At 37.6% G+C, this 56,278-nt stretch overlaps 2 protein-coding genes across 2 annotated transcripts; one reads left to right on the top strand and one right to left on the bottom strand.

Annotated features, from left to right (window-relative positions):
* Positions 1-3,584: 3,584 nt before the first annotated feature.
* Positions 3,585-16,681, top strand: KRR1 (KRR1 small subunit processome component homolog). Its single transcript, XM_045553347.1, has 10 exons — positions 3,585-3,745; positions 6,783-6,955; positions 8,343-8,477; positions 8,686-8,811; positions 8,901-8,984; positions 10,118-10,174; positions 11,300-11,470; positions 13,393-13,470; positions 13,583-13,676; positions 15,218-16,681. Exons 1-10 carry the CDS (start codon positions 3,661-3,663, stop codon positions 15,358-15,360), a joined length of 1,146 nt encoding a protein of 381 aa, XP_045409303.1. The 5' UTR covers positions 3,585-3,660; the 3' UTR covers positions 15,361-16,681.
* GLIPR1 (GLI pathogenesis related 1) lies at positions 15,111-38,664 on the bottom strand. Its single transcript, XM_045553348.1, has 6 exons — positions 38,087-38,664; positions 37,031-37,276; positions 28,672-28,784; positions 25,115-25,200; positions 16,399-16,425; positions 15,111-16,292 (listed from the first exon to the last, which is right to left on the bottom strand). Exons 1-6 carry the CDS (start codon positions 38,276-38,278, stop codon positions 16,138-16,140), a joined length of 819 nt encoding a protein of 272 aa, XP_045409304.1. The 5' UTR covers positions 38,279-38,664; the 3' UTR covers positions 15,111-16,137.
* Positions 38,665-56,278: the final 17,614 nt, after the last annotated feature.

The following is a 56,278-nucleotide window of genomic DNA, read 5'->3' on the forward strand; positions in this document are numbered from 1 at the left end:
GCTTTCATTTCTAAGTTAGCCAGCCTTGAAAAGCTTAATGTATATCCTTCCAAATTCTTTTTCATTGTACCATCACATACACATATTCATGTACTATTATGTTCAGCACATAGAACAGAACCAAGTATTTAAAACAGTGTCTTAAACATTATAGGTGCTCAATAAATATTTGTTGAATGAATGAATGATTTGGCTTACAAAAATGGGATATTATATATGTGTATTTTCTATATGCAGTTTTTAAGCACTCAATGGCTCTATCTAATTTCTTCATATAGTTTTAATTAATTCTTATAAATGGTTACATAATAGCCCATGGTTATGAAAGTAACATCAATTTTTTAACTATATCCCTAATTGATAATTAAAATACTTTTACTGTTTTGCCACTATAAACAACAATGGCTAACACTTATTTAGTGTTTTCCGTGTACAAACAATTTTTTTATTACTGTACATGTGTTAAGTTGCTGAGGTTAGGTTATTTTCCACAATTTAGGGAACTGACCAGGAGTGGGTAAGAAACTTGCCCAAGGCTATGTAGCAAGTAGGTGGCAAGCTAGTTAGTATGGCTCCAAAGTACATTTCACTGAACTACTTCTATAGAAGGTAGTAATCAACACAATTGTGCTAACATCTTAACAGAATAATGCTTTATTTCTATAATATTTGATAGTTTCCCTGGAGTGGAATTACTGCGGAAAAAATATCTGTATATTTTTTATTGCTAGATTGGTTTGCAAAAAGGCAGTAACAGAACAGTTTACATTTCCACCAGCAATATATGAGAGTGTTCTTTCCTCTAGCAGTATTATCATTTAAAAAATGTACATGTATTATTTTTTTTTGTTAATCTGGTGGGTGAGAAGTGATATTTCACTGTTAAGTCTGTATGCTTTTTTGACAGTACTGAGGTTGAGTACCATATGTTTATCAGCCATTTGGATTTGCTCTGTTATAAATTGCTGTATTAGTCAGGGTTCTCCAGAAAAGCAGAGCCATAAACATGGTTTACATGTTTATGGAGGCTGACAAGTCCAAAATCTGCAGGGTGGGCTGGCAGTCTGGAGACCCAGAAATGAGGCAAAGCTGCAGTTTAAGGCCAAAGTCCATTTGCTGTAGAATTCCTTCTTGCTCAGGGGAAGTCAGTCTTTTTGTTCCATTCAGGTCTTCAACTGAACGGATGAGGCCCACCATAGTATGGAGGGTAATCTGCTTTAAGCAAAATTCATCAATTTAAATGTTAATTATATCCAAAAGTACCCTCACAGAAACATCCAGAATAATGTTAGACCTAATATCTGAATACCATGACCCAGTCATGTTGGCATATAAAATTAACCATCACAATTGTCTATTAATATCTTTTCATTCTTTTTCTATTGAATTGCTTACATTTTTTCATATCACCTTGAACATTATTAATATTAATCCATTAAATGTGTTGCAAATATTTTCCCCATCTCTCTTATATCTTGTGATTTTCTTATACTGTTTCTCATCATATAAACATTTTAAATTTTAAGTTATTTTGAATACATTATGATCAGTGAGTCACAGAGTAACTGAAATTTAGATGAAACTTATAGTGCATGCGGACACTCTCATTTTGATAATCACTTTTGAATGTCTAGTCTTTTAAGGTGACTTTAGGAGGCTTTTCAATATTTATTAAAAATCAACTTCTTGCAACTCAAAAAATTTTTGGAGGAAGCTGAAATTAGATCCTCTGCCCTTTTCCAAAGAAAGGAATCTAGAGCAAATAGTTCCCACGTGTGGAAACTATTGTTTAGAAGTTTTAAAAGTTCATAATCGTTCAAATGTAATACTGGTTATATTTAATTCTTAGAAGAACTAGCTGAATTAATTTCAGAATTTACCTATTCCATACCATTACAATTAGTTTGTGTTTAAATTTTTTCTTCAAAATTTTTTAAAACATAATTGTTGAAACATCGTTCTCAATCAACTTGTTAATTTTAATTTTTAGTAAATATGTATGTACGATTCCTGCTTTTAAAGCCAAAATGTGGAAATTTACTAAATAAATAACAGTCTGTAAGAATCAGAAGCTGTTTTCAACCTGAAAAAGATTTATTTATATGTATTGAGGAAAAGCTTCATCCTCTCGGTCTTATGTAATTAAAGTTTTTTTCCATTAATTTAACTTTATATATTATCATAACTACCAGCTTCAATTTAATATCTTGCTATATTTTTATCTCATATTTTCATCAAGGAATAAATACTAATATATCTTAAAATTGTCTTTATTCTTCAGTATAGGATTAATATTACTTAATTAACTATAATTAAATAATTTTCAAATTAAAGATTTTTGTGGCTGGATTTATTTTTTAATTAAGGCTTTTATATCCCATATATACTATTGCTCCCTACTCCTAACTATGATACCACCTTTTGTTAGATTATTGGCTCCTGAAAGGTAAGGGACAGATTTTTTTTAAAAATTCATTTAACTTCCAGTTATATGGATTCAGTTTTTATATTGTGTATTTGGTTGGTTAACATGAGGGTTTTTTAATTAGGCAAGTGAAAGAATCACTTAATACTGAAATAATTTACTATAGGAGCCTCAAAAACCTTTTCCTTTGGAAATCTGACAAGACAATGTTGGTGTGGTATCACCTGTAATAGGGGGCCGAGAGGGCTTTAAGAATCTTTGTACTCAATTCTTATTATAATTATATATACACGTATTTTTTGTTTAAGACAGGATCTTGCTGTTACCCAGGTTAGAGTACGGTGGTGTCATCATAGCTCACTGCAACCTCAAACTCCTGGGCTCAAGCGATCCTCCCACCTCAACCTCCTGAGTAGCTGGGACTACAGGCCCAGGCCACCAGTCTGGCTTCTGTCAGCACATCTTGAAGCCAGCCATATGTAATGTTAGGGATGGTCAGGAGTTAGACATTTTGGAAAATTTTAGGATAGTTGAAATACTTCAGAACTATTGCTTAATTACTATCCCTCTGACTTTGGAATATTAACATGCTAGAACATTACCATCATTAACAAGGACTTTGAAAATTTACATTCCACAAAATTATCAATCTCACGGAGTTCTGTTTGTTTTAATATTGTTTTTGTTTTAAGGGTTAGAAATAATATAAATAAAATGCTGGAAAAAAAGTAATCTTTGTTCAATAAGTAGTAGCTATTACTGTCACTTTTTGCCCTTAAGGACTACATACATTGTTTTCTAGTATTGTACCACCTCCCAACGCCTAGAATGTATTTGGCGATCATATAAATATTTATCGAATGAATCAATGAGTGACATCAAGGACACAGTCTGGTTGCACTCTGTGGCCAAACTCAGCAGTCCCGCGTTCCAGTTTAGAGCATGAAGCCTCGAGAAAAAGACTGCAAAGACCATACTGCTAAACTACAATTCCCAGCATGCAGTCAAACTCCGTGGTTGCAGTGAATTCTGGGAAAGAAGTCTCCGGCTCTCCATTGGCCACACATGAGAAGCGTTTTAGTTTGTGCAAATACGCGGGCTTTAGCGTACATACGCACGGAGACTGCGCAGATCTCCTTGTCCGCGTTCTGCGGAACTCATTTTGAGTGTAGGGGTTTTAGCCGGTGGGATTTAAGAACAGTCTCATTTCCGGTATTACCGGAAGCAACTTGAAAATGGCGTCTTCCTCGCTGGACAAGCCGGACAAAGCGGCTGGAAGGAGTGAATCTCGCAACCAGAAGCCAAAGCCGGAGAACCAAGGTGATGTTGTGTGAGACCTGAAGCCTGGAGTTTGTGGATATTGAGTTGCGATTTTTTTCTTTCGTTGGCTGTGGACGTATATAGGCACCTGGAGCTCGTTCTGTGTAGAGTACCTGGGTAATTGCTGTTGACTGGAGGTGTTGGCTGGGTCCCAGGAACGAGTGGCCTACGTGGTGCCGCTCACATGTTACTAACTCATTGCTTTTGCTAAATGCCTCCCACAGTGTAGCTGTTGCTGAATCTGTCTTCGGTAAAAGGATGAGGGTTAAGAAATTGCGACGGGCGCTGCGTAACCTTACAGCGCGCCTGTGACTGAAAGTCGTTGACAGAATGAGGAATAGGATGAGATGGTAATGGATAGGCATTATGTACCGCAGTGAACGCTGATAATGGACTGAGACAGTGAAACGGGGAAAGGAAATATCTAACATGGCCTTACCTCAAGTTTGTAAGTCAGTAGAGAAATTGTGGAACATTTGGCAGTTATGCCTGTTTGTCAGATTGCTAAGATACTAGACGACACAGCTTTTGCTCTTTATACCGCCCTACCTTTTAATTGCTCTCTTGTGTTGTAGTCTGGTTTTACCCATTTTCTTCTGTATGAATGACAGGAAGAGAGGTTAGAGCATTATAGGAAGTGTTAAACACCTTGAACTTTCATTCTGGATGGATTGGGAAGATATTAAAGGTTTTTGTTTTTGCTGTTTCAAAAATTATGTAATGTACGTAGCGAATACAGTGTATACATAGTTTAAAGAATAAAATCACTGGAGAAACTAGCATTCAGACCATTAAGTAAAATAAAGTATTACTATACACTCTAAGCTCCCTACGTACACCTCTCAAATCATATTCTCCTTTCTAATTTCTGAAATAACCATTCTGAATCGTGTTGGGCGTTCTGTTTACTTTTTTCGTTGTCATAAAGTGGTTCAATTTTGCCTCTTTTTGAATTTTATATGAATGAAAGCAGACGGTATGCATTCTTCTGTATCTTTTTTGGGGGGAGGGGGACAGAGTCTAGCTCTGTCTCTCAGGCTAGAGTGCAGAGGCGTCCTCATAGTTAAGTGCAGCCTAAACTCCTGGGCTCCAGCGATTGAGGCTCCCGAGTAGCTGGGGCTACAGGTGCGCTCCACCACGCCTGGCTAATTTTTCGTAGAGATGTGGTCTCTTCCTCTTGCTAAGGCTGGTCTCCAATTCTTGACCTCAGGGGATCCTACCCCAGACCCCTCAGGCTCCCAGAGTGCTGGGATTACAGGTGTGAGCCATTGAGCCTGACCTCCTCTGTGTCTTGCTTCTTAGGATTGGCTTTGTTTTTGTTATTCAGCCAGGTGATACTTGTAGGTGTAGTTTTATTCTTTACTATATAGTGTTCCCTTGTATGAATATACCATAATTTATTTTTTTATTCTGTCATTGGTGGACATTTAGATTGCTCCCATTACTTGCTATTATTAATATAAACAATGCTGCTATAGACATCTTTGTACGTCTTCTGGTTAACATGTTCAAGAGTTTCTCTAGGTTATAAACATAGGATTGGAATCACTACAGTGTAATGTGTGTGTAAGTAATGCTAACTTTTTTCTAAAGGAATTGTGCCTATTTTGACTCCACTAGCAGTGGATGAGAATTCTCATTGTTCTATATCCACACTAATACTTGATATTATGTGAATTTGGAAATAATTTGTCATTCTAATAGGTTTGGAATGGTATCTGATTGGGTTTTAATTTGTACTTTTCCGATTACCTGTGAAGTTGGACATCTTTTTACACATTTTTGGACCATTTGTACTTGTCTATTGTGAAACTCCTGTTTATTTCTTTTGCCAGTGTGTTTTCCTGAGTTGGGGTGTGTGACTGTTGTTGTTGAGTCATAGCCATTGAAGTGTTTAAATTGGATAGGGACTTGGTCACATATGCATTTTAAGTAATCACTGTTGTAGAATTTGAGTTTTTTAAGGGTTATTGGAGAGCAAATACTATATGAAAACTAGCTAATTGTCTGTTATTTCAACCAGAAATAGCAAAGTGGATGTGAGTATAAGAAACAGAAGGAAAGCTTACCTGACTGGGGTTGATAACGTGAGCTAAAGACCTGCTTTTCAAACTTTACTGTGCTTAAAAATATCCTGATGAGAATGTTAAAATGTGTACTGTCCCTCATCCAAGAGATTCTGATTCAAGTTTGTCTAGGGTAGGACCCAAGAATTGCATTTCTAACAAACTTCCAGTTTATGTTGATGCTGCAGGTTTATGGATCATACCTTTGAGTAGAACTGAATTAGAATACAGCTGTTGGATTTAAGGGGTTCTTAAAATTCAGGACCAAGAGTTTTAATAAATGATGCAGGAGATAATTTATGACCTTTAGGAGGCCACACTGAGACAGCTTTGTGTCCCCTTAGGCAAGTCAGTTAGCCTTTTTTGACTGAGTATCTCCTTAAAATGGGAATAATAATACTAGTTCTTTTTACTTTTCATAGTTGTCATGAAAGGTATATAGAAATAAGGCACTGAAAGCTCTTTGGAAAACCTAGAATACTGTATCAGTGATTAGGTAAAAGTATATTCTAGAATCAGGTTTTAGAAGTTTCATGAAAGCAAATATATATACATACATACTCAGGTTCCACTCTAGGAAAGTCAGAAAGGTTAATTATATTTAAATATAATAAAAATAATTAAAAGTAGCAAAGTGGCATTTGAATCTTCAACTCTGTGATAGTGTAGTGCAATACAAGTTTCTTGAGTATCCACTCTCTGCCAGGCATATGCCAACTAGTGTGAGAATAAAGAGGAGGGTCCTGCCCTTAAAGAACTTTTGTCTTATGAGGCAACTGAAACATATACAGATAATTTTAATACAGTGTGTTGATGATAATGACAGAGGCATGTTCTTTGCTGAATAATACAAAAAGCAGAGGAAGACGAAATGCAAGAAGTATTGGGAAGCTTGTGAATGTGTGTATACAATGTTTGTGAAATGTCCCAAAGACATTAAAATGTGATGTATAAATTTTTCCCCTCTGTAGATGAATCAGAACTCCTCACTGTTCCTGATGGTTGGAAGGAACCACCGTTTTCCAAGGAGGACAATCCCAGAGGACTCTTGGAGGAGAGCAGTTTTGCAACTTTGTTCCCAAAATATAGAGAGGCTTACTTGAAAGAGTGTTGGCCGTTGGTGCAGAAAGCCTTGAATGAACATGTATGCATATTTTATACATTCCTTTGAGATTTTGCTCTTACTTATGCCTTTACTTTCAAGTAAGTGTATGTGTGCTGATGGATTTTTTTTTTAAAGGTACTAGCATAGCTGGTTAATTTAGTTCCTTTGGTATTTTAAAGTTTAGGTAAGCTTTATTCTTATATTTATAATTTGTTTTTAATTTTGTGAGTAATTACTTTGAAAAATGTGCATACATTTAATATTTTAGGAATTTCACAGACTCTCTGAAACTCAACTGTGAAGTCCAAATTTCAGAATGCCTACTCTAGACCATGATAGTTGCCATGTACCTGTCCAGTTGTAGCTAAGTCATGTTCCTGACTAATTGCTTACCTTCTGTATTGAATCAAAGATATGGATGTGGCCCACTGTCCCCTATTCATTGCTGCTGCCATATCCCTAGAGCAATGTATTTGTTTTTGTTTTTCAAATTGGGGATTGAAACCCATTAGTGGATTGAGAATTTTTAATGGCTATAATTGGCCATAAAAAATCAATGTATCACATGTGGTAAAGATAAGTACCATTTTATGGAACTATTGGTTCAGTTTTGTGTGTGTGTGTGTGTGTGTGTGTGTTTATAGTAGGTTGTGATAGAAAATGGATTTCTCACTGTGGGACTGCTCTAGAATTGGTTGTTCCTTCTGGGCTTAGGTGGCTCGGCAAACTGCAGGCTGTGTTTTATAGCTTTATCTGGAATTGAACTCAGTATTTTTTTCTTGTAAACTCATAGACATCCAACCATATGTTAAATTGTTCAACACTCAATATGTGAAATATTCTTCAGATTATGCTCACAAGTGAGAAAATAGCATTTTCATTTGCTTTATTGAAATCTGGTTCTTTCTGTTGAGAGTTAATGCTTAATTTTTCTAACTATTTCTGAACCTATGATAATTTGTTTCTACTTTATGTTTAGTCCCCTAACCAGCTAGAAGAAAGTTTGAAAGGGAAAGTCAGTTGTCACCCAAGGGAGCAGATTGGAGATTGGAGCTGGGTCCAGAAAAGGGAAGCTATATAGCTTTACGTTTGTACGTTAATCAGGTATTAAGCGTGGCCTCATTTGGACTGATTTATATTTTGTAAACTAGAGATAATCCATATTCCAGAAAGTACAAAGCATTCTCAAACCAATTATAAATGGTTTCAATTGCTCCAGTTTCTTATATTCGGTAAAGTAGGAAAGTAATTAAATATTCATTAATTATATTTAACTACCTAGTTTCTTTAGGGAGGAAATTGATAGGATTAGGGAGATGGCTTCATGGGACAGAAGTAACCGTTTGGTTAGGATAGGCTGTAGAATTATCTAAAACTGAATTCATTTTTAGATAACTGCTTGTTTGCTCTTTCCTCCTTTTTGTAGCACATCAATGCAACCCTGGACCTGATTGAGGGCAGTATGACTGTTTGTACTACAAAGAAGACTTTTGATCCATATATCATCATTAGGGCCCGAGATCTAATAAAACTGTTAGCAAGGAGTGTTTCATTTGAACAGGTAAATCTAGAATTACAGAGACTTACTGTTTTATTTTTTGTTTTATCTGCATCAACATTAGACAGCCTATATCACTGCATCTTTCTCTTCTTTCCTTCCTTCCTCCATCAAGTTTTTATATGTTTGTGCTTAGACATCATTAGCCTGGGCTTGGAAAATAAATGTAACTGTAAAGAATACTGATAGAGTATTTTTATTTTTCCAAAAGGCAGTACGAATTCTTCAGGATGATATTGCATGTGACATAATTAAAATAGGTTCTTTAGTAAGAAATAAAGAAAGATTTGTAAAAAGAAGACAACGGCTTATTGGTCCCAAAGGATCTACATTGAAGGTACTTTTTATCAGTGGAAAAGTTAAGTGTCCTCCTCGATCATTAATTTTTCAGGGTACTGAATTTTAACTTCTTGTATTTTGATATAGGCATTGGAACTTTTAACAAACTGTTACATTATGGTTCAGGGAAACACGGTTTCAGCCATTGGACCTTTTAGTGGCTTAAAAGAGGTGAGAGTTATTTATTACCTTCAATTAATTTTCAGTAGAAAACAAACTAATTTGGTTATAATATAGTTCATTGGATAACATATTGCTTTATATGTTGCTTTTTTTTAAGAATGTGCTTTGTTGATATCCCGTTAGTAAATACTTTGTAGGTCATGTAATTTGAGGTAATGATCACTTCTGGACCCCAACATATTATGGTCAACCTTTGGCTACAATGGAGACATCCATTTCTGAATTAGAAGGTCTGTACATTATCATTCCTCCCCCTACAAAATTGAAATGGGCATTTAAGATCTTTAGTCTGCAGTACATATTAGCAACATGGTATAGTTAGTTACATGTGCTCAAACGATTGGAAAATTGAGCAGAGATCTAGTTATTTGCAGCAATGTGTATAGCCAGTAGAGGTCAGAATCTAAAAACTTTTCTTCAAGATATATTTATTAATACTTTTGAATTTTAGTATAATGTTTAATGTTTTCATGAGCATTTTCTTTAACTTTTCAAATTAAATGTTACGAGAAAATCTGTTGCAGATACTGTTTCCATTAACTCCTTTTGGTGCTGTTATTGTCAGGATCTGGCTGTGAGGTTGTGCTTCTTTTCCAGGAACCTTTAATAGTAATTCTATTGGCCCTCTTTCTCATAAATTGCCCTTTTCTCATGGAGCAGTAATAACTTATATATATTGAATACTTTATAGTTTTAAAGTCTTTAAAAATATATTAATATTAATTCTATAACAAATTTTTGAGGTATATAGTTTATAAATGAGAAAGATGGAAAAGGAAAATTAAATGATTGCCCTATATGAAGTGGCAGTCCCAGTATTTGAGCCCACATTGTCTGACTCTAAATCCAGCTCCCTTCCCTATAAATTGCACAGATCTAGAATGTTCTATGTTACCACATTTTAGGAGTAATTGAGAAACTTCATCTTATTCTAGGGAGGTTGACTACTCTTATGAAAGATCTAGAAGCCAGTTAGAGCAGTTGAAGGAACTACTGTGTACAATTTACTAGCCACTCCCTGATTTATAGGCTATTTTACAATATATTGATATTAATCCTTTTCTACCTAGTTCATTAAAATCTTTATAAGTGATAAATTTATTTTCTTTTGCAAATTTCAGGTGCGAAAAGTAGTTCTAGATACTATGAAGAATATTCATCCAATTTATAACATTAAAGTGAGTATTGATCATACATTATTATACCAGTAGTTGTCAAACTACTTTAGCTATGGAAACCTTTCTTGAAATTAAATGTTTTATGAAAGTCTAGTATACAAAACAGATAAAGCAGAGCTATTTTGGGTGAATTAGAGGTAGAATTCAGCCCACTCAACTCTACCCTAGTCCTGTAGTTACTTTCTTGAAAGCTTAGATCTCCATGGAGCACAGTGTGAAAACTATTGAAGGGGATACTGTAACGTGTTGTATAGTTCTAAAACAATTAGATTAAGCTTTACAGAATTTGTTGTAGATGACACCAGTCCAGTTTTCTTAGATTATGAGTCCATGTGTTATATTTAAAGATACAATCTTTCAGAATTCTGCCTTTTTCTATTAAATAAAATCAAGACTATCTCAGGTTGCATTACAACCTTTTTTGGAACTTAACAGTCAAATTGTAGCCCCTTTGAAAGAGTTCTTTTATATTCCCATGTGCACAAAGTTTGTGATTGTACTTGGAAATGTAACGATGGTATAGTGAGCTGTGTTATAATGGATATTTGTTGAACAACTCACTTTGATGAAAAGTTAAAAGGTCACCATTGGATTAGGATGCAGTGATTTTGAGTTACATCAGGACATTACAGATAAAAAGAAAAGCAGTCGTGCATCTGATGCCTGGTTTGCGTTCGTTGATGTTCCAATGTCTGTAAAATTCAAATGGAGTGAGGGAAATGTGAAAATATTGTTTTCTGTCTAATGAAAAAATTTATTCTACTTTTGTCTTTTCCTATTATAATGCAGTGGCTACCAGCTAATTAGCAACCCTGTTTGCCATTAAGTTGAATTTTAAAAGTTTTAATGAAACCATGGTTGAAAAGCTGAGTTACCTTCATTTTCACCTTTTTATTTTAATCTAAATTTCTTAATCGAACTTTCTAATGGTTTTTGATGTTTGGTTAATTACACGTTTGAGATGACATATCTTTCTGTTTATAGAATAGGTTTAATTCCACTGAAGAGACTAGGAACTGTTCATTTATCATTTACAGAAGCAATAGTTATAATATCTTAGTTTGACAAATGTATGACTTCTGAAATTAAAAATGTTTACTTTGTTTATATGTTGCATGACTGAAGACTTTAATGATTAAAAGAGAGTTGGCAAAAGATTCTGAATTACGATCACAAAGTTGGGAAAGATTTTTGCCACAGTTCAAACACAAAAATGTGAATAAACGCAAGGAACCAAAGAAAAAAACTGTTAAAAAAGAGTATACACCATTCCCACCACCACAACCAGAAAGTCAGGTGAGTACTAAATGTTGGACTTTATATGAGAGAAACTTTTAATCTGTCAGAAAGTTTATTGAGTGTGTTTTAAGTGGAGTGTGTAGACATAGAAGAAAAGTAAATGTAAATAGGCATATTTTGAGCTGAGTGCACAGGTGTGGGGAATAGGACCTTCATATTGAGTGTTAACAGCATCAAGGTCTGGTAGGTGTCAGTCATGTCTCTGTCACTACTGTAAATGTCTCATGGATCCCTGGATAAAAAATTCAACAGTTTGACCCACAGTACTCTGCTTTAGCAACATTCTTATGACCATGTGCTGTATGACTATTCCAGTTCTGAAATTTTCTAAGATATAAATCCCTTCCATTTTGTCAACTGTCTTCTACTTCCTTTCCCACCAGGACCAAAATTTCCTTTTCTCTCTTGCCCATCACTTATTTTCTTTCATGTTCCTTTTTCCTTCTATTACACCACCCCAGCAAAACTGTAAAACTTGGATTAGTCCAAAAACTAGACTTCTTTCCCATTAAGCTAGAAAAAGCCCTATCTTTGGATTAAATCCCCTAAAAATTCATGTTTCCGGCCTCAGATAGGTCCTCAATATTGTCCGGCAAGTCTATGTGTCTCTTAATTCTCTCCGTACCCTCTTTTAGCAGATGACATTGCATTTTACTTTACTGAAATATTTGAGACCATCAGACAAGAACTTCCTCAACTTCTTTCACCTATAACTTTTCCTCCATCTGCATCAACCCTTTTTACCTACCTGTTCTTTGAATTCCATCTTCACCTTTCTCCTGAGGGCTCTTGCTTCATCATTCCCTCCCTTGGCTATATCTTAAAGTCTTCCCTCTCTACTGATTCTTTCTGCTCAGCATGTAAATCCATATCTTTCTGTCTACCACCTTTTTTTCTCCATAGCCCTGTGTTTGGAGTTTTTTAGGAAGGTTTGATGATAGGTCAAAAGGGAGCCATGATGATCATGGTGAAAAAACAATGGCAGTGTTGGATTATGGAGTCTACTCTGGAAAGGGAAGAAAGTGAGACCAGAAGGAAACTGATAGTAGTTGGGGGAAAGTGGAGTGATGAAACCATGCTTCCACAACACCTGCCATACCTCTTATAGCCCTGTCCTGTAGTTAGTAATTGACTTGTCTTTCTTCCCTACCTCTACAAACTTCTTGAAATGATGATGTTTCAGTTGACTTCTTCTGACACTATTCACTGTGTGACTGTGGGCAAGTTATTTATCCCATCATGCCTTGGTTTCCCCATATGTAAAATGAGGGTAATAATAATACTTATCTCAAAGAATTGTTATAGAGGATTAAATCAGTTGGTAATTGTAGAACTTGGAACAGTGCCTTCAGTATAGCAATGCTATATACGTAGGAGATCAGTTGTGTATATTATATATGTTTACTGTATAGTCAATGAATAAGCTGTTGCTTTCTCTGATTACTCACTAAATCCTGACAATTCTTGCTTTTCATTCTGCATACCACTTCCTTTATTCCAGGCTTTTATTTCTTTTTCTCCATTCTTCTGTACCTTATTAAAATGCTGCTTTGGTCTCTTCACTCTTCTTAGACATCGTCAAGTCATATGCTACTTCCTTTGCCAGGCTTTCAGGCTTCTTCAAGCTTCCCTGAAAGTATCTTTCCAGTTTCTTCTCACATTTTTCTAAAACATTGACCTTCTATCCCACCTAAACTATTGTGGTTTATATTCTATGAACACATCACCTAATTTCCTACTTCCCTGCTTCTGTGCATGTATTCCCCTCAGCTTAGAGTACATTTCCTTTTTTTAATGTCCCTACCTTTATGAATTAATCAGCGTTTTGCTTCTACTGTTTTTACCCTAAGGATATTGTGTCTGTCTTAGGAAATGGCTTGTATTGTTTCTGACATAATTATAAACACTGTTTTCAACAGATTGATAAAGAATTGGCTAGTGGTGAATACTTTTTGAAGGCGCATCAGAAGAAGCGACAGAAAATGGAGGCAATAAAGGTAAGGCTCTTTATGTCTAGCTCACAGCATTAATAGCAAAGATTATAGACACTTGAATTCTTATTTAACTATGACTTGTATTTCACTAATGTACTTTTTCTTAATAATGTAGGCTAAACAAGCAGAAGCTCTCAGTAAGAGACAAGAGGAAAGAAACAAAGCTTTTATTCCACCTAAAGAAAAACCAGTTGTGAAACTTAAGGAAGGTAATGCTTGTTTTTAACTCTTCATATGGTATAAAAGTCTACTGTCTATGAAAAGTGAACACATAGTGTGAATTTGTCTGAATCTCTAAATTCTTTCAGCATTTTATTAATTACTAATCCTAGGGACAAAAGGTGATTTATACTTTAGTAGCAACTAATGCGTATTTCAGAGTAACATTCCTCCCCTAACCTCTGACCTGGGCTTGGGAAAGATACTTTGTTGTGAAAGATATAAATCTGGAGCAGTGAGATCCCTGACCTCTACTATCATGCCTCTCAAAGAGGGCTTATCAGAAGTTATGCTTTCCTTCTCTTTATTTATGTAATCAGTGGCTGAAAGTTTGGCTTCTGTGTCAACATAGATTTCTCACCACTTTGGATGAAAGGATGCTGACAAAATAATGACAGGAAGGTCTTATTTAAGGGCCACTAAAAAGACACTAAAAGAAAATGGTCTTTGCCCTTTCTTCTCCATTTCTAGCCTCATTCTGATACAGCCTCTTCCCTTTTGCATTTTTTCCCACGGTAACACTTGTACTCTTCCTAAAGTAACTTTCCAAAGTGAACATTGCACATTGAGGGGAAGGTGCTCAACAGCAATGTTGTACATAAACTTATTGTCAGAAACAAATATAACACATTATTATTTCATTATCTTATATTGCTTTAGTGTTAATGTCATATACAAACTGGAAATTACAATGCTTATGTCAATTAAGTACTTTGAAGGCACTCAATAGCAAATCAGCCTGGGTCTATAGTGATTAAGAATGTAAAGTGGAGACCTTACACCTCTGTGCTCCTCAAGTTGCTGGGTAGTTTGTATGATGACATTTTATCTCGTGATTCTTTTAATATTGTACTTTAAATGGTAAGAAAAAAATTGTTTTTGTTTTCACTGCTTCCTTTCTCTGTTTTGTTCACACTTTTGGCGTTGATTAGATGGTTGGGTTCTATTAGGAGGACCTTTAGATACTCTCAGATAATTGTCTTTATTATCAAAACCTTGTTAAATAAAATATTGCTAGTCCTTCATTGAATTAATATTTGGAAAACTTTTAAGTTTTCGTTTTGATAGATTGGACCTGTAGTTTTGTGGTTAGCTAATTAAAATTACTGAAGCTAGAAGGGCTACAGGAGATGTAATTTTAAATTATTGCAGTGTACAAGATGAAAAGTTATATTAATGAGTACTCTGAAGTTCCAAACTAGAAAAGAATATAGGTGAAAAAAATCTCATCGCAAGAGCAAGGAAAAAATAGTTTTAATAAATATAGTTGAATCCAGTAATTGGTTCAAATTGTTAAACTATCGTGTCATTTTTCATGTATACTTTTACTAGTGTATATTTAAAGTCCTGTATTTCTCTTAGTTTGAAGAAATACAGGACTTTAAATATACACTAGTAAAAGTATATATGAAAATGACGCAGGTGTTTTATAAGATGATCTTTCAATAATAGTACTTGAAATTATTGTCAACACATATTCTTTGTTTTATTTGGTAAAGAATTACATATATTGTGTTTTTAATCCATCTAGCTTCTACTGAAACTAAAATTGATGTGGCCACCATCAAGGAAAAGGTTAAGAAAGCAAAGAGTAAGAAACTGGGAGCTCTTACGGCTGAAGAAGTTAAGCTTAAGATGGAAGCAGATGAAAAGAAAAAGAAGACAAAAAAGTAAACAAAAAAATCCCCTTAAGTACAACTTAAGCTATCTCCTTTTGTGAAGGATTTTGAGGTACTAGGGCATTAGTTGCCTTATTTGTGAGAAGTAACACTTGGATCACTTTTTTCCTGATTTTTAATAGTGTTCTTTATAAATATAAATTATTGTATACTAGAAAGTGATATGTATTGTATACATTGTACCTACCTAATCAGTTCCAGGCAAGCTTTGCTTGATTTTAGAAATAATTTTTATATATAGATCTGTAATAATGTCCCAGCATTTGGTTTTCAGGAAAATAAATACCAATTTTTCAATGACCTCTTTCTAAATATTTAGGTTTAACCCTTTTTATAATTTTGTTTTATGCCAAAATTAAACACCTCACAAGGAGAACATTAAGGCCTCTGAAATAAAATCCTTTAGTTGCTATTCTAAAACCAGCAAGACATCAAATTATAAGATTAGAGTTAAAACAGTATATGAGAAGTAGGGATAATGTTTTTAACCAATGAGGGCCACTGGAGTTAGTTACATAGAATCACCTAAATATATCTTGCTAATTTTGCAGATTTGGAAGCTGAACCTAGATTGATTACTGAAAGTCCAGCTATGGTAGCCTAAAAACAGTGCTTATTCATAGAAAAATGGAAAGTAAACATGAGTTTATCCAGTACAATTTCTTCTTTTAAATAAGGGTTTATTGCAGTAACATTTTTTTGTCTGAATACACCCAATCGTTACTGGTTAAAAAAAGCCCTATATGAATAAAGTTTTTTCCCCTGGATTGTATTAGTCCAAAAGAACTAAATTAGGGTATTTGTGCTTTACGAAAATGGTAACTATAACAGATAGTAGCCGAATTATTGCACTAACAATGAGAAAGAGAGAAGTGTATCTGTTACGTGAAGATATGGTCCAGCCTGGATACACAACAGAGTAGTAACCTGGGAAACAAACATAGAATAATATCCTCTTAATCTTCATTTCTCATAATGCAGTGACATAATTCACATACCTTTTAATGAAACACTTTAAGATTTATGTACGTACGTGTGACTTTGTCTCGCTGTGGGTTAACTGTAAAATCAAGGAGAAGAAAGAAAAACTTAATGGTAGGTACAGGTACAGCTTTTGTTTTATTTTAAAAAGCTAAGTCTTTAGTTATAACCATTACCTAGTGCTTTATTGCAGTGATTTTCAAAGGTTATTCAGCTTTTTTTGTACTGAATGAACTAATTTGGTATTTTTGAGTTTTTATATAAACTTTATATGTAAACCTTTTATGTAAAGGAAACTATACCACTACTATAAATAAAAAAAAAAAAACATTTCATTTTTACATTCTATAACTAGCAGATAATAAATATTAGAAGTAATGTCAGCAATTTATTAAAATATTTTTCTGAAAACAAATTCCTCCCTGAGAAGAATGATACTATATGATGAGTCAGGTATAACGAGGCAGTGACCTCTCTTTCATCCATTATAATATGTCACTAAGTCATCAACAGGGCATTTGGCTCTCAATTACCTGGCAGAGATCAACCCCTGTGAGGCTCGGAGCCCGGTGGAAAGCGTATGTAGTTTTGTTTCTCCTTCCCCCATACCTCTGGAAGTCAGCAGGCTCCTGAACTGCTGGCGAGCTTTTCTACCCTCATGAGCCCAGAGCTGCTGCCACCAGTGAACTGGGAGCTTCTTGAGGACAAAGCACCAGGCTGCCAGCCCCCTTGGGGTCCTGTCACCACAGACCTGAGCTGAGAGGGTGGGTGCCATACTGCTTCTCCACCCATCGTGTACCTTTGTCCTCCCTAGGGAGCTTTAGCCCCTCAGTTTTCATGTTGTTCATTCACACACAAACATTTTCCAACTCTGGCCCAGACTGCGGTAGCCACAGGGGGCTTCTGTATCTTTCAGCGTGGCCTTTTGACTGAATCCAAATTTTACAGAACAAATCCTTTTAATAAACAGATTTGTTCTGTGACGTCTGGATTCAGTTGGGGGTGCCACATTTGGGGATCTGGAGGGCCACATGTGACCTTGAGGCCACAGGTTCCTTACCCCAGGCCCAGTGAGTCCTGGGGAGATCTGTGTAATTCAGGGGAAAGGGGCAAAGAGGGCTAGATAGCCAGCTCACTGCCATTCAGACCCTTTTTCTCCCCTTCCTTCACCCTCCCCAACCCACTGCTGCCTAGAAGCACTAGTCTCCCAAGGGACAGTTGAACCAAGACTCAGGAGTGGCTGCCTCCCCTCTGTTGGCATGTACACTACCTCAAGGCTCCCACAGAAAGTGGGGCTCACACCTTTCCTAGTTAAGACCTCCAGTGGACCAAGGGGTGCTCCGATTTTGAGTTCCCTGCCTACTGGCCCTACCCAGTGCTTCTCATCTGGCTGCTCCAGCAGAGCAGAGCACACCCCAAAGCAGAGGGACATCAACCCTGCCTTAGCACTCCATGGACAACTTGAGACCAACTCAGGGATTAAACTTGGGGGATGTGGGGACCAGGTTTCAGGCTAGATCTCATACCCCCAGGACTCCATCATGTTGCTCTGGGGCATGGAGGAGAGATTTGCAAACTAATTTCAGGAAGTGAGGAAGCCCACCTGGGCAGAACTGAGAGGAGAATGCAGTATGGGTCTGAGCTGCAGTGCACCTGTGGAGCACCCCTCACCCCACAGGAAAGCCATGCTCTCAGCCTGGGGTGGAATCCTGGACAGGGAAGCTCCTACCCAACAGAGCCATTGCTGGGGGGCTCAGCTAGTTTGAGCTGCTGCCTGCAGCCAGATGCCTGAAGGAGACCTTAGGATGAGGAGCAGAGAGAAGAGCAAAACCTGCTCCTGACAGTGTGTGAATCCCAGACAGCCCCTCCCCCACAGGCAGACTTTCTGTCTTTGTGGGTCCTCTTCAGCTTCAGCAGCCCCTGGGGAAGTAGATCCTCAAGCCCTGCTGACACAGCTCTTTTGCCTGCCTTTTTGGAGCCTGAAGGCAGGCTCACCCAGCTCAGCCCTGCCCAGCCTCACTCCTCCACCCACCTCTGCTGTGGTGGAGAATGTGGAAGCCCCTGGGAGCCCCAGGGCCCTGCTCCCCACCTGAGGCATTAAAGTGCTTCTCCTGAGGAGCTAGAGTCACTCACAGTTCCAAAAACAACACTGTAGCTGGCTCTTTCTGGCAAGTGCCACCTACCGGAAGAGGGGACAACCTGTATAGCCCATTACAGCTTTTACTGACTAAATTATATTGGGTGTGGCTGACTCTTACCCACAAATAACACCTACCCACAAATAACAGCTATTGTCTCAGAGATTAAACTGGGCATACCAATGTATTACACCCTGTTAAGTCCACAGGGCTGGGGGAAGAGAGGACTGCAAAGACCTCCATTATCCCTCCATCAACAAGAGACAGGGACTCTGCCCACACACATAGTATGCCACAGCTATAGCCTACAAATAATTAGCAACTGAGAAAAATACCACAGTAAGGATATCTATAACCAAGGTACCCATCCAGAACAGAGGCCCCCATCAAAGTACCTAAAAGCAGAACTGAAGGTCCTTACCCAACATATGCTATAGATACACCCTTAACAGTGAATAGGGTGGGGAAAGACCCATCAAAACAAAAGAAACTCCAAAACCAAGCAGTGACAGCTGCTCCAGATGAGAAGGAATCAGTGTAACAACTCTGGAAATATGAAGACGCAGACTGAAAGGACACCACAAAAGGGGCACACCAGCGCTCTAGCAGTAGATTCTAACTAAAATTAAAATATTGAAATGACAGATGAAGAATTCTAAATATGAATTGTAAGGAAGCTCAATGAAATTTAAGAGAAAATGGAAAACCAACTCCAAGAAACCCAAAAACAATTCAGGAAATGAATGAAAAATTTACTAAAGAGATAGACATATTAAAAAAATGAACTGTAAATGAAAAATTCACTTAAGGAAATACAAAACACAGTGGAAAGCTTTAACAATATACTAGACAGAAGAAAGAATTTCAGAGACTGAAGACAACTCTTTTGAATTAACACAAACATAAAGAACAAAGAATAGGGAGGAACAAACCAAAAGCTTTGAGACATACGGGATTATGTAAAATGGCCAAATATAAGAATCATAGGCATCCCTGAGGGTGAAGAAAAAGCACAAGGTCTGGAAAACCTATTTGAGGGAATAATTGAGGAAAACTTCCCTGGTATTGCTAGAGATTTAGACATCCAGATACAAGAAGCTCGACATACACCTGAGAGGTTCATTGTAAAGAGAGAATCACCAAAACATATAGTTACCAGACTGGCCAAAGTCAACATGAAACAGAAACTCCTGTCACTCATGAGGTCAAAACATCAAGTAAATTACAAAAGAAAACCCATTAGGCTAGCTGCAGACTTCTTAACAGAGACCTTACAAGCTGGAAGGGATTGGGGACCCATCTTCAGTCTTCTTGAACAGAACAACTGGCAGCCTAGATTTCTGTATCCTGCAAAACTGAGTTTTGTGTACGAATGTGAAATAAAGACTTTTCAGACAAGGAAACACTGAGAGAATTTCTCATGACCAGACCAGCCCTGCAGGAAATACTCAGCACTGCATTATACATGGATCAGTACAACAGATAGCCACCAATGTAAAATCATCCAAAAGTTAAAGCTCACAGCTCATATAAAACAATAACACAAGAGGTAAAACAAGGCACTAATGTATTACACCTAACATGATGAACAGAACAGCATCCCATATATGAATTCCAACACTCAATGTTAACTGTCTGAATGCCCCATTCAAATGACATATACTTGCTGAATGAATGAAAAAATACAACCTGAGTATCTGCTGACTCCAGGAAACATATCTAACCTACAAGGACTCACACAGACTCAAGGTGAAAGTATGGAAAAAGGACTTCACAAAAACAGAAACCAAAACAAAGTAGGTGTAGCTGTTGTCATATCAGATAAAACTTACTTTAAATCAACAATGGTAAAGACAGACAAAGACAGTCATTATATAATGGTAAAGGGAGAAATTCAACAGGAAGACAACAATCCTAAATATACATGCACCTAACACAGGTGCTCCCAGACTCACAAAGCAAATTCTACTAGATCTAAGATATAAGCAGTAGCATCATAATTGCCAGGGACTGCACCACCACACTGACAGCTGGACAGATAATCAAAGCAGAAAATAAAGAAACACTGGACTTAAATGGGACTTTAGAGCACATTGACCTTAACAGACATTTACAGAACATTCTATCTCAAAACTACTGAATATACATTCTTTTCATCAGCACATGGGACATTCTCCAAGATTGATTGTATATTAGGCCACAAAACATGACTCAACAAATTAAAAAAAAAATCAAAATCATACCATGTATCTTCTCAGACCAGAGTGGAATAAAACTAGAAATCAATTCTAAGAGAAACACTCAATTCTACACAAAATCATGGAAATTAAATAACCTGCTGAACAATTATTGGGTCAATGTTGAAATTAAGACAGAAATCAAGAGATTCCTCAAACTGAATGACAAAGAGACAAAAGCTATCAAAATCTATGGGATTCAGCAGAAGCCCTATGGAGAAAATTGATAGAATTAGAATGCATACATCAAAAAGACAGAAAGATCACAATTTAACCACCTAATGCCACATCTCAGGGAACTGGAAAAGCATGAGCAAACCAAACCCAAAGCCAGCAGAAGAAAAGAATTAACAAAGGTCAGAATAGAACTAAATGAAATGGAAAACATAAAATATAAAGGATCAATGACACAAAACTTGGTTCTTTGAAAAGAAAAACAAAATTGCTAGATTAACCAGGAATAGGAAAGAAAGGACCCAAATAAGCTTAATCAGAACTGAAAAAGGAGATATTACAACTGATAACACAGAAATATAAAATATCACCTGCGAATACTATGAAAATCTCTACAGACATAAATGAGAAAACGTAGAGGAAATGGATTAATTTCTGGAAACACACAATTTCCTAAGATTCAATCAGGAAGACATAGAACTCCTGAACAGACCAATAATGAGCAGTAAGATCAAAGCAGTAATAGAAAATCTCCCAACAACAACAACAAAAAGCTCCAGACCAGATGGATTCACAGCAGAATCCTACCAGACCTACAAAGAGCTGGTACCCCTACTACAGAAATTATTCCACAACATTTAGAAGGAGGGAATCCCCACAACTAATTCTACAAAGCCAGTATCACCTTGGTCCCAAAGCCAGGAAAAGACACAACAAAAAAAGAAAACTCCATACCAATATCCCTTATGAATATAGGTGCAAAAATCTTCAATAAAATATTAGCTAACTGAATTCAACAGCACAGCAAAATAATAATAATAATAATAATAATCCACTGTGACCAAGTGGGCTTCATCCAAGGGATCCAAGGGTACACTTTGATATATGTAAATCAATAAATGTGATTCACCACATAAACTAAAGCAAAAAGAAAGACCATATGATCATCTTCATAGATGCAGAAAAAGCACTCAACACAATCCAGCACCCTTTCATGACAGAAACCCTCAACAAACTTGTCATAGAAGGAATGTACCTCAAAATTATAAAGGCCATATATGACAAACCCATAACTAACATTTTATTTTATTTTTTTTTTTATATATATATTTTTTTTATTTCAGCTCATCATGGGGGTACATAAGTTTAGGTTATATACATTTTCCATGTCCCACCCATCCCCCCGAGTCAGAGTCCCAAGCGCGTCCGTTCTCATTCTCCCGACAGTGCACCTGGCACTCATCATGTAGTCATACCTCCATCCCCTCCCCCCCCCATCTCCCCGGGTCTGCACCTTCAAGCATGACCATTCCCCAGAGGGTGTGCAACGCACTCATCATGTAGGCATACACCCATCCCCTCCCCCCACCCCCCCATCCCAGTCTGATATCCAATTGGTATCCTTCCCTGATGTACATTTAGGTGATGATCAGGGAAACCAGTTTTCTGGTGAGTACATGTGATGCTTGTTTTTCCATTCTTTGGATACTTCACTTAGTATAATGGGTTCCAGCTCTCTCCAGGAGAACCAAAGAGATGTCGTATCATTGTTATTTCTTATAGCTGAGTAGTACTCCATGGTATACATATACCACAGTTTACTAATCCATTCGTGGATTGATGGGCACTTGGGTTGTTTCCACATCCTTGCGATTGTAAATTGTGCTGCTATAAACATTCGGGTACAGGTGTTTTTGTTAAAGAATGACTTTTGTTCTTCTGGGTATATGCCCAATAATGGGATTGCTGGATCAAATGGTAGGTCTACTTGAATCTGTTTAAGGTATCTCCATATTGCTTTCCATAGGGGTTGCACTAGTTTGCATTCCCACCAGCAGTGTATGAGTGTTCCTGTCTCTCCGCATCCACGCCAACATGTGCCATAACTAACATTTTAAATGGGGAAAAACTGGAAGCATTTTCCCTAAGAACTGAAACAAGACAAAGGTGCCCAAGTAACCACTTCTATTCAACATAGTACTTGAAGTCCTAGGCAGAGCAATCAGACAAGAGAAAGAAAGAAAGGGTATTCAAATGGGGAAAGAGGTGGTCAAATTACAGCTTTTCACTGACGATGTGATATTGTATCTAGATAATCCCAAAGATTCCACCAAGAGACTCATGGAATTGATAAATAAATTCAGCAAAGTGTCATGTTATATAAACAATGTACACAATTCAGTGGCATTTCTACATACCAATAACAGTCAAACTGACAGTCAAATCAAAGACTCAGTACCATTCGCAATTGCTCCAAAGGAAATAAAATACTTAGGAATATACTTAAAGGAAGTCAAAGATCTCTACAAGGAAAACTATGAAACACTGAGGAAAGAAATTGCAGATGACATAAACAAATGGAAAAGCATATCATGCTTATGGGTTGGTAGAATCAACATTGTTAAAATGCACCTAAAGTGATATACAAATTCAACTCAATCCCAATCAAAATATCAACAATATATTTTACAGATCTAGAAAAAATAATTCTATGCTTCATTTGGAAACAAAATGAGCCTGAATAGCCAAAACAATCTTAAGCAAAAAGAACAAATCTGGAGGCATCCCATTACCAGACTTCAAAGTATATTACAAGATAATAGTTAACAAAATAGCATGGTATAGGTACAAAAAACAGAAACACAAACCAATGGAACAGAACAGAGAACCCAGATATAAAACCACCTACTTACAACCAACTGATCTTTGACAAAGCAGGTAATAACATACACTGGGGAACGGAAGCCTTATGTGATAAATGATGCTGGGAAAATTGGATAGCCACATGCAGAAGAATGAAACAGGAACCCCATCTCTCACCATTTATAAAAATTAATTCAAGATGTATAAAAGACTTAAATGTAAAACATGAAATCACAAAAATTCTAGAAGAAAATATAGGAAAAACTCTTCTAGACATTGGCCTAGGCAAAAAACCATGACTAAGACCCCAAAGGCAATTATAGCAACAGCAAAAATAAATGGGACTTGATTAAATTAAAAGGCTTTTGCACAGCAAAGGAAATAATCAAGAGAACAAATGGACAACCTACAGAATGGGAGAAAAAATTTGCAAACTCTACATCTGATAAAGGCTAATATCCAGAATCTACAAAGAACTCCAAAAAATCAGCAAGTAAAGAACAATCCATCCCATTAAAAAGTATACAAAAGACATGGACAGAAGCACTTCAAAAGAAGAGAGACAAATGGCCAACAAACATATGAAAATATTCTCAACATTACTAATCATCAGGGAAATGCAAATTAAAACTACAATGAGATATCACCTTGCCCCTGTCAGAGTGGGTATTATTAAAGAGTCAAAAAACAGTAGATGCTGGTGTGTATGTAGAGAGAAAGGAATGCCAGTACATTGTGGGATTGTAAATTAGTATAACCTTCATGGAGATTCCTCAAAGAAATAAATTATAAACTTACTATTAGACCCAACAATTCCACTAGTGGGTATCTACCCAAAGGAAAAGAAGTCATTTTATCAAAAAGACACCTGCACTTGAATGTTTATTGCAGCACAATTCATAATCATAAAGATGTGAAATTAACCTAAGGCCAATCCCCATCAATTCATGAGTGGATTAACAAAATGGGGTGTGTATACACACACACACATACATGCACACACACCATGGAGTAATACTCAGCCATAGAAAAGAATAAATTAATATCTTTTGTAGCAATTTGGATGGAACTGGAGACTACTATTCTAGGTGACTATTATTCAGGAATGGAAAAGCAAACACCATATGTACTCTCTAATAATTTTTGAACTAATCAATGGGCACACATGGGCACAAAGAGAAGTAAAAGTCACTGGAAATCAAGATGGAGGGAGGAGGCAGGAAAGTAGGTGTAAAGAAAACCCTACCTAACAGGTACAATGAACACTATTCTGGTGATGAGCACACTAATAGCCCTGACTTAAGCATTATAAAAGCTATCTATGTAAAAAAAATTTGGACCCCACTAATATTTTTAAAATAAAAAACAAACAAGAAAGATATGATTTGCTTTCTTAAATTTATATTAACCATATGTTCATTCCTAGAACAGTAAGCCATTGGTTTGATTGCTATTTGATGCCAGTTTCCTGAAAATAGCTATTAGGATAAAACAAACCTTTGCATTCTTAATTCTGTAGAAAGTTACAGTAATTCCTATTACATTGTCCTATTGTTAGATTGTTTCTTTTACTCACCACAGAGATTGTCCAAACACTTGTCATTATTGCGACAGGCACTGCAAGTGGCTCCTTTCTTATATGGCCATGTTGGGTAATTCCCTCTGTAAAGTAGAAGAATGTGCATTAGAAATTTTTTTAATTGCAATATACTACTATGAATCCTTAACTACATCCAACAGAATAAAGTCCAAAGATTTGGAGGGTTGGAATAGAAGTGAAGAGAGGAAAGCAGAAATGAAAGGCTGCTAGTATTTGCAGAGTCCATTCTCTATATCTATGTCTATGAACTCATGTTTTAATATACATCATCTAATTATAATAGCTCTTGGAGGAATTTTTTATTTCTCTTTTACAGATAAGGAAACTAAGGATATAAGACATTAGTAACATGCCCAAAATCATAATTTATACACGTCAGAGTCAGGAGGAAACCTAGATTTGTCCAACTCCAGGACAATGCTCCCTCCACTTACCCGACCTATATGATAACTGCCATCCAAAAAAGTGTTCATCTTAGAAAAGCTATGATGACCCACATTTACTTTCCTTAGTCTACCAAGACTCCATAGTTTTTACCGGATAGAAGCCATTTGGCTAGGGGGTAATTGCCTTCCCAAAAATAAATAAATAACAAGACACTTGGGGAATTTTTTAAAGTACAATTTGTTTTTACATAAAATATGTGATGTGACCAATAGCTAATAATTACTGAGCACTTATGCACCCTTGAATGGAATAATCTTAACAACCCTATGAAGAAGGTACTATTGTTTATTTATCCCTATTATATAGCTAGATATTGAGGCACAAAGTACAAGTAATTGAGCTGAAAAATCAGACTGGAAAGTGAAATAATACTTTATTTCACATAACATTTATATCCATTTTATAGCCCCATAAATACCTCAGAGCAGTAACTGTGAGAAGCTGTACATTTATCTCAATGAAACTGACATTGCACTAATCCTTTTTTGAACTCTACTTTTGGATGAAGTTCTTAACTTTTTTGTATCATGGTAACTTTTGGCAGGCTGGTGAAGCCTATGAACTAATTCTTTCTGAATGTAGTTTGTTTTTAAATGCATAACATAACATACATAGGATTATAAAAGAAACCAATTACATTGAAAGTTATCAAAATGTTTTAAAAAGATTTGTAATATAGTAATAGGTGTTTCTCTATTAAGTATTAGATAAGATCTAGCCAAGGACTATTAATTTCAAAGCAGTAATGATCATAAACTAAATTTTGATATCTCTGCAGCAATTGGAATATGATATGAAAATATCAGTGATATTTACAAAGATAAAGATATTGTTAATTCAGAGTAACAGTTATTGCTATTAATAATATGGCCATGGAGTGTTGTCTTCACAATGAAAGTAAATGTTATTTTCAGTAGAGGTTAGTGAAAATAAAGATAGAACTTTTTTCTAATCCCAGTACATGGCTTCCTCTTCCAGATACTATACATTTACCTCCAAAGTTAAGAACTCTCCTAATAGAGGCACAATTTTATAATAACACTTCATTTCTAACCCAAAATATATGTTCTAATCTCATTTGGCTCCAAGTTAATTTAAGTTTCTTCAGAAAATTAAATTATCCTGCACTTACAAAAAATAAATAAATAACAAGAGACATGAGGAAATTTTTAAAGTATAATTTGCTTTTGTATAAAAGATGCAAGATTACTGATAGCTAATAATTATTGAGCACTTGGAAAAAGCCAATGTAATATGGTAGACATTTTTTTAACAATTACAAAAGATGTCCAAAATAGGCATTAATCATTGGAATATCTTTCATTGTTAAAAAGCCCAATACTCATTAAATGGTTGAAGTTCTAGAATGGTTTCAACAAAATCATTTATGATACTTCATTCTTTAATAGTGCATTCCAAACTGTAAAGGAGAGGGGGGAAATTCCCTCTTAAAATAAAGCTTAGACCAGATATGGTGGCTCATGCCTGTAATCCTAGCACTCTGGGAGGCCAAGGCAGGAGGATCATTTGAGCTCCAGAGTTCAAGACCAGCCTGAGCAAGAGTGAGACCCCGGGTCTATTAACAATAGAAAAAGTTAGCTAGGCATGGTGCCATGCTTCTGTAGAGTCCCAGCTGCTTGGGAGGCTAAGGCAGGAGGATCACTTGAACCCAGGAGTTTGAGGTTACGGTGAGCTATGATGATGCCACTGCACTCTAGCCAAGGCAACAGAACAAGACTCAGTCTCAAAAAAGCAAAACCAACAAAATAAAACAAAACAAAGACTAAAAACAAAGGCAGTTGTCAGTTCTAAGGAAATGGTAAAATTCATCTTGGGAAAAACATGCTACTGGAAAGGCCTGGATCTGTCTAGATGGGAGTGATTAACACAAAGTGACTTAAAGAATTCTGTCCAATAAAGCAGCAGAAGTTTTAGTGTTTCTCTTTGTAGACTGACAAATAAGAGGGTTGGGGCCTTGGGACGCTGGGGAAGAGAAAAGACATATTTTTAAAGAAAGAGATAAATATAGAATAAGGGTTCCCAGGGCAGTGGTAGCCAAAGCACGCTAGGTATTGTACTTACTATCTTGTAGTCAAGGTTATTTCCTCTTCTGTGCTATAATCCTCTCCTCCACTAATCCACCCTGAGTAAAGACCTATTACCATAGCCTTGCTTAGTGATGCACAGGGAAATGACAAAGAGAGAGTTACATGCATCTGGAGAATTAAGCATCCCAGACCCCATTTCTGAGGTATTTGTGAAATATTGGGAAGGATACTGGACTTCTTATAATTATGTGGAATGGGGGCCTGTGACTTTTTCTTTGTATTTAGAAGGAAAAAACCACTTCAGCAGGCAGAAGGAAGTGAGGACATTTCTGACTGGTCTCTGTGCTTTCCCTCTTACGCCCTGCCAATCCAGTCTCCATACAAACTCATCTCCAAAGGTAAAGCAGTAAATATAAAGTAACATCAGTCCCCCCATTTTGTGCTGTTATTGCCATATCAGATTGATTTAAATTCCTGACAAACATTTTAGTCTTGCTATTTTTTTCTTTTTCTTTTTTTTCTTTCTTTTTTTTTTTTTTGAGACAAGGTCTCACCCTGTCACCCAGGCTAGAGTGCAATGGGATCATTATAGCTCACCACAGCCTCAAACCTCAAACTCCTGGGCTCAAGTGATCCTCCTGCCTCAGCCTCCTGAGTAGCCAGGACTACAGGCACATGGCACCATGCCCAGATAATTTTTCTATGTTTTGTAGAGATAGAGTCTTGCTCTTCCTCAGGCTGGTCTTGAGCTTCTGGCCTTAAGCAATCCTCCCACCTCGGCCTTCCAAAGTCCTAGGATTACAGGCATGAGCCATCTTGCTATTCTTAGAAATGTGTATTTATGTAGTATATATAAAGGGTGTATGCACACATACACACAGAAAAATGTACCAGAATGTTAATAAAGTAGATCTCTGGACAGAGGAATTAAGGGTTATATTAATTTTCTTTATGTTTTATTATTCATATTTTCTATAATGAAGATAAATGCTTTTAAAATAGAATTATTTTAAGAAAGAGATTTATTCAGGCACTTACGCTGGTCCATAGTTGCATATAAAATGTGCTCCCCTGGAAAGACTTTCAAAGCCAGAAACTTTAGCGCAAAATTGTACTGCACAGCCAACTTTGTAACTATCTGCCCAAACAACCTGAAAGGAAATAAGGATTTTTAACAGAGAGAGAAACAATAAAATGAATATTTGGGTATGATTAGCCTTCATAAACATGGTGAGGTATATTCACTCCAGCTAGAGCACTTATAACCAGGAAAGTCTTAGGTACTCAGAATTCAGGTGGAAACAAGACTTGTTATTACTATTATTGGGATGTGTATATGTGTGCATGTGTGGTATATGTCAAATAGACATATTAATAGTAACTAAGCTAATTTTTGAAAGCACAATGAAGAAACAGAGTACTGCAATAGACAGTGACCGGTGTGGGTGCTGATTTAACTGGATGTTCAAGGAAGACGTCTCTGAAGAGGAGGCATTTAAACTGAGACTTGAACAATGAGGATGCAGCACTTAGGATAAACATTTAGGAGACCTAATGATGGAGGAAGAGCATTCCATGCAGAGGTAACACCTTGTGGAAAGGCCCTGTCTTAGTCCATTTTTGTGTTGCTATAAAGGAGTGCCTGAGGCTGGCTAATTTATAAAGAAACTAGGTTTATTTGGCTCACAGTTCTGCCGGCTGTACAAGAAGCATGGAACAAGCATCTGCTTCTGGTGAGCACCTCGGACAGCTTCCACTCACGGCAGTAAGTGAATGGGAACAAGTGTATGCAGAGATCACAGGGCAAGAGAAAGGCAGCCATAGAGCCTGGAGAGAGGTGCCAGGCTCTTTTTAACAACCAGCACTAACAGGAACTAATAGAGTGAGAACTCACTGATTACTGTGAGGACTGCACCAAGCCTTTAACGAAGGATCTACCCCCATGACCCAAACACCTCTCATTAGTCCCCACCTCCAACATTGGGGATGAAGGAGCTCAGGAAATTTCACCTCCAAATATGACTCCTTGGTATGAAGAATATTTTTTTATATTTCTTGAGACAGAGTCTTGCTCTGTCACCCAGTGCTGTGGCATCAGCCTAGCTCACAGCAACCTCAAACTCCTGGGCTCAAGTGATCCTCTTGCCTCAGCCTCCCAAGTAGCTGGGACTACAGGTATGCACCACCACACTTGGCTAATTTTTTCTATTTTTAGTAATGCTCTTGCTCAGACTGGTCTTGGATCCCTGACATCAAGTATTCCTTCCACCTTGGCCTCCCAGAGTGCTAGGACTACAGGCATGAGCCACCTAGCCCAGCACACAGAATGTTTTTAATAAAAGACCATTCAAGATCACAAAGCATTGGAGGGGGCTTTCCCTCTGTCTGCATAAACTGGACTGACCTAATTAAAAGAGCAAAGGCAGCAATTGTCTTCCCTTCCTCTCCCTGTTATCTCAATATATTGCAGGAAGGAGGATCAAGAATGCAACCAGACCTGGCCCAAATCATTGAAATATAATACCTCCCAGGTTAATTTAATTTGCTCAGGTTAATGTAATTTGCAAAGAGAATCATTTACAAGTCAATCCGTTTCCCCCATCCATTTATCCTCCCTAGCACCATTTGTTGCCCCTAAACAGAATTACCTGTACTCCCCATCTCCCCCTCACCTCCAAAAGGACAGGTATAAAAATATCTGAACTTCATTGGGATACTGAGTAATCACTCTGTGACTCTCCCCATGAGCATGGTAAAAAACCTTTCTCTTATTAATCTACAGTAATTATAAGTTGATCCTTCAGCAAACTTTCAGGAGAAAGGACAAGTTTCCCCTCACCCCTACAGGGATCAAATTTCAACATGAGACTTGGAGAGGCCAAACAAACCTCACTATAGCAGGCTCATTTGCTTGGCAGGAAGAAGGCAAGTAGAGCCGGGCTCTGACGGGGAGGGGAGAGTCATAGGCAGTGAGGCCAGAGGCAGAGGAACAGATCGTGAGATTCTTGAAGGTGAATGATATGCTCTTTTTCACGTCTTAGAAAGATCACTTCAGTGGTTATGAAGTAAATAGACTGAGAAGAGTAAGGGGAACAAAGAGGCTGTTTTGGAGGCTGTTTCAGTGGGGCAAGAATGAGAAGATGGTGACTCATACTTGGACGATGGCAGTGAAATTCCTGAGCATTGATTAGGTTCATGGCTCAGCTTAGAGGTAAAGCTAAAAGGATGTGGTTTTGTTTTGATTGTGGGGTAAGAGGGAAAGAGAAAAGTAAAGTTTTGGTTTGGGGCCTGAGCAACATTTACTGAGATGGACAAAACTGGGAAGGAGGAGGGTGCGTGGGAGCACAGGCAAGGGGTTCTGCTCGGAACATGTTGATTCGAGATGCCTGTTAGACATCTGTGTCCAGACTGACCAGGCTGCTGCAGTTCAGAGGACAGAGTAAGGCTAGAGATGCAAATCTGGAAGATGTGGGACTAGATTAGATCGCACAGGCCAAGATACGAGATGGAAGAGTAAATGAGAACCTGGGATAAAGAAAACAAACACGAGAACAGCCAGCAGAGCAGACTGAGAAAGAGTGGTCAGTGACACGGGAAGGAAACGAAGAACAGAGCTGGCTTCATGGGCCACTCGGCCTGTGCTGTCACACAGTTGTCACAGTGGATCCAGTGCTCAGAAGAGCTCCATTCTTGGCTTAAATTAATGCTATTGTATACTTTAGCACTGTTAGTGTTACTTTTCCCCTTGCTTTTTGAACAAAAGATCCTACGTTTTCATTTTTCACTGGGCTCCACAGATGATATAGCCCATCTTGACAAGAGTGTTTGGTGTCATAAAAGCCTAAAGAAAGTGTTTAAAGCTGAACACAAGGCAGCACTTAGAAGCACTCCTTTTTACAGCAGTACCAAATTACATTTTAAATTATTTTTACTCAAAAAGTTCTTGAGCAACTTTGTGAAAGAATTGTGCCAAATATGGGGGACGCAAAGGTGAATGAACTACAACCAGTGGATGCCTTCGCAAAATGTAGAGAAAAGCAGTCACGAACCCATCAGGCAAGGGTTTGGGCCATTGTGAAGGGGAAGTGGAGGTTGCTAAGGGTGTGTAGAGCATAGGGCCCTTCTGTGGGGAAGCGGCATGGAGGCAGAGCTGGGACGAACTGCTCCGAGGGCCGTGAGAAGTCTTGTCAGCAGCGGGCAACACCTTGTGTGAACCTAAGGTGGGAAAGACTGATTTATAGGACTGAAACCAAACCAGTGTGGCTGCAGAAAAAGAGCAAGTTTAATTAACAAAGAAAAAGAAAAAAGAAAAAATCTCCATGCTGAGAGAGTATACAGTGAGGGAAGAGGGGAGATGAGGATGAAGTCTTAACTTCTCTAAGGTTTAAAGGTGGGGTAGGAGGTGGTAGGTAGAGCACATCACTGGGGCTGCTGCTCTTTGCAGGCTGCCTCTTCCTTGGCTTGGCAATTGGGGAGGGTGCCCTTCTTTGGCAGAAGACAGCCCCCCTCCCTACTCTGTGATCTAAATGGGGTGTTCCCCAGAACCCTTTCTTTATACCCAGGAATACCTGCAGGGGACTCCAGCCGGACAAACAATGAAGGGGTGGAGGCCTCTATCTCAAGAGAGCCTGGCTTTATGGGAGCTGTTAATCCTCAGATTTGATCCTTGTACTTGAACATTTACTTTCCACTTGTTTTTGTTTTAAAAATTTCTTAATTTTTGTTCACGGATCTCAAAGTGCTTTTACTCAGGTGCTTTGTTTAAAATGCAGATCTCTGGGCCCATCTCAGACCTACGGAATGAGAGTCACTGGAATTGTTCTGGAATCTATATTTTAACAACTTCCTCAAGTGATTCTTACACAAGCTAACTGCATTCAGTGTTGTCTCTATTCCTTTTACTATTGGCTTAGCTCATTTTATATTTTTATCCTTTTGCCTGTGAACACTTTCTTCTATAGTGTTGTATCTCAAGTATTCTTAACTTTTGGGTCCTTCCTCCACTTTAACGCTTTTTTCCAAAAGTGTGCAAATGTTAGTTATCATTCATTTTGTGCTTTAATTAGTCTCTTTTTTAAAAAATCAGGTTTATTAGGGTATAATTAACATACAGTAAAATTTATTCTTTTTAGGAGTATATGTCTATGAATTTTGACAAAAGCATACAATTGTGTAGCCACTACCATTTTCAAGACATAGAATATTTCTATCACCTCCCACCCCAGACCCGTTCACAGTAATCACTAATCTGTTTTCAGTTCCTATAGTTTTGCCTTTTCCAGAATATTATACAAATGGAATCAGTTTAAATGTACCATTTTGAATGTAGCTTCTTTCACTTAGCACAAGCATTTGAGATTATTTCATATTGCTGTATTCATTAGTTAGCATTCTTTTTTATTGCTGAGTAATATTTATTATGTGGATGTACTATATGCAATATCCAGTCAAGTGGTCTCTTTTTAAAAGCTTTATGGACATTCTGGCTCTTGGTTAAACTTGTGGGCTCTGAAGCTACAAAGCCTAAGTTCGTATTCAGCTTTCCCACTTACTGTGTGACCTTGGCCTTAGCTTCCTAATCTATTAATTGAGGATAATAACAATACCAACTCCACAGACTTATTTCATAGTTTTAAATGAGCTTCTAGAATATATCAAGCACTTGGCAAATGTTCATGTTTTATTATCTTAACACTAATACCCTTCCTCTTTATAATTTTTAATAGTGTTCATTTTTCATCAGGCAGATTTCTTTGTATGTTTTCTTTTAATTTCTTTTAATATGGCAAAAAAATCATAATTATAAGAAATAATAAGATCCACTCATTGAGAATTTAGTGCAGGTGTAGTGGTAAGCACTTCACATGCAATATCATGTTTAATCCTTATAACAACTCAATAAATAGGTGCTATTGCTCCTATTTTTGTAGATGAGAGATTGGAAATTGGCCAGTTCTGCCTGGCCACAAAGTACTGTGAGGACAGTCCATGCCATTAGCAAGAGGCTTTCAAATTATTTTCTCTTTTAGCAAGTCCTCCAGAATAAGAAACCACTCTCTATACTTTTCTAACAAAAGCACTGCATCTGGGAAACCCAGAGGGGAGGGACATGTCTCCTTCTGTTAGCCTCTAGGCTAACAGCCCCTTCCCACCGTCTTCTTTCAATTCTCATTATGAGTCCATCTGCTTCATTATTAAGAGTATGGTAACATTGTCACATATATGAAACTTGCTAGAGAAATTGGGAAACATATCACATTTCCATTGGTTCTATGAGAATGTAAAAATAAAAATTTCAAGAGGGTAGAGTTGGAAGGAGGAGATAAAAACCAAAATAAGATCAACAATGCCATCTAGTGGGAAGTTCTAGCACTGTCAAACCCAAGTAATCTGTTACCTCACCCAGATACTTTAATCAAGCTATTCCCAAACTTTACAAAGCTGAACTCTCATCAACAGAATATCGAATTATATTACTCTTCCATATTAATAGGCCAGAATTCCTCCTCAATGCCTGTCTATCTCCAGTGAAGACAAAGCTAAAGTGTTGAATTAACACGTCAAGAAATATCATAGCTGCTAGGAGGAGATAATGGATCTGAATCTATTTTCTTTATTCTGTACATTTGCCCATCTGATATCAGCCAAAATCTGCAAATAGCTTGATTTTTCAATAAAAGATGAGGATAAGCAGGTTATAATATCCACATAAGGTAACTTTCCAGCATGGATTTAAAACTTTCTAGCAACTGAGTATTCTTGAATCCCCTAGCAAGATTTCTTGTAAGGATAGAAAAAGGGACTCTTTAACCTACCTATCAGATCTTTCTTCCATTATGGTTGCTAGAAAACTAGCTCATGGAAGGAATCTAACCTTTTTTCAATGCCTCCTAAATACTAGTACTTTGTTAGATAATTTACATGCATTATATTATCTAAGCCTTACAACATATCTGATATCTGAACTCTTTCTCTTACTAGTTAAATAACATTGGGGAAACAACTTCCTAACCTCTCTGAGCCTGTTTATTCACCTGTGGTTATTAGCACCTCCCTTACAGGTTTGTGGTGAGAAATGAGTGAAGTCTTCAACATAGAGAGCTAAACACCACGCTCATTTAAAAGGCAGTTGCTGCTGCTGTCTGTTTCCTGACCCAGGGAGTTCCTGGACGTTGTCTCCATGATGAAAGACCCTCTTTTGAAGTTAGGGGTAGAACCTAGTGGTCTCTTACAGAGAACAAGTTAGGATCACTCAACTTCAGTTTTGATACCTGCATGCACGGAGCTGGACTTTAGAAAATGAGTTTTCTCATGTTCAACATCTTAGACTTCCTTTTTTCCCTAGATATAAGGGATTTTCCAAGTAAGCTCAGTTAATTTAGGGAGGGCTATCTGTGAAATCTCAGGCACATGCAACATAAACTCCAGTTTTCTCCTCTTATTTTGACTCCCCAGAACCATGAACATGGAGAGTCTTAACTTGTATATATGAGCATGGTTTAGGAGTCTGTTGTCAATTTAACAGTCTTCTGACCTCTCTGTATTTGGCATGCTGAGCTACCTGTTATTCATCTGAAGTACCAGGCTCGTTCACACCTACTGTGTACTTTCTACACCTTGCTAGTTTTACTTGGAATTCTCTTCCCTTTCTTTTTCATTTGACAAACTCTCACCCAGTTTTCAAGCACAAATTCAGCTGTCTTCTGCTGTGTGAAGCCTTTGCACTTCCCTTTAACTGGATAAATTGTTCTGTCTTCTTTGCTCACATGGCACGTTTTCAGCGTCTTTAAATTGCACCAACCATGCACTGTAATACATCCATTTACACATATGTCTCTCTAAAAAGAAGGTCAATTCCAGAGGGTCAGGGACCATTCCTAGCTATATCCCTCTTTCCCTGCCTTACCCCATATTTCTCGTCACTCTCATTTCTCTGAGATTATACCCTAATAAAGTGGTAGCTCATAAACTATCATCTCAGGGTCTGTTTTCGAAAGAATTTGGACTAAGATATCACTAGTACCTGGCACAGGATAGAAGCTTAAATACTGACTGAATAAATGAAAGTAGGCACCCTCAAACTGGTAATTATTTCTGGATATTTAAACACCACTGTGCAAAATGGTACAAAGTTCCCCTTGTAGGCAATCTAGATTTAGCTTTCTTACTGCCTAGGTCTTATTGGAAATTAAGGGAATTTACTTTCCAGTCAAATTTATTTGCAGATAGAAACCAAAATTGTTGGTTTATGTAATAACTGCAGGAGAAACTATTTCTATAATATTTCCAAGAAAGAGACCAACGCTACAGATGATTTGATTGCCCCTCTTTGCTTACAATAATTTTGAGGTGAAAATTTTTACTGAAATCAATCCTTTCTCTATCTTCATAATAATCCATATAACTGGGCAAAATTTGGTTTACTTAAAACACCACCAATGAGATCAGAGGCTTTAGAAAGCCGAGCAGAAGTAGAGTTTTTCTAACATGTTACTCTTTCAAACCACCTAATATTTCAATGTAACTACCTTGTTAGAAATGGTTTTGCCTTCATACCTCATTGCAACAGATTTTTGTGCAGAAAGCCAGTCAAATACAGGTTAAATACCTTTAGTTCTTGGTTTGATAAGGACTGGCAGGAAATAAAAGTAAATAAACAAAATGTAGCCAAGATAGGAAGTCAGCGTCTGAAGAAGACTACAGAAGATGCTACCTCAGGATTTGTTTCCATCGTGTCACAAACCTGAGCTAGAATTAGGGAGACAAAATGAACTTCAGTAAAAACATCTCAATGGGAGGCTCTGAATGTGGCCATGGGGACTAATAATGTGGATTTTGGGGACAGGACAGTTTATATAACTTTATATTTTTGCTTCTCCGTTGGGGCTAGAACTGAAGTTTTTCCCCCTCCTTGTGCGGCACAGTACCCGGCATACAGATTTTCAGTTGATGTTTGAAAGAATCAGAATAAGAATTGATGCTTCTGAAAGGCTTATTTTTCCCAATTTTATAGTCACAAGACAACAGCCTCAAATTTCATTTAGAACTCATGCCAGCTGGAACCTAGAAATCTATTCATTTATAAGGGTCTGTGATTACTCATAAATGGAATAAAGCCCCACGGGAGAATAGGTGTTATCGAAGTTATTCAAAGCTTGTTCACATTGGTAGGCCTCACATATTTCCTGCTATGTGTTTAGCCCACATAACTAAACTCTTCAAGCACTATTTTCTCATGCATTGGAGACTGTCCCATTTATTATTTTTAAAGTAAGCCCATAATCCCTACTCCGTTTACAGGTACACTAGCTTACTATATATTTTCTTAACTCCAGATTCCAATCTTCTCCTCACCCTTGAAAAGATAGTTTCAAGAAAATATAGGGCAGATGTGTACCTGAGTGTAATGGCCACAGACTTTATTGCATTTCCGAGTCTTGAAGTCATAGTACCGGATTTCATCATACCAGCTTGTGATGGCTGAAGACACAGAAAAGATGGATAGAGACCCAGTCCAGATGTTTTCTCCCAGCGAAGTAAAGTTTGGGTGCAGCTTGTGGGGTGACTTCAGCTGTACATTATGTGCAAACCGACAATATTTTGCCCATGCTTTTGCAATTTGCGCTAGTGCTGGGTCCCAAGTCTGCAAAAATAAATATTAAACAATGGGGGAGGAGCTCAAGAATGAAAGCTATTACCCAAAATGTAACTAGGGTGAGCAGAGTGTGAATTTGAGTGAGAAATGAGGTGTGAGGTGTGATGACAAGAATAGAGAAGGAAACACTGCATATGGGTCCTCTATAAATATGGTCTTCAAGCACTGACTAGGGCCAGAAGGAAACATGATAATCTAGTTTCCTGGAATTTAGAATCCAGGTGAGGGAATCAGATCAACATTTTACTGAAGGACAATTACAGCGTGTGCAAAATAGTGTGTGCTGTGTTTCACATCTCATATTATAACCATAATAGCCCATACCCTAAGAAGTTCAGACAGCTTAAAAATCAGCTCAAAGCCACAGATCTGGGATTCAAACCCAAGCCTCACTGATTCAAAAATCCCATCCTTTCCCCAGATGCCAAACCGCCTTCCTGAGAGTCAGTACTGTGCTGGCAACAAAAAAAGTAAACTTAGAGACAAGAAAAACAAAAACAAACAAACCACAAAAGTTGACAGGGAAGAGAATAACAAGAAAAAGAAATAAAATCTACCTAAGCCCAGAGAAAAGGAAGTGTCCAAAAAGAGAAGAGAAACGTACTGTGGAGCTCGCTTCTAAAAACAGTTGAGTAGACAGAACTAAACTGGATGTGTTTTGATCAAAGATTGTGAATTTTTTGCACACAATCACAATGAAAAAAAGTCATTCCAGATTACCAAGGATTTAACCCCAGAGTCAATACATATTAGCTGTTTTTGACTGACTCATGCCCCAAATATTGATATTTTCCTTACCATGTATAGCATATCACTGGCTGTTGGATTCACCTCTGATCGGAACTTATTATGAATTCGAACACAGTCTTTGATGAAATCTTCATTTTCAATATCTGGCAAAGTATTTTCTGTAAAGGAATAACTAGAGACGAAAGAAACCATCCAGGCTGCCGTAGCAAGTGTGACTCGCATGCTCAGTCTGTCTGGCATGGAGCCTCGGGAGGCTGCAATCCGAGCGGCTGCAGTTTTTGAGAGTTCTCAGCTGGCAGCGTTACAAAGCATAGCCGACTTCAGCTTTGAAAAAATGGAAAGCAGAACTGAGTTCATCACAAGTTTTAAGAAATGGGTTTCTCCATATATGGTTTGCAACTCATTTTGTGTTCTTAACCCTGTCTTTTCAGTGGTTTTCAGTGACACAGCACCTATTACAACACAGATTCTTATGAGGCTGTGTCAGACTTTCTTTTGAGTTGGGGGATATTTCCAAAGAAAATTCTGTAGTTTCCAGAAATAACAGTCTCCAATTTTTAACAGAGGTTGTGGTGATTCAATGAAAACATATCCCTTACTTTTATAAATGCCTTGCAAAATGCTTTTAAGAATCTTTCTTTCTTTCTTTCTTTTTTGTTTTTTTTTTTTGTAAGAGTCATATCAACACACAGTGGTTGGAATATCTAGTTAACATCATCATCTTGACCCAGAATTCACTCGCTGTGGAGGAAGCATGAGTGTTTGCAGGCACACACGGGGTGGGGAGAGAACAACGAATAGGAGAAAGAGCACTGGCTTCAAATTCAGATTTCAGTTTAAGTTCTGTTCCTAACTAGTGGTAAGACCTTGGGCAAGTTACCAAACTCTCTAAGCCTCAGCCATCTGCTGAGTGAGGCTAACGAGACCTTTTCTACCTTCTTTATCACAGAGATTTGGGAAGATCAAATGAGCTAGCCAATGTACTAATTCAACACATATTAAATTCCTGCTCTATGTATTCGGCTTAGTAACACAGAGATAAAAACACAGTCACTGCTCTCCAGGAGCGCACAGTGGTAAGAGCTGTGAGAAGGTGGTGACAAAGGTGGCTACAACAGGGGCCATTGGAGATCTGGATATAAGAAAGCACAGGGAGGCAAGAACTCAGGAGAGGATGCGTAACCCATTCTGGAGAGGACAGAGATGGCCTCCTACGTACAGTTGGTGAGGTCTTTGCTGAGGCCAGAATTGGCTAGGTGTTGATAAAGTGAAAAAGGGCTGGAGAGATGAAGGGAATTGGGCGGATAGGAACTACATATCTAGCTGTGAAGTTGGAAACACAGTGTCATGGCAAGAATAGAGCAAGAATCCCTGCATATTGTCTCCCTCTATAGATAAGGTCTTCAAGTACTGATTCTGGCTGGTAAGAAATATGATGCCTGGTCGAATGGATTTCAGAATCTGAATGGTGATTTTGTGCCAACTGGGGAGAGAGGTAAGATATCAGGGAGGATTTCTGAATTCTGACAATGATTTGGATTTTATCACCAAGGTGATGGGAAGTTATTGGAAGATTTTAGCTGTAGTGTGATCTGGTTCTAGAAAACACCTGTACTTTAGAAAATTAAGAGAGATAGAAAATGGAATGAGGTGGGGGGAAATATTTCTAATGGAAACTCTTAAAAAGTAGAACATTACAGAACCATAAGGCAGAATCCGATTGCCACATACACAAATAACCTTACAAAATACTCATGTATAATTTTAAATTTTGCCTAGGCTTCCTAATGTCAACATTGTATTGATCTAAGATAAGGATCTTCTTGTTTGGGGCTCAGAGGCAACTTTTTGATCAATGTAGTGACAAGCAAAGATGAGACCTTCCTCCAGTATGAACTGGTAACCAGTTCAGAGCCTGCTTTCATCTTCTTCTGGTTCTTTGTGGGCTGGGTTGAGTGTTGAACACAATAACAGGATAAATGAGATCTCACAAGCAAGCAAATTCAGTGATGTTTTCTGATTACTTGAGTAATCCCTGTTGTATACATATAACTTTCAGGAATAAGCAATATGATCTTGGTATTGAGATGAATTAGTCAATTTTTCCTCTAATTTCATGGAAATAATCAGCAAAAGGGAAAGTCTGTCATCACAGAGATGATTTTTACATTATTACGCAGAGCAATGTAGCTCCTTAAGAGCCACAGCTCTCAAGCTTCTCAATTCACACTATATTTCTGCAACAACTGGAACTTTTACCGAGGAAAAAAATGCAAGCCTCCACTTCTTAGAAGGATTACAGCTTTGCCATGAGTTTTTCCACTCCTTACTGTGGGTCTTTGCCACAGTCTCCTTGATCAGTATGCTTGTGTGCTAAGAAAGAGATTTGTTTTCAGTGCTTATTGCTGAATGATGGCATTTTATGAGAGTTTTTAAACCTTTTTTAATTCTTTTCTGTATTGTCTAATTTTGTATAGTGAGCATATGTTGTCTTTTATATTCAGAAAGTAAACCAAAACTATTTTTATTTTGGAGAGCCATGGGACTTTTAAAATAATGCACAAATTCACACATATACACAGCCTGATAAATCTATGTATAGATAAAAGACTAAACAGATACTGGTAATTCAAGTATTAATTGTGGTTATTGTTACATGATGGGATATTTTCTTTATCTCAGAATGTTTTACTAAAGTGCTTTATAAAAAGCAACAGTTTGTGTATCTAGAGATAATTATATATATATATATTATATGGAAAAATCTCACCCTTGCTATACTGTTCTAAACACATCCATTTAGATACATGATGAGCTTTTTTTTATTTCTTGGGGAGAAATGATGTAGAATTCCCTAAAATCCCACCCTTTCTGATTAGATTCTGTAAACATTTAGGCTACAAAGGCCTCTAGTCACCTACTCTATTGGGTCTTTTTGTCTACACGTACAATTATTTCATAAGTATGCTTTTGATTATAACTATTCATAAACAAAATGACTGAACAATGTTTCCTCAAATGAATGTATCATAATTTACATAACAAATTGTTGGATAGTAAGATTTCTTTCAATTTGTCTTTATTATAAGTAATACTGCCATGGATATCGTCATATATTCCATATTTAATACAACTGATTGCTAGAACTAGAGCTAGTAACAGGATATGAGTGTTTTAAAAATTTCAAACAGTGTCCAATTATCCTCTTAGAACTTATACTCATTTATACTTTCATCATCAGTATACAGGCATTGAGATCATATATTATCTTAAAAATTTTTTTCAACTTTATATTTTGCCTCCATTTCCTAGTGATGAGAGAGACCATATATTGTCTTAAACATTGGAACTATATGTTATACATATTGTCAAAGAGAACTAGAGCTAGATACTTGTTAAACTGGTAAAGATATATTTTATTAGAAAACTATTACAATAGGGGAAAAGAGACCTCAGAAATAGGCTCAATTCTGAATATAATAAAGACACCTGGGGATTTATAGCCAAGGAGCAGAGATGGTAGGTGGAAAATTACTAAGAAGAGACATTAAGGATGGGGAATTCTTATTAGACTGATACAACAGGATTCTTGCTAAGGGCAAGCCAGGGTGATCAGGTATCAAGGATAGGAGAGGTTCTCTCTAAATCAACTTAACAGGATTCTTGCTAAAACTGGGCTATGCAAGTCTGGAAAGGAAGAGTGCCAAAGTCAAGATCTAGTAGAGAAGAGGGCTTAGAGGATTCTTGCTGAAGTTTGGTCAAGGAAAACATGTTGTCAGTATGCATATTTAAGTACTTTCTATTTTCTCTCCCTTTGTATGCTATATTTTAGTTTACCACTTCCTAACTTTAGCTAAATTTTTCTAATGAGGAAGCCAAAGTGGAACTTCTGCATTTTGTCTTTGACTTGCATGGTATAGCAAGAGAGGTAGCCACCACACCAAATTTACAAGCACAGGAATCAATTCTGCTCATATTAAACAGAGCAGTCACTTTTAAAAATATGAATTTCAAGATAATGTTAACATATGCAAATCTATAAATGCAATTCACCACATAAATAAAAGCAAGAACAAAGACCATATGATTCTCTCAACAGAAGCAGAAAAAGCATTTGACAAAATCCAGCACGCTTTTATGTTAAAAACTCTTAACAAAATAGGCATAGATGGGACATTCCCTAAAATTATTAAGGCCATATATGGTAAACCCACAGCCAATATCATACTGAATGGGAAAAATTGAAAGCATTCTGCTGAGAACAACTAGGCAAGGTTGCCCTCTATCTCCACTTCTATTCAACATAGTACTGGAAGTCCTTGCCAGAGCAATTAGACGAGAGGGAAATTAAAGGTGTCCAAATGGGGGCAGAAGAGATCAAACTCTCACTCTTTGCTGATAATATGCTATTATATCTAGAAAAACCCAATGATTCAACCAACAGACTCCTGGAATTGATAAATGAATTCAGTAAAGTCTCAGGATACAAAATTAATGCACACAAATCAGTGGCATTCATATATACCAGTAACAGTCAAGCCGAAAATCAAATCAAAGATGCAACACCTTTCACAATAGCATCAAAGAAAATTAAATATTTAGGAATATATTTAATGAAGGAGGTGAGAGACATACATAGGAAGAACTACAAAACACTGAGAAAAGAAACTGTAGAATATCTAAACAGAAATCCCTACCATGCTCATGGATTGGTAGAATCAATATTGTTAAAATGTCCATACGACCTAAAGTGATCTACAGAATTAATGCAATCCCCATCAAAATATCACTATCATTCTTTACAGATTTAGAAAAAAATAATTCTATGCTTCGTCTGGAACCAGAGAAGACCTCGTGTAGTCAAAGCAATCTTAAGCATAAAGAACAAATTGGGAGGCATCAGTCTGCCAGACTTCAAACTTTACTACAGGGCTATAGTAACCAAAACAGCATGGTACTGGCACAAGAACAAAGATATAACCTTTAGAATAGGACACAGATCCCAGATATAAAACCATCCTCATATTATCATCTAATCTTCAACTAAGCAGACAAAAATCTACATTGGGGGAAAAAAATCTCTATTCAACAAGTGGTGCTGGCAAAACTGGATATCCACATGCAGAAGACTGAAACTAGATCCCCACTTCTCACCTGTCAACAAAAATCAATTCACAATGGATAACAGACTTAAACCTAAGGTGTTAAACCTTAAGAATTCTGGAAGAAAATGTCAGGAAGATTCTTTCAGACATTGGCCTAGGCAAAGAATTTATGAGGAAGACCCCCAAAGCAATCACAGCAGCAACAAAAATAAACAAATGGGACCTGATCAAATTAAAAAGCTTCTGCACAGCCAAGGAAACTATCATTAGAGCGAATAGACAACCTACAGAATGGCAGAAAATATTTGCTTTCTACATTATCTGATACATGGCTGATAATAAGAATGTATATAGAACTTAGGAAAATCAACCAGAGAAAAATCAAACAACCCCATCAATAAATGGGCAAAGGACATGAACAAGCTTTTCAAAAGAAGACAGACTAATGGCCAGCAAACATATAAAAAAGTGCTCAACATCTCTAATCATTAGGGAAATGCAAATCAAAACTACAGTATCAGCTAACTCCAGTGAGAATGGCCCTTATCAAAAAGTTCTAAAACAACAAATGCTGGCATGAATGTGGAGAGATTGGAACACTCTTACACTGCTGGTGGGACTGCAAATTAGTACAACCTCTGTGGAAAGTAATCTGGAGATACCTTAAAGAGCTAAAAATAGAAATACCTTTTGGTCCAGCAATCCCTCTACTAGGCATCTATCCAAAGGAAAAAAAGACATTCTATAATAAAGACATTTGCACTGGAATGTTTATAGCAGCACAATTCACAATTGCAAAGATGTGGAAACAACCCAGTGCCCATCAATCCATGAGTGGATTAATAAAATGTGGTAAACATATACCATGGAATGCTACTCAACTACAAAAAACAATGGTGATCTAACACCTCTTATAATATGCTAGACAGAGACTGAGCCCATCCTTCGAAGTGAGGTATCATAAGGATGGAAAAACAGGCACCACATGTACTCACCATCAAATTGGTACTAAACGACCTACACTAAGGTGTTCACAAGGTAGTAAAACTCATTGGGTGCTGGTCAGGGGTGGGGGTGGGGGGGGTAAACCCAAACTAATGGAAGCAGAACGCACTGTATGGGGGAGGGACATGCTTGTAGCCCTGGCTTGGGCAGGGCAAATGCATTATATGTAACCAAAATGTTCATACCCCCATAATATCCTGAAAAAAAAAAAAAGATGAGAACTGAGTAGCATGCATTTCTAAGCTCTTAAACATTGGTACACTTGTCTTTCTATAAATATAGTTTTAAAACTTTCTTTAGCATAGATATAATTCAGAGAATAACATTTATTGAAGTTGCACATTCTCTTGCTGCCTTTCTTAGTTTGATAAGAGTGCTCTGAAGTTGAAATATGAGTTAACTCAATCAGTATAAACATCCGCCTGGGGCTCCCTTTTTTTCCTCTATGGAGTAATGCTGTTCTGATTTGAGTTAGGCAAGAGAAAAGCTTGCACTGTGCACTCCAAGTTTCTTCAGGGTCTTTCTGCTGGGGTAACCTCAGATAATGGTTCGTATACACCAGCAGTTATACTACCAGCCTCTCAGTAATTGAACAAAGACCTTTGTACAGACTGCAAATAGCATGCAGGAAAATCAGCTCTCATGTGGAAAGCCTGACAGCGAGTGTGCAGTTACCATAGCAACATGCCTTCATCTTCTGCCCTCTAGCTTCAACCCTGCCCATGACTGGGGAAGCCTAATAGCTGCATGCTTACTCAAAGAGGGCAGCTATCTTCTGCCAGTTCATCGTGGTCCATGATCACCAGCCCTGTACTTTTCATAGCACAGTATAGCCTGTCACGTTCCCAGTTCATGTTTACTTCATTATGATCCTGAAAAGTAAGTATTATATGTATTTTATGGCTACATTTTTGATGAAGAAACTGAGGGCCAGAGTTAAATAGACTGCTCAAGTTCACACAATAAGTGAAAAAAGTAAATTAAACCCAGTTTATCTCTTTATAACAATAGCTCTCACACGTTGATGCACATTAGAATTTCCACACCATAACCACCCAGAAGTGCTTTTAATCAGCTCTTCCCAGTGTTTCTGGGACATGGTCAAAGTTTGAGAACCACTATTTTGCACCAGGCTGCTGCTTTTTGGCCTGATGACATCTTATCCCAGGCAAAGTATTAAGGTCAAAGATACTCAATCACTCTCATTCACTTTATCTTGAGATGCTGGGACTAAATTTCTCCCAGCTTCTTCTCACTGCTGCTTCCAGACCATTACCACACAGCCTTCCCTCAGTAACCTCTGAGATGTATGATGTTCATTTAGATCAAATTGCACTCTTACCATCATCATCCTCAGAGCTCCTCTTTAACCTTTGAAGACTTGTGCCTTGGCCCATGATCTTCACTTTAATTTGAATTATCTAACACTCTACCCACAAACTTCTTTAACCAATTCTGCTCCTCTGACTTTAACAACTGTTTCATACAGACATATTCCTGGGCCTTACCAACTAGAATTGCTCTGCCTCCAAGTTCCTATCCTTTGGCCATGACATTCTCCCTCCCACCTCTTAAGTTCTGTACTGTCCCTGTACTACAGCTTTGTCCTATTGACGATGACTTGCAGGCTTCTCATCATCTTATTCTCTTAGCCTATCACCCCCAATCCCAACCTGTCTCTATTTCTTTTCTTCATTTAACCTGGGAACCAATAATCAAAAATCACAAGCACGGCCGGACGCGGTGGCTCACGCCTGTAATCCTAGCCCTCTGGGAGGCCAAGGCAGGTGGATCGCTCGAGGTCAGGAGTTTGAGACCAGCCTGAGCGAGAGCGAGACCCCACCTCTACTAAAAACAGAAAGAAATTAGCTGGCCAACTAAAATATAGCAAAAATTAGCCGGGCATGGTAGCACATGCCTGTAGTCCCAGCTACCTGGGAGGCTGAGGCAGTAGGATTGCTGAAGCCCAGGAGTTTGAGGTTGCTGTGAGCTGGGCTGACGCCACGGCACTCACTCTAGCCCGGGCAACAAAGCGAGACTCTGTCTCAAAAAAAAAAAAAAAAAAAAAAAAAAAAATCACAAGCATATTCACACTGGTATCTTTAGTACACTTCCCTTTGCATTTTCCTATGAGCTAACTTAGCCTATCCTTGGTTAAAAATGTTTGTATTATTAATAGTTTCTGTTAAGTAGAACTACAGCAAATAGAAAAACTATGCAGATGGGCATCATCACAGGTAGTTATTGCTCAGCAAAATTTTAATCAGATATACTTTTTAATTTGAGCAGTGGTTGATCGAAACATTTTGGAATCCTCAGGCCACCCACCCAGCCTGGAGACCCTGGCTCCTATAGTTCAGCTTTATTAAACTTCTCACCGGACACCAAACTCCAGGTTCCTCTGTTGTGACTCAGTGTTTTTGTCTGTTTTGACTGCAGTGTTACTTTCTCACTTCTTTCTCTGTCAAACTTTTACTCATCCTTCAAGCCCCAACTCAAATGTTACCTTTTCTATGTTACATTTTCTGCTCCCTTAAGCATCTCCATTCCTCCTTGCTCTTTTATTTCCTTTTCATACATCTCTTCTTTTTTCACGGAACTGTATTATTATATTACCTCTGTCTGTATTATATTACGTCTCTGCCATCTTTCCCTCTGTCTTAGTGACTGGGTGGTTTAAACAACAGAATTTATTTCTTACAGTTCTGGAGACGGGGCAGTCTCACACACCATCTGGGTGACAGCCAATTCAGTTTCTGGTGAGGGCCCTCCCCTCTTCCTGGCTTGCAGATGGCCACCTTCTTGCTGTGCTATTATTACGTGGCAGACAGGGAGTGCAAGCTTTAGTCTCTTCCTCTTCTTAGAAGGACATTAATCCCATAGGAGGGCTCTACCCTCATGATATCATCTGAACCTAATTTTTCTTTTTCTTTTTTTTTTTTTGAGACAAAGTCTCACTCTGTTGCCCAGGCTAGAGTGAGTGCCGTGGTATCAGCCTAGCTCACAGCAACCTCAAACTCCTGGGCTCAAGCAATCCTCCTGCCTCAGCCTCCTAAGTAGCTGGGACTACAGGCATGTGCCACCATGCCTGGCTAATTTTTTCTATATATATTTTTAGTTGTCCAGCTAATTTATTTCTATCTTTAGTAGAGACGGGGGTCTCGCTCTTGCTCAGCCTGGTCTTGAACTCCTGACCAGGAGTTCACCTGGTCCACCTGCCTTGGCCTCCCAGAGTGCTAGGATTACAGGCGTTAGCCACCACACCCAGCATCCTCTTAATATGATACTGGGGGTTAAGGTTCCAACATGTGAATTTTGGAAAGACACATTTAGTCCATAACACCTTTTATTCAGAATTCCCACCTCAAATAATATTGAGTAAACAGAAAACTACTTGAATGTTGAATAAAATATGCTCTAGAGCTGAGCCACTTGAAAGCGCTCAATTCTTAAATCTGTGCTATCTAACACCATAGCCACTAGCCACATAGGGTTACTGAGCACTTGAAATGTGGCTAAACTGAGATGTGCTCTAAGCGCAAAATGTACACATGGTGTGAAATAAAGAATGTAAAATATCTTCTTAATAGTTTTTATATTGATTACATGTTGAATATTTTGGATATATAGGATTAAACAATGTATGTTGTTAAAATTAGTTTTTTGTGCTTATTTTTACCTTTTTAATATAGCTAAAAGAAAATTTTAAATATGTGTGGTTTACATTATATTTCTATTAGACAATATTGTTTTAAATAAATAATCTACAATGTTCAGTATGGATATAGTGACTAACAGAAGTATGGACTCAGAATTTCAGAATATTTTCAACTAGGAACTTTTTGTATAAATCTATATTTGTAAGAATATTCTGTTTTTTATAATTCTCCAAACTATCTAGTAAATTCAAGTTTCTTAAGCAATATGAGATTACAAATAATTAGGAGGATGTAGGTGACAATGCTACTGCCCGATTATCAGAAGATTACATGAATTCTGTCTTAACATATTATTGTATAATAACAATTAAAATATAGCCATCCTCATTTTCCAAGTATTCAAGTCACCGCAGTTACAGGGTAGCATAGGGCAGCTAAAGTAGTCATAAATTCACTAACAAACTTATACAATTACTCCCTATATAATTACAATTAATTCTTACAGGAAGAGTCAACATCTTCATAAGTCTCTTGCTAAGTGTGCAATGTTGTCGACATCTAACAATACAAGGCAAATATAATAAATTGATTATAAAGCAACATTGCAACTCTTGTAAAAGATTCAGGATTTTAGCAATTTATTCAAAAAACTGTTGACAAAGAGCTTACTTTTTTTTTTTTTTTTTTTTTGAGAGAGTCTTGCTCTATTGCCCGGGCTAGAGTGCCATGGTGTCAGCTTAGTTCACAGCAACCTCAAACTCCTAGGCTTAAGCAATCCTTCTGCCTCAGCTTCCCTGGTAGCTGGGACTACAGACATGTGCCACCATGCACGGCTAATTTTTTCTATATATATTTTTAGATGTCCATATAATTTCTTTCTATTTTTAGTAGAGATGGGGTCTCGCTCTTGCTCAGGCTGGTTTCGAACTCCTGAGCTCAAATGATCTTGGCCTCCCAGAGTGCTAGGATTACAGGAGTGAGCCACCGCGCCCAGCCTAGCTTACTAGAATTAAAACAGTTTTAACATGTGAGGGAGAACAAACAAAATAATGACTCCATTCGTCCTTAAAAAGAATAATTTAAATGCCAAAGGATTGTAAGAATTCTTTGGAAAATTGATGAAGACCTCTGATACATATTTTTTAATGACTCTCTTTACTTTGGAAGTCAGATGTGAAGTGAAATATGCTGTTGTATGTTACCACATATCTTTGCCAAAAAATTATGCTGACTCCATCAACACTCATTCTTTTTTTTCCCTAAATTAGTCCATAGTTGCAAACCTTAGTTAAGCATTTGCTAAATATTTGAAAAAAATGAACCCAATTTCCAAATTTTACTTTCAGTTTTCAAAAGAAAATTCATTTAAATAATTTCCCCCACATTTTAAGTTTGGTTCTCATTTAAAGTATATTTGCTTTAAACAGTCCTCTTCTGATACCAATTATCCTGAAATAATTATGATGGATAAGTTTTAAAAATTATGAATTCCAACGGGATAAATATATTTCCTAAATAAACATGCAGAAATGAATAAAATAAATTAATAGGTTGATGCTTGTGCTTATGGAGTGCTTACATGATTTTGAATAGTGCTGCTAGATTTAGTCACTCACAAGTTAAATTTGTTAGGTATCTAAACTTGTTAGGCATCTGAGTGTTTATATTGCTGGGAGGAATACAAAATATAAATGATCAAAGAGATAATATAGACAATATACTTTGATAGCATTGAATTAATGTTTACACTGTTCACCTAATTACACATTTTTACCCTAGGTAATTTCTCTATTCTGAGAAGGAAATGATTTTGAACTTGTTTAACTCACAGGAAATAGTGGTTTCAACAGCAGTTTTGCTGTTTCCTTTGAACATTTTGAGTCTCAACTCTTTTTTCCTGTATTCTTTGCTGCAGTTTTTTTATTAAAGCATCTACTAAAACATGTCCTTTCACCTGTGGCTCCAGCAACAACTGTTATTATTTTACTATAGCATTTATAATATTATTTGATTTCTTAAATTATGCATATGCACCTTGAATAAAAATAAAATTTAAGAAATTAAAATGTTTTTAAAAGCTTTAATTTATTACTCCTTCACTGCTATGAATAAAATACCATTCTTTGTCTCTGACCCGGAAGTCTTCTATTTTCTTTCAGCATCCTTGAAAGTGTGGCTAACTTGTTAGCTTGCAAATAGGATATAATGTCAGATCCTTCACAATTCTTGACATGAGGCTATTCAGATTTTTTCTTTATTCTCATGTTGGTTTTGGAATTAACTCACTCAAAAATTTGTCAATTTCATCTAAATTGTTTAATCTACTGACAAAAAGTTATTCATTATAATTACTTCTTATTCTTTTTATTTCTCCACAACCTATTTTTATTTCTGATACTGGTAATTTTTGTTTTCTCTCTTTCTTGATCAGTCTTGCTAGGGGTTACCGCTTTTGTTAACAATTTTTGTTAACACAATTTTGGCTCAGCCAAAATTCCTTGGTACTGCCAGTTGCATGGAAGGTTAAAAACTTATGTCAAAGTCAGCATTAGGAAAGTGGAATCAGAGCAAGGGAAGATGAAGAAACAGCCAGCCAAATCAGAAACCATATACGAAATTTACCAATAGGCAGTGTCTGAGGTCATTTGTGACCTAAATTTAAAGTTGCAAAGTCAAAGCCAAACACAATCACACACATGAACAAGTGAGTTGCTGCCAATAGTCCTTTTGTGAGGAGGACATGTGTCACCAAGGAGACAATTCAAAATTCACTAATGGATGTGGAGATATAGAGCTCACACTTTAAGACAAAAAGAACAAGGAAAACATAACTAAACTATATATTAATTATTTTTAAAAGATATTATCTGCTTCTGTTGTGCTAAGATACGCTAATATTAAATCACTAATAAACATGATTGACATTCATAGGTTTGCATAAGCAGTCAAGCCAGGACATGCAGTCTTGAAACACAGTCTTGAAACAAAAGCTGTTTTATTTTTGAGTTTTACTGTTTTGAGGTTGTTTTCAAAGGCAGAAAAAAAGTATATTAGTTGCACAAAAATTCATCTACGGTGAGTTAACCACAATGGAGTCTAACTTTACTAAAATGATAAGAAGTTCAAAGGGGTAATGAGGCAACAACATAATGTCATCAGTATGTCAAGCTTTCCATAATACATTCCTGCTTCATCATCCTTGGCTTGTGGCCATTCTACTCATGCTTTTTATCTAATGGTCACAAGATAGTTGTTCCATCTATGGTTTCACATATACACTCCAAGCATGAAGAAGAGGAAGGAAGGGGTGGTGCTTATGTCAGAATGGGGATACAATGGAGATAGCTAGTTTCTCTTTTGTATAAGAGGCAGAGAAAAAAGTTACTTCTAGGGAAGTTATTCAGAGAGATATCAGCATCCCCAGCCAAGGCACCTATTATGGATTGAATTGTATCCCTCCAAAAGATATGATGAAGTCTTAACCCTTTGTACCCCAGAATATTTGGAAATAGGATCCCTGCAGATATAATCAAGTTAAGATGAGGTCATTAGGATGGACTCTAATCCAATATGACTAGTGTCCTTATAATAAGAGTGGAAGCACAGAAAGAAAAATGCCATGCGAAGACACAGAGATACACAGAAGGAAAATGATTATGAGAAGATAGAGGTAGAGATTGGAGTTATGCTGCCATAAACCAAGTAATTCCTGGGGCCAGAACTAATTACAGAAACTGGAAGAGTTAAGGAAGCATCCTCTCCTAGAAGTTTTGGAGGGAGCATGATCCAGACAACACCTTGATTTTGGACTTCTAGCCTCCAGAAATGTGAGAGGATAAATTTCTGGTTTTAGCCATCCAGTTTGTGGAGCTTTGCCATGGCAGCCCTAAGTAACAAACACAGCATCTAACTCAGATTGCGGTGGTCTTAACTCCTGAGTACCTGAACATGAGAGAAGCTGCTTAAAGGAAGATTTTCTTGTGGATCATCCTGGGAGGGTAACAAAAGTAACCATTACTACACCTCTATAAAGGAAAGTCAGAAATAATTGCATCCAAGTATTGAGGTTTGAGTATAGGACAAAATTTTTTAATCATTATATTTATAAAAATACCATTTTTTCTTGCTCTTAAGTTATTTAATTGTTCAGTAAATTATGCTAAAGCTGCAATTATACTTTTTAAAGAAAGGGTAACTAATAAATTTATATGCTTAAAATTGAGTTTCAGTTTTGATAATTAGAACATAAACAAATTTAGCATTAAAATAATTACAAAGTAACATGCAAAAGCCCCTTTGACATTAAAAAACCTATTAATTGATAGCATTAATCATTTAAGTACTAATTATATGTAAATTATGTAATTGTTAAGCTGAAATCAAATATATACATATGAGTATATTGCCTGTTTGCGCTATAGGAACATATCATGACAAAAGGAGGAGGAGAAAAAGTAAGAAAGGTAGAGAAGAAGGCCTCAAAGAAGAAACAGAAAAAATAGTGAAAGAAAAGAAGAAACTGAGAGGCAGAGAAAAAATTTTCCACAGAGGAAAGCAATTAAGAAACAAGTGAGGCCGGACGCGGTGGCTCACACCTGTAATCCTAGCACTCTGGGAGGCCAAGGTGGGCGGATCATTTGAGCTCAGGAGTTCGAAACCAGCCTGAGCAAGAGTGAGACCCTGTCTCTACTAAAAATAGAAAGAAATTAGCCAAACAACTAAAAATATATAGAAAAAAATTAGCCGGGCATGGTGGCACATGCCTGTAGTCCCAGCTACTCGGGAGGCTGAGGCAGGAGGATTGCTTGAGCCCAGGAGTTTGAGGTTGCTGTGAGCTAGGCTGACGCCATGGCACTCTAGCCAGGGTGACAGAGTGGGACTGTGCCTCAAAAAAAAAAAAAAGAACAAGTGATCGTACATAACTAAATTGAATAAATATGGAGCCCATTTTCGGAATTGGAAAATTGCACTGAGAAGCATTTTTCATTACTGTAAAATATAAACTGAGTACAATCTTGATTTTAATAATCCAAATTAAAAATACTAACTGGGAGACTTCTGGTTTAGCTTAGAAGTCAGCATTCTGTACTAACAAATAAGTCTGAATGAACTGAAAAATCAACAACTCCTTTTCGATCAATAGGAGAGGAAAAGACATAGGACAAACTGTTTCCCCTAAGAACAGAGAGACAGGCAAATAAAGGGAGTCATGACTTACCAGAGCTGACTCATTAACAGAAACTGCTGCAGGAACCAGTGCTGGGGTAGGAAAACCTGAACTGGAATCGATGAATTGCTGGAGGCCCGGTGTGGACAAGTCTGAGAGTTAAAAACTCCCGGGGCAATGCAGTCAATAAGAAGTTCCCACCCTTTTGTTAGTTTTACCTCACAGTAAATATCAGGGAAAAAGCCCCTCATGCATCTGGCAGAGGGAGAAGGAAAGCAGCCATTTTGAAATACTCCAGAGCACTCTGTTCTTAAGAAGGTCTGCCCTCAGCAGAAACTATTTAACCACAGCCTAATCTGCAATAGTTTTATCAGAGCCTAATTGACCTGGGGGAAGGGAAATACCCAACTGCAGCCAATTCGAGCCTTCCACATTGGAGAAGGACATACTCAACTTCAGCCCACTTTAGCCATCCTGTCCTACCCAAGGGGAGAGGGGAACTGAGAAGCACTTACAAAGTTTGCAGTCCAGAGACATACACTAACTAAAAGGCTGAGACCTAATCATAGGTCTATAGGACACATTACCCCCCTTAACACCTTAGCACCACATTACTAAAGGCTTATTTTACTGCATTTTTTTTTACACAATACATATTTGCTTATCAAGAAAAAAATTACAAAGACTTACTAAAAGGCAAAAAACAATTTTAAGAAAGAGCAAGCATCAGTACCAGGCATGGCAGCGATGTCAGAATTATCAGCCCAGGAATTTAAAACAACAATAATTAATATGCTGAGGGCTCTAATAGATTGAGTAGATAACATACAAGACAGATGGGCAATAGAACCAGAGAGATGGAAATCCTAAGAAAGAATCAAAAACAAATGCTAAAGACAAAAACACTGTAACAAAAATGAAGAATTCCTTTGACAGGCTTATTATAACAGTAGACTAAACACACAGTGATAAAAGAATCACTGACCTTGAGGATATATCAACAGAAACCTCTAAACTGAAAAGCAAGGAGAAAAAAGACTGTAAAAAGAATAGAATAGAAGACCAGGTGTGGTGGCTTTTATCTGTAATCCCAGTACTTTTGGAGGCAGGAGAATTGCTTGAAGCCAGGAGTTTGAAATCATCCTGGACAACACAGTGAAACCCTATCTCTACAAAAAATAAAAAACGTTAGCTAGGCATGATGGCATGTGACTAGGGTCCCAACTACTCAGGAGGGTAAGACAGGAGGATCACTTGAGCCCAGGAGTTTGAGGCTGCAGTGAGCTATGATCAGGCCACTGCACTGCAGCAATACCAAAAGGAGAAAAAAAAAAGAGAGAGGGAGGAACAGAAAAAATGTTTAAAAAATAATTACTGGGGTCCTGTAGCAGGTTGAGGGGTGCTTGGACTATGAGCTCCTGGCTCACTGGCCCTCCCTGCTGCTGTTTGCATAGCAGCTCCATCAGAGCAGGGCAAACCCTGAAATAGAGGGACATCAAACATGTCTGAGCACCTCATAGGCCAATTGGGACTAGCACACTTATCCCTGGCATCATCAGGGATTGATATTCAAGGACTGGGGGACAGGCCCACAGGCCAGATACTGTATCACTACGTCTCAATTGTGTTGTTTGGGGGCATTTAGAAGAGATTTGTGAACTAATCTCAGGAGGCAAGGGAGCCCACATGGGCAGAACTGAAAGGAGAGTACAGTGTGGGTCCTGGCCTCAGCACACTCCTGGAGCAACCCTCCCCCCACAGGAAGGCCACACTCTCAGCCCAGGCTGGCATCCTGGGCAGGGAAGCTCCTTAGTCTGCAGTGTAATTGTGGGAGGCTCGGCTAGTTTCGGCTTCTGCCAGCCAGCAGTCACGGGGGTGGGGGGTGGGGGGGCAGGGAGCCACAGGGCAGGAGTGGGGAGAAGAAGAGCAGAACCCACTCCTGACAGCCAGATTGTCAATCACAGATGGCCCTGCCTCCACAAGCAGGCATTCTGGTTTGGTGGGGACACTTCAGCCCCTTCCTGGTGGCTTTACTCAGAAGCTGGGAGCAGACATTTGACACTTGCTGAAACAGCAACCTTGCCAGCTTTTGTGGAGCCTGAGGTCAAGCTTACCCATCCCAGCCCCACCCAGCCTCACTCTCCCACCTGCCTCTGTTGTGGCAGAGAATGAGGACTCACCTGGAAGTTTCAGGGCTCCACTCTCCACCAGGGGCATTCAAGTGCTTCTCTTGAAGGACCAGAGATGGTCACAGCTCCCCAAAACAACACTGCAGCTTGTTCCTTTGGGCAAGTGCCACCTACTGACAGCGAGGTCAATTTTCACACCTTTTACAGCATTTACTGACTTAATCATACAGGGTGTGGTTGATTCTCACCCGCAAGCACCACCTACTCTTTCAGAGATTAAACTGGGCATTCCAGTACAATTCACACAGTTAAGAAGACCACAGGCCTAAGGAAAGAGATTTCAAAGATCTATATCCTCCCTCATCAAAGAGAGACAAGGAAATCTGCCCAGTCACATAGCTCACCACTGCTACAGCCTACAAATAACTAGCAACTAAGAAAACTACCACACTAAGGATATCCACAACCACGGCATCCATCCAAAACCTAGATTGCCATCAAAGTACCCTCAAGCAAAGCCAAAGGTTCTCACCCCACTTATGCTACAAACACACCAATATGAGTGTGGGGGGGGAACCCCAACTAAAGAAAAGAAAATCCCAAAATAAGAAGCAACAGCTGCACTAGATGAGAAGGAAAGAAGCCAATCTGAAAAGGCTATATACTGTATGAGTCAACTATATGACATTCTGGAAAAGGCAAAACTACGAGAGACATGAAAAAGATGAGTGGTTGTTAGAGGTTGGGGATATGTGGAGGCATGTATAGGCAGAGCACAGATTTTAGGGCAACATAACTATTCTGTATGATTCTAGAATGGCAGATACATGTCAATATACATTTGTCCAAATCCATAGAATGTATAACACCAGGAGTGAACTCTAAAGTATGAACTTCAGGTGATTATAGTGTGTTAACATAGGTTTACCAAGTGTACCACTCTTGAGGGAGGTGTTGATAATGGCGGAGGGTACACGTGTAGGGACACAGGTTATATGGGAAATCACCGTACCTTCCTCTCAGTTTTGCTGTGAATCTAAAACTGCTGTAAAAAAAAGTCTTAACAAATACTAATAGGATTTGCTCATAACTTGACAAAACTATCTTAGAGTTTATGCAAAAGATAAGTGAGAATAGCAAAATAAATTTGAAAAAAGAAAAAACAAGGAGTGATT

This window comes from Lemur catta, chromosome 6, assembly GCF_020740605.2.
Source record: "Lemur catta isolate mLemCat1 chromosome 6, mLemCat1.pri, whole genome shotgun sequence".
In the NCBI taxonomy this organism is placed as follows: Eukaryota; Metazoa; Chordata; class Mammalia; order Primates; family Lemuridae; genus Lemur; species Lemur catta.

Excerpts from the sequence above, each read along its gene's own strand:
- GLIPR1 (XM_045553348.1), bottom strand. The coding sequence starts at position 38,278 with ATGCCAGACAGACTGAGCATGCGAGTCACACTTGCTACGGCAGCCTGG. Across the intron at positions 25,201-28,671 it reads ATATGCAACTATGGACCAGC|AGGGAATTACCCAACATGGC; the intron begins GTAAGTGCCTGA and ends TCTACTTTACAG. Across the intron at positions 16,293-16,398 it reads ACAGCGAGACAAAGTCACAC|GTTACTACTCTGTTGTGTAT; the intron begins GTACGTACATAA and ends TTTGTTTCCCAG.
- KRR1 (XM_045553347.1), top strand. The coding sequence starts at position 3,661 with ATGGCGTCTTCCTCGCTGGACAAGCCGGACAAAGCGGCTGGAAGGAGT. Across the intron at positions 3,746-6,782 it reads GCCAAAGCCGGAGAACCAAG|ATGAATCAGAACTCCTCACT; the intron begins GTGATGTTGTGT and ends TCCCCTCTGTAG. Across the intron at positions 6,956-8,342 it reads AGAAAGCCTTGAATGAACAT|CACATCAATGCAACCCTGGA; the intron begins GTATGCATATTT and ends TCCTTTTTGTAG.